The sequence below is a fragment of the Aegilops tauschii genome, chromosome 3 (assembly GCF_002575655.3).
Source record: "Aegilops tauschii subsp. strangulata cultivar AL8/78 chromosome 3, Aet v6.0, whole genome shotgun sequence".
In the NCBI taxonomy this organism is placed as follows: Eukaryota; Viridiplantae; Streptophyta; class Magnoliopsida; order Poales; family Poaceae; genus Aegilops; species Aegilops tauschii.
In genome coordinates, this window is record NC_053037.3 from 188,396,015 (window position 1) to 188,467,595 (window position 71,581).

Here is a 71,581-nt window from a genome sequence, read left to right on the forward strand (position 1 = left end):
CTCATCGTCACATCCCCAGTTTCGCATACCTACATCATAATCTAATCAGTTATGTGTTGCCCATGTAATACATAATCGGTATGTGATGAAAAAGCTCAACGTCTTATTTGCTCTCCTGTCTGGTGAACCTGATGTTATATATGTGAAATTTCAGGAAAGGATTACGCAGAGTAATAGTAAAACCTGAAAAAGGAGCGAGGCAGTTATATCTTATTTGAACTTAATTTGCTTTAGAAGTATCACAACTGGGAGTGCTGGGTGAACAGTTTACTGAATCTTGTTACCATTATGCAGGTCTGAAGAAAGTGTGTATTGTTGGACTTTTTTGCTGTACAGAAATGCAGGTACACTTGCAACACAATCATTATTGATATGAATATCAAATCTTGGTATTTTTTTGTGAGAAATCTTTACGTTTGCTTTTTCAAAAACAGATCTCTTGATTCACCCCCTATGACCATGACCAGGCCTATGTGTGACGCTTGATCTCCAAGATCCGGAATTACTGTGCCTATGTGCGGTGCCATTTGACTCCAAGGTTTCACATGTTTGACCCCTAGGCGGCCACATTGTGTAAGATAATACGAGAACCTATGAAATTAAGGTGATACCTATAAGTATAATATTTGATGTGAATGTATTTTGGATTCACAAATGTTTATTGATAAAATTACATATATATATACACACTCACCTTTTAAGGGCCCTCGAATTTAGTTTTTTCCGGGCCCCTGAAATCTCAGGACCGGCCCTGGTTTTGTCGTTCATTCGGCGTTGCTGTTGGAGTTGGCCTAACTTGCTCCGTTGAAAACAGGTTCTTGGCAAATGTAAAGAGCACCGCACACGTATGCCTTTGCCTGTTGTTCAGGTGCATGGTCTTTTTTCTTTCTTGGTGAGCTGTGAGAGTATCTTTAACTTTGGTTTCCTCGGTGAGCACCTGATAGCCACTCGTTTCTTGATCATCTCTGCCTTTTTGCCCGCCTGGTAACAGCTCACATACTACACGTTACCACTCGCCACCACAACCCATGTGTTTATTTTATGTAGTGTAGCTTTTCCGTTTCGTGGTGGTTACCATTTGCTAGGGCTAGAATGCGATGTGATTATTTACCACATGATGTAATTTTTTTGTGTGAATAACCGCACAATGTCCTTAGGTCTTTAGTTTCAGCAATTCGTCAAACTTAAAACAAGGACTCTACGTTTTCGAAGAAAAAAATGTTGCAGAACCGTGGATGCTAGTACAATTCAATTCTAAATGTTTGACTATTTTCTATAAGCTCTATGTAAAACCTGATTTGTTTCAATTCGTTCATGTTTCTGAGCCGACCAACATTTCACTCTGTGTTTTCCAGGTCGTAACTTGCATTGACGCAGTAAACAAGTTGGCAATTGTTTGCTTCCTTTTGTGGTGGTGGTGGTGAAGCAGTCCGTCCCGGCCCCCAGACCGGGCCCACGATGCCCCGCATGTGAGTCCGGCAGCCATAAAGAGGTAGACAGACAGCCGTGCTCACGTAGCGGAGGCGGAGACTGCACGGCGGACCACTCCGCTCCGGCGTGATGAGAGGAGAGGAGAGGAGAGCAAGAGCAGAGCATGTGGGCCCGGAGCGGGAAGCTGGTTGCTGCGACTTTCCCCTACGCTGCGAAAGTGTGCTGCTGCTTTTCCTGTGCCCGCATTGTTTTGTACAAGTACTAGCGATTTTTCCGTGCTTGCGGTCGCTTTTGCTTTATCTTGCCGTGTCTCGGTCTGCGGGTCCAAAAGGCCAACAGATTCAGATCAGGCCGTCTCTCACGCTGGTCATAATGGGCAAGAACTTACGAGTAACATCACACACTTCAATGCAACTTTGCTTATGTTGCACATATTTAATGAAGAAAGAGCTACTTATGGTAACTTGCTAAGTTACCGAAACATCACACATTCCAAGAAACAATGAGTCTATGACCTAATAAATACATCGTTGCATGACACTACATACATGTTCCTACCCACTATGGAGGTAGTAACATAGTCTAGGGAAGTGTGTAGGTTAGTAGCTTATGTTCCTGCCCATTGTAACCAGCCTCATCTCTACATGGGTCATGTGGCAGTGACGATGCCCATCCGCACGCTCAACACAAGCACCGCTACATAGTGCAAAACTCAAGAGCAACTCGAAAGCGCCGACCCAAACGGACGACGATAATTTTTTTATTCGTTTAAATCGGCTACCTGTTCGGCGTCCGTCCTATTAATAATTTTGATCGGTAGTGCATCGAACGCCCGCGACCCTGTCGGATCACGAGTTCCGGCAAAACCCTTAAGGTTCGAACACTGGGGAGCGCGCGAAGATTTCCCCCCTACCGATCCACGTCCTAGTTTTGCTAAGATCTCAAGAACGAACTCACAACACAAGGGACACAAGATTTATACTGGTTCGGGCCACCGTTGTGGTGTAATACCCTACTCCAGTGTGGTGGTGGTGGATTGCCTCTTGGGCTGATGATGAACAGTACAAGGGGAAGAACAGCCTCCTGAGGATGAGGTGTTCTTGTGCTTGGCGAACTTGTGTGGGTGAGGATTACTCAAGTTGAGATGCCTGAGGCTCTGTTCGAGTTAGTTGCCTTCTACTGTGGTGGCTAGTCCTATTTATAGAGGCCCTGGTCCTCTCCCCAAATATTGAGCGGGAAGGGAGCCAACAACGGCCAATTTGAAAGGGGACAGCTAGTACAGCTTATCCTGACAAAAGCGGTCTTCGCCTGCAAAAGGCTCTGGTGGTGACGCCGCCTTGGGCTCCATGGTGACCTCCGTCTTGCCGTCCTGCTGGTCTTGGTCTCGTTGCACTGATATGGAAATCTTTGCTTGATGCCTCGGTACTCCGTGCCTGCGCTTGCCTCCTTAGCACCAAAGAGGAAACAAGGACGCTGCGCACGCTGGCGCCCGCCTGGTCTCGATCGTCATGGCTCACGTCACGAGAACCTCGTGAGGTTTGCCTTGCCTTGATCTCTCCGCCCCTCGCGAGCCTGCCTGGCGAGGCAGCTCCTGAGGAGGTCTTGCGTCGTCCGCCTCGCGAGGCTTGGCCCCTCGCGAGGGTCTTGAATGCCTTGTTGATGAAGATGGGCCGTACGGGCCTGCTAGCGCAGCCACGCCGTGGGCCGCATGAAGGCAAGTCTAGGGACCCCCGTTCCCAGAACGCCGACAGTAGCTCCCGGGCCCAAGGCGCGTTCGGGCTTGGCTTCAAAGCGAAGCCAAAGGTCAAGTACGGAGCGCCGCGGGCCCCAATAGCCTGCGGCCTTGGTCGACGCCTGGCGGTTTGATTGGTCGTGGGTGTCTCCGCTTCCCCACGCTGCCTCGGCAACTGCCCGACTTGACAAGTCCCTGCGACATGCAAGGAAAATCATTATTACCTGTGATCGTGGGGGGCGCTGGTTGGCCTTCTCCTGCTATAAATGAGGAGGGGGGCAGAGCCTCCGTCGCCCATTTCTCCCCATCCTGTTTGCTTCTTCCTCCTCGATCCTCTGCTAGTAGCAATGGCGCCCATCCGAAGGTTTTCTGCTGCGGAGAAGGGAAAGACTCCCCTCGACGTGCCGGCGCCGCTCCCGCCGAAGAAGAGGTCGGTTCACCGCCGCGATGCAGCGGCGATGTAGGTGGTGACGAGGCCTTGGTGCGAGCGGCCTCCTCCCGGGTATCCATTACCCCTGTATGCCCAAGCCAGGGCTCAAGAGGAAGGAGCGACGAGCGTCGGCGCGCGCGCCGTGGCCAAGGTCGATGTGCCGCGGCGACGCGCGCCGTCGCTCCAAGAGTCCACGCCACGGAATCCTCGCGCAAGCTCGTGCTGTGGGCGGCGATGCCCCCAAGCTCTTGGATCCGCTTCCCGCGGTTCTTCTCCGACGTGATGCCACCGAGGGACCCCTCGAGCTCTGGTTGCAGCATGCTGACTGCGACGCTCCGGCGACTGGAGCAGAGGTCGAAGCGGTCTCCCCGGCAAGATCTTCATGACCCGCGGCTGCGGTGAGGTTGCGCGGGGCTGCCATGCTGAGGGCGCCCTCGCGATCCATTTTGAGTATGACGGCGTCTCCACACTGTTCTTCAAGGTCTTCGACGCGGAGGGCCGCCGCTTGGAGTGTTGCCCTGGAGGGGAGCGCCAGGATGATGCACGCTCCGCCCACGGCTCCTCCAGCAGCAGCGACTCTTGGGAGTCCAGTGGCTCTCCTGAGCTCTATGAGACTCCGGAGACGAGTGACGACAGCTACGTGCCCCCGAGTTCTCGTCGTGCCCGGAGCAAGGCTGCAGCGTCCGGCCGCCGCCGCCGCTGATCTAGATGGGGTTGGCGCCAGCCTCCCGTGGACCACTGTTGATGATGGCATCGGCCGCGGGGGCGTGTAGATAGGATCCTCCTAGGTTCTCGTCTTTTGTTCCCTGCAAGGGATCAAGAAGTACCCCGTGGGGGCGTGTAAAGGGTCTGTAATGTCTTTTGTTGATATTACCCCGATTATGGAAACTTGTGAATGCATGTCCTGTTTAGGCTCAGTCTCCCCTTTCTGACCTCGCGACGGCTTGTTGCTCTACGCTGATAGGTCCCGGTCCCCAGGCAAGCTGCAGCCGTCGCTGGTATGCCAGGTCGCGTGCCGTGGTCAAGGCCAGAAGGTGAGCAGCCCGAGGTCCAGTAAGAGCTCCTGAGGCGCGATGCTCAGGAGGTCCCCTTTAGCGCTCAAGCAGCCGTGGTAGGGTAAGAAAGGGAGGCGGCGTTGCCGCAACAGGACTGCGGCGAGCTCGACTCCTAGGCTCCAACGATTAGCTGGTCTGAGTGCGGGACTTTGTCGGCGTTCTGGGAACGGGGGTCCCCAGACTTGCCTGTCTGCGGCCCACGGCGTGGCTGTGCTAGCAGGCCTGTACGGCCCATCTTCATCATCAAAGCATTCAAGACCCTCGCGAGGGGCCAAGCCTCGCGAGGCGAGCGGCGCAAGACCTCCTCGGGAGCGGCCACACCAGGCTGCCTCGCGAGGAGCGGAGATATCAAGGCGAAGCAAACCTCACGAGGCTCTCGTGACGTGAGCCATGACGATCGAAACCAGGCGGGCGCCAGCGCGCGCAGCATCCTTGTTTCCTCTTTGGTGCTAAGGAGGCAAGCGCGGGCGAGGAGTACCGAGGCATCAGGCAAAGGTTGCCATATTGATGCAACGAGACCAAGACCAGAAGGATGGCAAGACAGAGGTCATCGTGGAGCCCAAGACGGCGTCACCGCCAGAGCCTTTTGCAGGCGAAGACCGCTTTTGTCAGGATAGCTTGTACTAGCTGTCCCCTTTCAAATTCGCCCGCCGTTGTTGGCTCCCTTCCCGCTCAATATTTGGGGAGAGGACCAGGGCCTATATAAGTAGATCTAGCCACCACAGTAGAAGGAGGAGAAGAAAGAGAAAGAACGAACCGAGTTCTCATACACAAGTCCACAGAGCACAAGAACACCTCAACCTCAGGAGGCTGTTCCCCTTGTACTGTTCTTCATCCGCCCAAGAGGCAATCCACCACCACACACTGGAGTAGGGTATTACACCACAATGGTGGCTTGAACCAGTATAAATCCCGTGTCCTTCTGTGTTGCGAATTCATCGAGTTCGTCCGCGAGATCTTAGTGAGTTAGGGCGTAGATCGGTAGGAGGGAAGGAACTTCACGCGCACCCCAGAGTTCGAACCTTAAGGGTTTTGCCGGAACCCCACATCCGACATTTGGCGCGCCAGGTAGGGGTGCGCCGTAGCTTCCCTTCCGTCGCTCCGTCGTCTCCATGGCGGACGCTCGCCGCACTCGAGCTGAGCGCCGGGCTGCCCTCACCGCCCGCGTTGCTCAAACGGCTCCCGTCGGCGGGCCACCTCGTCGTTCTCCGTCTCCTGCCGCCAACGCCGCTACCGGCCCGGCGGGGAACGAGCAGCAAGCGTCCTCGCTGCACCCATCGGTGCGGCAGGACGGCCGCACCGCCACTCCATTGCTGACCCCGGCCGGTTCCTCGTCCCACGCACGTCGCGCTCCCATGGACACGCAGGCCGCGCTCCTCATGGCGAACGAGCTCCTGCGGTGGTCGACGACCTCTACGAGGACTGGCTTGACCGTGTCGCCGAACTCGTCCGCGCCGCAGGGGGCTCCCCGGCGCCGTCCCACTCTCTGCCACGCCCTCCGTGAGCCACGGGCGACGTGGCTCATGGAGCGCCTCCACCACCTCTGCCCCAAGACGGTGCCTTGGCACCAAGGCGCGTGGCCCCACGGCATGATCCACCACGCCCAGTGCCCGCACGCGAAGAGAGAAGCTGCCAAAAAATTCCTCGGCCGCGGGAAGCTGCGCCTGCGCTCCCCGCGCCACCTCGCCAAGACTGCGCGCTACCTACGGTAGCGGCACGCGGGCCCCACCAAGACCAAGCTCCACCTCCGAGGTGGGCCCCGACAACCATGGCCAGCTGCCGCGCCTTCACCCCCGAGCTGCGTAGCGTCGCCTGGCCGGGCAAGTTCAAGCCGGATCTGCCTCCCCGCTACGACGGCACCTCCGACCCCGCGGAGTTCCTGCAGCTCTACGAGCTGAGCATCGAAGCGGCCAACAGCGACGAGAAGGTCATGGCGAACTGGTTTCCCATGGCTCTCAAGGATGGTGCCCGCTCCTGGCTCCTGAACCTTCAGCATGGCTCGATCTCCTCCTGGGATGAGATGCGCGACCGCTTCGTCGCCAACTTCCAGGGCACCCGCGACCGCCCGCCGGCCGCGGTTGACCTGTGCCGCATCAAGCAACAACCAGGGGAGACCCTCCAGAAGTACATCCAGCGCTTCAACAACACTCGCCTCAAGATCCCCAAGGTCACGGACGAGGCCATCATCTCCGCGTTCTCTGACGGTGTCCGCGACGTCAAGATGACGGAGGAGCTCGCTATCCACGAGGAACTGTGCACATCTCAGGAGCTGTTCAACCTGGCAACCAAGTGCGCAAGAGCTAAGGAGGGGCGCCTTTCCCTCCTCGAGCTGCCAGCTGCGGGTGCAGAGGAGAAGAAGGCCAAGGCCAAGGACGTGAAGCGCAAGGACGCAGCTGTGCTTGCAGCGGAGCCGGACACCAAGCGGGCCAGAGACCATCCCGAGTCGTCCAAGGGCAGCCGACCGTTCTGCCCTTCCACAATCTGAACACCCACAACACCAGTGACTGTCAAGAGCTCAGAGCCATTCGCGAAGTACGTTTCAGTCGACGCCCCGAGCGCAGCGACCGGGGCTATGGCCGTGGAGGAGGACGAGGAGGCGGACGCTAGGACGACCGTGGCCCGCGCCAGGAGTGGCGCGACAGGCCTCGTGAGGACCGCAGGCAGGACCATCCTTGCGAGGGCGCCTGGAGGGACCAGCCTCGTGAGGATCGCCCTCAGGGCAATGCCTGTAACATCCCAAATTTTCAATTTGGAATGTTTTACAATTATTAGCTAAACATCTATGCATTTTGATTGAAATTGAGTGGCATTTGAAAGTTTCAGAGGCAGTTGAGTTTCTGTTGTGAATTGAACTTGATTTGGCATTGAAATTTATTTCAAATATCCCTGATAAATACTTGATCAAAAGTATGAGAGGAGCTAACATGACACTCCAAAAATGTCAGAAGAAAAGTATTGCCAAAAAGTTTGAATTCAAATTTGAATTTTATTTGGGATTTCCAGAAATTGTTTTTTTAGTTTGAGTTTTGCCCCTGGAAAAATGTCCACGTTGTAGGATTAATTCCCCTGAGAATTTTGATATATATATGTCCTATATAAAAATATTATAGGTTTATCTATAATTAGTTTTCTCTCTCTGTGGTGATTCAAAAAAAAGGAAAAACCCCGCGCGCCAGGCGCCAGGCCAGCAGGCCCAGTCGCCGAGGCCGCCGCCCACCAGCGCCGAGGCCGCAACCCCGCGCGCCAGGCGCCAGGACAGCAGGCCCGGTCGCCGAGGCCGTAGCCCAGCGCGCCAGCCAGCCTGCTCCACCCGCGTCGCGCCCGAACCCTCTCCCCCTTGGTCGCCCGCTCGCCTCCACCCCTCTCTCTCTCGCTGACGCGCCGGCCCCACCCCTTTCTTTCCCCTCCTCCACGCCTTGCCAAGCCGGAGCACAACCGGAGCACGCCCGTCGCCGCGATCTTCCCGGGATCACGCTCCGAAGCCTTCCCCTCGCGCAAGCTTATGTCCTATAAATACCTACGCCCTTCCTCTCCCGAACCCCCTAAAACCCTAGCCCAAAACCCACCGCAGCTCGCGCCCTCTCCGTTCGCATCTCGCCGCCGCCACCTCGGTTCGCCGCCACTTACGCCGCCGGTGAGCCACCCCTCGACCTCCAAGCTCCTCCACCCGCACCGCCACTTCATCTCGCACCTCCCTGACATCCTCTCGTCGCCCAGGAACCGCCGGAGCCGTCGCCCCCAAGCTTGACCGCCGCCCGCCGGAGCTGTAGCTCACCAGGGAGCCGCCGCCGTTGCCCCGATCGCCACAGTCGCCCCCGAGCTCCACTGACTCCATCCCCGACCTCCCCTTGAGCTGCCGCACCCGCCCGACGACTTCGCCGCCGCCCCGGACCACCGGAGCACCCCCGCCACCAACGCCCGAGCCCACCTCGCCGTCGACCGCCGCTGTAAGCCACCGGACTCCCCTCCACCGTTAGATCTCCCATGTACGCCGTAGATTATATCGTAGCGAAGGGTTAGGTTTATTTTTAGTAGTTCGGTTTTTCTCCGGTTTTTTTATTAGATCGAATCGGTCGGTTTAGTTATTAGCCGCGCAGGTTTTTGTTGATTTCCGACCGGGCGCGGTTTAGTTTCAGATCACACCACCCGAGCCCAATAGCGCCCATTAGTTTTTTTCTTCTGTTATTTACGTTCTGTTTTAAAAACAGAAAAGTTCCAATCTTGTAAAATTTGTTTCTCTTAGGTTTTTTTATATTTTTAGTTGATTCTTTTTTTGGTAGTTTGCAAATTTGTTGTAGTTTCTGCAGAAAATATGTTTAGCCATGTTTAAATTATTAGAAAAAGTTTTATATTAGATTTAGACAGATTAGTTTTTTTGCCATAAATTGAGTTAGGATTATTATTTTTTAGTGATTATTTTTGCTACTGCTTAGTTTTGACCATGCCTAGCAGTAGGAACTTGTTTGGGTATTTTAGATTTAATAAACAATTAGTTTTATGTCGAAATCAAGTTTTTCTTGTTTATTTAGCTAGCTACTGTTTTCCTACTGTTCTAGTTAGTAAATAATTTTATTTTTATTATGTTATAGTTTATTTTAGATTAGTTTCTGTAGCTACAGAGGATGAACTTTTATTTACGGTAGAATAAAAAAATTATTTTATTTTCTTTGCTAGGATTGTTTTAGGCATAATAGGAGTTCTATAATAGCTTTTGATGTGATTCTTTTTGCTACTAGTTTGTATGATGTTTTCCCTTCTGTTAGTTAGAAAAACCAATGCTTAGGTTCTGTTAAGAAAAGTTTTAGTTGTGTAAAACTATTTCTTAGTTGTTGCTTGATATGATGAAAACCTTGATTTGCTTTCTCCGAGTTTTTCTTTGGTTTTGGTTTGAGTGCTTAGGTGTTTTACTTCAACTTGCTGTTTTGTTATATTGTGCTATACTTATTTGTGCTATTGTTTGACTCGGTAGAATTCCCGGAGTGCGAAGCCTGCTATTACGAGTCGCTAGCTTTCGAAGACCGTCAGCCAGGCAAGTCATTTGATCATGTTTTTACATATACCTATGATTTTATTGCATTAGAGTTATACCTCCCCACCATGCATGCAGTAGGAGAATTTTGTTAAGTTATGTTCTTGAGTAGTATCATGAGGTAGGATGAACCCTTCTCCCTTGTTACCGATGCCCGGGACGATGTAGTTGATTGCTATCCTTTAGTAGACGGGGTTGGTTGAGTGATTCATAAGGGAGATGCGAGAGTCAAGATGATGACAACCCCATGATGTCAAGCTCAAGATGGACTTCAAAATTCACTACTGGGTGGAGGACGGTTGACGGGCACCCTGGAGAAACCAGCGGATGGTCGGGATGCATGGAGAAGCGCCATGACATCTTGCGGAAAGCTTAACCGGCCACGAAGAGACGGATGGATACCCCATTGACCGGAAGCTTACCTGTGCAGCCGCAAGCCATTATGGGCTCTGGCTGGGTTGACCCTAGGCGTGACTCTGGCCGGACGGTGCTACGAGATGTAGAAGAACGGTAGTATTGGATGGGCACCGGCAGTGGCCCAGAGGAACTCTTCGGAAGACCCTGTTTCGTTCGTCCCGTCTTCAAACACCAGGCAGTGCGAAGACTTAAAGGAGGGAACGATTCTTGCGGGTAAAGTGCACAAACCTCTGCAGAGTAACAACCTAATCGATTAGCCGTGTCCCCGGTTATGGACAAATGAGCCTCTGGGATTGGAGTATTTCGGATATCTCAACACTGAACTTAATAAATTAATTGAGGGGGTTATTTAATAATTGGGAATGAGACATTGGTTGGAGGAACCATCTCAATAACTACCAACATTTTGTAGTAATTGCAAACAAGTCCTTGTTGTAGGGAAAAACCGGCTTTTTCGCAGAAACAATGAAACTTAGAGCCCCACAGCCAAATTGCATATAGTATTAGTAATTTTATTGTTGTTCTCTCTTCATGACTTGCCGGCATATTCAAAATGCTGACCTACACGGCTGCAACATCTTATGTTGCAGAGGAGTTTTCCGATCAGGAGTGAGGCTACAATCCACGCTTGGCGATTGCCCTATGGAGTCGGATGGACTCGCTATTCGTCTACGCTTCCGTAGCTTTATTTAGTTTATTTCTCATGAGTTGGCCTTCGGCCGAATTTATTATGATGTAATAAAGACTCGATATGAGAATCGTGTAATAAATTCAGGTGTGATTGAACTTTGAATCTTTGCATCAATGTACTGTGTGTGCCAGCATGATCTTGGGATGGTACAGCTACACAGAGACTTGACCGATTTCGGGTCGGGTCGCTACAGAGATGGTATTCAGAGCACACGCTGACCGTAGGACGTAACCCCTAGGATCGGAAAGCCATAGGAAGAGACTATTTTATTTTATGTCCTTATTATTCCGTAATTCTCCCCTGTTCATTTCTGACTTCTCTCCGATTTTCAACATTCTAGATGGCCGCTGAGTTCACCCCAGTTCTGCTACCGGAGTTTTGCCAGCCAGATGAGACGATGCTTCTCGGCAAGAAGCTGGTTCAGATCGTGAAGAAGCTGAAGATTGCTCTGCCCTCAATCACCGGGAAGCCTACCAATGCACTTCCGACGGATACCCGCTACAGGATTAAGGTGCACATTCCAGGGAGGACCTTCGGAGGACATTCAGAGCCCATTGACTTTGAGTTTACCGATTTCACTTGGATCCTCGGAAGAGACATGGCGATTTATCGTGCACTTGGAGCAGAGCTAGGAATGGAGATATCATCCGAACCGTAGAGGACGACTCCATTCTTTCATATGTCCAAGACTTGGAGAGTCTCATCAAGAACCGGGAAATCCAGACACGCCGAAACTCGAAGGTACACAGGAGGTTGTTGTTCCGTGAACTGGAACTGGAGGAGAAAGCACGCGCGGACTTCCTTGAACATGAAGAAGAAGTCAATGATTTTATGGATAGAATCGAGGTCCGGGATAAATATATTGCCACACTAGAGGAGAAGATAGACCTGGGAGAAGACCTTTTTCCGAGTGGAGATGATGGACCCCTCGTGAGCTATGACCAGCATTATGAAGAGAGCTCCACCGAAGGAAGCCGCAAGAGGAGACGCCGCACCAGAGGACGCCGCACCGTAGGACGCAAGAATAATTGATGAAGACATTTAGTCAACCGCCATGTTATTTTATTTTTTCGTCGATCAGTTAGGCCGTTATTTTCGATTAGTCGCGAGATTTTGTAATCCGAGATGGAACCTTGTTTGAGATGAATGAATAAATGATTGGTGTGATTATGATTGTGCATTCATATGGGTAGTGCTATTTTCTCATTAGACTCTTGTTCTATTCTAATTTCTCATCCACTCCAAAACACCAGATGCCTCCGAGACGTGACCCCGGTTTCAACTTTCCGCCGGAGCTCACCCAACTGATCCAACAGCAGAATGCCCTGATGCAGATGCTCATCCAGAACCAGAACAACAACAACAACAACAACAACAACAACAACAACAACAACAACAACAACAACAACAACAACAACAACAACAACAACAACAACAACAACAACAACAACAACAACAATCCACCGCCACCACCCCCTGTTGACAACTTGACCCGCTTCCTAAGGCTGAATCCGCCAGTGTTCTCTAGCAGCACTGAGCCGATTGTGGCCGATGATTGGCCCCGCAAGGTTGGAAGGGAGTTAGCCACTGCTGGATGCACAGATGCAGAGAAGGTGCGCTTTGCCGCACATCAGCTTGATGGACCTGCAGCCTCTTGGTGGGAGAACTACACCGCCATTTATGAGGTCGCCACCATGACATGGGAGCAGTTCCAGCAGGCTTTCCGCACCGCTCATGTCTCAGCTGGAGCCATGAGTCTGAAGAAGCGTGAGTTCCGCAACTTACGCCAGGGGAACCGTACTGTGGGGCAGTACGTGGATGAGTTCAGCAAATTATCTCGCTATGCCCCAGATGATGTGGCCATAGATGCCGCAAAGCAAGAGAAGTTTCTCGAGGGACTCAATGATGAGCTAGGAATGCAGCTAATGGTGGCTACCTTCAACAACCAGCAGGAGCTGGTAGACAAGGCCACCATACTTGAAGGCAAGCAGCAGCAGATTGATAGCCGCAAGCGGAAATATGGCCAGGGAAAGTACGACTCCGGAGCTCAGCAGAAGCCCCGCTATACCCCATACTCGGGAGGACATACCCATCACACCATGGAGGACATAATCATGGAGGACATAACCATGGAGGGAATGGGAACAATCGCAACCACGACAACAACTCCAAGTCAGGCAATGGAGGCAATGGCAACCAGCACCGTCCTGCTCCGGCTCAGAAGGATCTGAGTCATATCACCTGTTTCAAGTGTGAAAGATCGTGGATGTCGCCTAGAGGGGGGGGGGGGGTAAATAGGCGCTTTAAAATAATTACGGTTTAGGCTTGAACAAATGCGGTATAAACCTAGCGGTTAATTTTACAAGCACAAAACCTACAACAACTAGGCTCACCTATGTGCACCAACAACTTATGCTAAGCAAGATAAACAACTAAGTGATAGCAAGATATATGACAAGAAACAATATGGCTATCACAAAGTAAAGTGCATAAGTAAAGGGTTCGGGTAAGAGATAACCGAGGCATGCGGAGACGACGATGTATCCCGAAGTTCACACCCTTGCGGATGCTAATCTCAGTTTGGAGCGGTGTGGAGGCACAATGCTCCCCAAGAAGCCACTAGGGCCACCATAATCTCCTCACGCCCTCGCACAATGCAAGATGCCGTGATTCCACTAAGGGACCCTTGAGGGCGGTCACCGAACCCATACAAATGGCAACCCTTGGGGGCGGTCACCAAACCCGTACACTTTGGCAACCCTTGGGGGCGGTCACCGGTACCTGTCAAATTGCTCGGGGCGATCTCCACAACCTAATTGGAGACCCTGATGCTTGCCCGGAGCTTTACACCACAATGATTGCTCCGAACACCACCAACCGTCTAGGGCGCCCAAGCACCCAAGAGGAACAAGCTCAAGGGCACCAAGCACCCAAGAGTAATAAGCTTCTCAACTTGTAACTTCCACATATCACCGTGGAGAACTCAAACCGATGCACCAAATGCAATGGCAAGGGCACACGGAGTGCCCAAGTCCTTCTCTCTCAAATCCCACCGAAGCAACTAATGCTAGGGAGGAAAAAGAGAGGAAGAACAAGAAGGAGAACACCAAGAACTCCAAGATCTAGATCCAAGGGGTTCCCCTCACGTAGAGGAGAAAGTGATTGGTGGAAATGTGGATCTAGATCTCCTCTCTCTTTTCCCTCAAAAACTAGCAAGAATCCATGGAGAGATTGAGAGTTAGCAAGCTCAAAGAAGGTCAACAATGTGGGGAAGAACACGAGCTCAAGAGATAAGGTAGAATGGGGAAGAAGACCCCCTTATATAGTGGGGGGAACAATCCAACCGTTATCCCCAAAACAGCCCCGCAGAGGGCGGTACTACCGCAGGAGGCAGTGGTACTACCGCTGATCACAGCGGTACTACTGCTCCCCCGGGCGGTACTACCGTGGAGTCTGGAGGGCAGGAGAGTGACAGACCCGAGCGGTACTGCCGCGGTGGTTGGGCGGAACTACCGCTCGTGAGCGGTACTGCCGCCCTACTGCCGCTGCGAAGTACCGCACTATCCGACACGAAAAATGACCCCTCGAGTCGACGCGGTAGGGGCCTGGTACCGTAGCGGTACTACTGCTGAGGAACCACCAGCGGTACTACCGCTGCGGAGCGGTACTGCCGCTTGTGACCCCTAAGCGGTACTACCGCTGGGTAACGTGGTACTACCGCTGGGACCATCCTAAAGCCACTTCCACGAAAACAAGAATACTCCACGGGAAACCAAAACTGCCATAACTTCTGCATATGAGCTCCGAATTGAGCAAACTCAAGCTTGTTGGATACAAGAAGACGAGTAGCATCCAGGTTGGTTATAGTAAGAAGAGGCAAGGAAGGTATGCCAACAAAATAGAGGAGTGAAACCTCCAACCGAGAAGAACCGGCATAACCTTCCAACATCGAAAACATCATAGAAGATGCGAGTGAACTCCGTTTTCGATGAACTCGAGCTTGTCATCAAGATGACCATAGGATCCAAAACTCTCAAAGAGAAGAACCAAACAAGAACCAAGAAATATGATGCAAGGATGCAATGGTTTGAGCTCTCTACGAATGATACGATCAAGCTACTCATCGAGAGCCCCCCTTGATAGTACGGCAATCGATCCTATAACCCGGTCTCCCAACTACCATCACGAGACCGGTAAAATAGAAAACCTATCAAGGGCAAACCTTTGCCTTGCACATGGTCCACTTGAGCTAGATGATGACGATCTTGACTCCCTCAAGTTGGACCACCTTTCTTGGTTGCGTTGGCTCGATGAAGACTAGTTGATTGCTCCCCCATACTCCACTATGGGTGAGCCACTCTTCCGCACATCTTCACAAGTCCATTGTCACCACAATGGATGGAAAGCTTCGAGCATTTGATCTCTTTCATGATGCTTCACTTGAACTTGCACACCGCAACCTAACCCCAAAAAAACTCTCACGAAGATCATGGGTTAGTACACAGAGCGTAATTGACAATGCTTACCACACCATGGGATCGCTTGATCCCTCTCGGTACATCTTCTACGCTTTGTGAGTTGATCAAGTTGATTCACTCTTGACTTAGTCTTGATCAACCTTGAATCTTTTCAACTCTCTTCTTTTGGATGATGTCTTGAAGATATACATGAATGATCACACAATCTTCTTCTCCAAGACATGCTTGCAATAAGCTCAACTCTCACATGACCAATCTTTGGATAATTCCTTAATAACACCTTGGTCACCACATAAACTCCTTGAAACCAACACATGGACTTCAAGAAATGCCTATGGAGAAATCCTTCAAATATAACTCAAGGCAACCATTAGTCCATAGAGATTGTCATCAATTACCAAAACCAAACATGGGGGCACCGCATGTTCTTTCAAAGTGCCAGAAGACAGAACACTATACCACTGATTGTCCAGAGGCCAAGCAGAGGAATGGAAACGACAACGGCAATGGAAGCTCAGCAAAGAAGCCCAACCCTTTTCCTCGTGCTCAGGTGAATCACCTTGACGTGGAGGACGTCTATGATCAGCCAGACACTGTGGTTGGTAAGTTTCTATTAAATTCACATTCAGTATTGGTACTCTTTGATTCTGGTGCAACGCATTCATTCATATCAAGGGTAGTTGTGGAAAAGTACGGGTTGCCCACTAGAACCCTTAGAACCCCTCTTCAGGTCACTTCCCCAGGAGGAGATATGACGGCAGGCTTAGGCTATGTTACTAGGTGGTGTCTATTGTAGCACATAAACATTGTTCCTATATGTATTTAACGGTGTTACAATTGTATTGCTGCAACACAAGCCATATGTGTTACCGAAGGCCCTCGTAACACTGTTTTAGAACTATAGGCACACACTTTGTAACATGTTTTTCGTGGTGTAGCAACATGGTTAGTAACACGTTTTAACAAAATTGCAACACAATTATTAATGATTGTCAGTAATTACAATAGGGCATTGTAACACATTTTGATATTCGAGCAACATAATTTCTTTATTATAGCAACACGGCAGTAACATAATTTTTGTATATATTGTAACATCTCTAGTGGTGATTGGTAGCAAACATAGTAACACCTTTTCCTAACTATAGTAACACAACATAATTAGTCCAATGTGCTATTGCAAAAGAATTGTATGAAATATTGCATCAATACATTTTTTGTTTTTATACTTCCTCATAGTGAAAATCGATAAGCAATATGACACAGACACACAGTGTATACTATATAAAAGGACCCTGGACATAAAGCTAGCATATGCACAACAAAAATGATATAAAATACCAATAAGGTTCTTGCTATTCCATAGCATTTATAACAATGAACATATAGAAGATCCATATTGTAGCAAAAATAAAATACATTTCTCAACCCATTAATGTAAACTATAGTATGTGAAAGATTTCCTATAACTGAAACCATGTGACACCCCTATTGATGTTCACTAGATTGTGCCCCTCAGATCTTTCTTGAATGAATATGTCATATTTGCATCTTGATTCCTCATGAGCAAAAGCATCTGAATCAACTCAACCACTGAACCTCTCAATCTGAAAAAAAAGAGTCATAACTACAATAAGTATATTGCAAATTTAATTTAACAAAACTCAAGAAGTTAAATATTGACATACACATGCTGAAGGCCAAGCAATTGTTAATCCAGAGGTGAAAGCATCACCAATTGTCCTACAATTTTCCCTTTCCCTTACCAAGAGCTCACATTCCTCAATAGGTTGATCAACTTGCACTTCTATGAACTGCCGACCTAGCTCAACACCACCAACCATTGTTTTTGAATTGCAACCCAAAATGCTAGCATGTGCCACATGCCTTTTGTTTGGATATATTGAAGACTTCAGAATCACTTTTGTGCCAACCTAAAAAAAGGTTCAAAATATAATTTGCAGTAATAAAAATCAATTTTGTGAACACGAATCTAGTACGAACACACTATTTTTGTTACCTCCATGGAAGGACTACGTTTCTGCTTAGAGGACACATGAACTACTGGCTTGTCTTGAGGGCTTTGTTTGTGTACTCTAGTCAAATTTCCATCCATATTCTCCCTGCTCTTTCTCATCTACAGAGAAACATAAGAGGAAAAATGATTTATCCTTGTGATTTTGCAATGAAAAGTTCACAATGCATTTTATTCATCAAATATTACATGTGCCGACATCATTTTCTATCATCAGGAGAGTCCATTCCATGAAAATCAAACTTAAATCCAGCATTCATATGAAAAATGTTTCCTATCAGTGCTTAGAGCTGCAAATGAAATCTTGCATTTAGAGCGTTGTGAGTCACAACGCATACTGCAGAATATGATGTCGACTTTGGCTTAGCTCAGTATTACAAAATTATTCAGAAATCAGTATGCATGCTGCAACATTATCATTTAGATCAGGATGTATTCCTGAGAACCCCAATCCTCTGTCTGCAACCATTAGAACAGACAATTTTATTACCTCTGTCATAAAAGGCACAACCATGTATTTTGCGTTGAGGCCATTAGTGCGAAATTAATTATGTATTATAATAAATTAGTTGTTTGAAAGTACTGATGGTTCAATATAATTTCAACTTTTTAGCATTATAATAAATTCACTAATGACATTTGCTACTTTAACACAGCGAGTCGATGGATCTAACAGCCATTAAAAAGTTACTCAGTTCTCGTAGACCAAGTGCAGACTACTTGGCTGGCGTAGATGGTTTTCTTGATTTTGCATACACTGGAAAAAGTTCAGATGCCAAGATCCATTGTCCATGCGTCAGATGTGTCAATAGGAACTTGTTGAAGCGAGACACAGTATATGATCATTTGGTGTGTAATGGAATGCTACTTGGATACACAGTTTGGGGTTGTCATGGTGAAACTGCAGGATACATCTCCTCTAACAAACGAAAAAGGTCAAAACAGGAAGGCATAAACTCTAATATGCGCCAGCTAGTCCATGATGTTTTCAGGAACATAGATAATGGGTCTCAAGTGAATGACTTCGATGACCCAAACCCTCCAGAACATGGACCAGATCCTGAAACCCAAGCTTTTTATGACTTGTTGAGAGATGCAGATGTACCTTTGTGGGACGGGTGTGAACTATCAAAACTTTCTTTCCTTGTGCTTCTGTTTAACATAAAATCCACTAACAAGTGGAGTAATAAATCAATAAATGATTTGCTAGCAGTTCTGCAGCAAGCAATTCCAAATGGTAAGACTTTACCTGGAACTTTTGCCGAGGCCAAGAAGATCATTGGAAAGCTTGGGCTTAGTTATGAGAGAATCCATGTTTGTGAAAAAGATTGTCAACTTTTTTGGAAAGAGAAGGCTAATGATGACTTTTGCTCAGTATGTGGATCATCAAGGTGGAAAAACAAACCTGATAAAACCAAGCTAACTAACAAGGAAAGGAAAAAAGCAACCCCGAAGAAGGTGCTCCGGTACTTCCCTATTAAGCCAAGGCTTAAGAGGCTTTTTATGCACAAGGAAACCGCTATAGCATTAAGATGGCATGATGAGGAACGCATAAAAGATGGAGCATTGCGACATTTAGCTGATTCAGCGGCATGGAAGGAGATTGACTCTAAGTATAAGCACATTAGATCAGATCCTCGTAACATTAGATTCATAATCACAGCTGATGGATTCAATCCGTTTGGTAAGCTGAATTCTAAACATAGTTGCTGGCCTGTTGTCCTAGTACCCAATAACCTTCCACCATGGTTGTGCATGAAGGCCTCTTCTCTTCTGCTCACTCTGCTTATTCCTGGTCCAACTTACCCTGGAAAGAATTTCCATGTATTCATGCAACCAGTTTATGAAGAACTAACCGAGTTGTTTATGATAGGAACCCGTACATATGATGCATCTCGAGGTGAGATGTTTCAACTTTATGTTGTTGTGTTGTCTACCGTGAGTGACTACCCCGGGCTAGCTCTCTTTGCAGGATATAGCGTAAATGGTGAGTTTGGTTGTTTTCCATGTCGTGATGAAACATGTTCTAAGCGCTTGAAACATGGGCAGAAGAATTGTTTCATGGGGCATCGCCGATTTCTGCCCCCAGATCACAAATTTCGCTTTGATGCTAGATCATTTGATGGGTCTGAAGAACATAGAGCAGCACCTAGTGCTTATGCAGAAACTAGAGTTGTAGATCAAATAAAATCAATTTCAGATTTTCAGAATTCCAAAACATGGAAGTGTTTCAGTGGCCTATTCAATTTGCCCTATTGGGACTTCAATTTACTTCGTCATAATCTTGATATCATGCATATTGAGAAGAACGTATGTGAGAACATATATGGAACACTTCTAGGAATAGAAGGCGAGTCCAAGGATAATTTAAAGGCACGACTAGACCTACAACACATGAACATTAAACGAGAGCTGCATCCACAAAAAAACCTAATGATAAGTATTATCTGCCACCTGCTTCCTATAACCTATCTAAAGAAGGGAAGCAACAATTTTGTAAAGTCCTTCATGGTGCAAGGGGTCCGAATGGGTTTTCAGGAAACATCTCAAGATGTGCAAATGTTGTTCAAGGGAGAATCTCAGGCCTTAAAAGTCATGATTGTCATATACTGATGCAACACTTTCTGCCACTTGCTATCTGAGGTCTACTCCCAGATCATGTCACATCTGTGTTGTTTGACCTGTGTGGGTATTTTAGAGAAGTGAGTGCAAAAGTCCTATACATCAGTGATCTTGAGAAGTTGGAGGAGCGAATCATAATGACATTATGTCATATGGAGAGAATATTCGCACCAGGTTTTTTCACCGTTATGGTGCATTTGGTTATGCATCTAGCAACAGAGGCAAAAATAGGTGGTCCAGTGTGCTACCGTTCGATGTGGTTTGTGGAAAGGTATGCTGGCTTCTTATATAAATATGGGGATGCATTACATATCTTTTAGGAAAATATTCTTCAATAATTTTCTTCTTCCTTCTGTTTGTGTTTATGTAGGTATATAGGTAAGCTGAAGTCAAATGTCCGTAACAAAGCTCATCCTGAAGGATCTATCGCTGAAGCATTTTTGGCAGATGAGTGCATGACATTCTGTTCAAGATATATTGTCGGTTTTGAGATCAAACATAACTTGCCTTCGCAGAATGAAGATAACGAGGAGTGGGTTGGGCACCATGATAATGCACATGGATCAAGATTATTTCCTCATTCTGGCAATCCACTTGGAAAGCCTAGGAATTGTGTACTGAGCGGTGTGGCAAAAGTGCAGGCGCATAGATATGTCTTGTTCAATTGCTCTGATGTGAATTCATACCTTAGGTAATATCTCATGCTTATAAATTGTCTTAGTTACCCTTTTCCCCTACTTGACCTCTGTCTATGAATTACTTTGCAGAGCTCATGCTGATGAGATCACGAATGGACGCAATTTAAACCCTGATGTTGTCGAGAGGATTCAAAACGATAAGTTCCACGAATGGTTCCAAGCTCATGTAAGTGCCATATTTTGCATATACTATACACGTATCACTACATTTAGTTGTAATCGAATTCTAAATATTCAGATAAAGAAATTGGAGAAGGAAATTGGCATCCACAACATTGAAAAGGATATTAGATTGCTCGCCCGGGGCCCAGTTAATGCAGCCAAAAGATATTGTGCTTTCAACTCCCGAGGCTACCATTTTAGGCCTAAACGCTTGGATAAAGAGACACAAAATAGTGGAGTCATGGTAACTGCAAAAACATCTAGTTATGATTCAGCACGTGATGCCAATCCTGTTTTACGTGATGTGACATACTACGGGAGGGTAATTGATATTGTCGAGCTAAACTACTCTGGACAGTTTTCAGTGGTGTTGTTTAAATGTGAATGGGTTAATGTGTTCTCAGAAACAGGAATGAAAAAAGACAAGTACGGTTACACACTTGTCAACTTCTCACATCTAACACACAAAGGGGAAAAGATTGAGCATGAGCCTTTTATTTTCCCTAACCAGGCGAATCAAGTGTTCTATGTGGAAGATGAATTGAATCCAGGTTGGTCTGTGGTAATGAAGTTGCCAAAGCCTAGAGATGTATATGACTTAGGCAACATGGAATGGGAAGCACAAACAGAAAATGAGCCATTCCATGTTTCACAGCTTGGAGAGATTTTGAAGAGAAAGAACAATGAACAACATTGGGTTAGAACAGACGTTGAGGGGACAATAGTGGATGCTAATGATGCTTCGAGCAACGAAGAATAGTTGAGGTTAGTAGCAATATGTTCTTGTGTTTCCATATTCAATTTGCAAGATGTGATTTTTACCTCTAATATAATTTGTTGTTCAATCTTTCTGTTCTTCAATTATGTTTTGTGCATTCTTTCTTTTATGCTGAGTTGACACTTTCATATCAGATATGAAATTTTAGTGATAAAAGTAGCACAAAATGTCTCTTCTATTTTCTTGTTCATGTTTTGATATTTTGGCTGCATGTCACAGGTTCAGACTGCATGCTACATGGAGGCATGGGGGTGGTTGGCTGTGTGCTTTGTGTTGGTACAGAACAGCCTACTTTTTTCTGCTTGCTGGCTTTCTGCTGACTACTTGACCAACTTGCTTGGTGATATACTGCTGTGTGAGACCATGTGTTGGTCAAAATTTAGTATACTCTTATATTCATGCTTGGTAATTCGGTCAGCTGTGACACCACATGCTTGTTTGGAACATCATTTTGTAGTTTGGTCAACAACAGTTCAGAATTGAGATACACGCAGCTTGTTTGGAACTTTATTTTGTACTTTGGTTAACAGTTCAGAATTGGCATACTCTTGCAGTGTTTAAAAATCCTGTTTTCCGATCACATGTTGCCATTTTTCCTAAAGTTTGAATCTATCCTAAAGCAGTATGAATGTTTTGGTTTCTCTACATATACTTCACTTGCTGATGATTAGATTAGATGGTCAAAAGTCTAGATGAATTCAATGTTGATTGAAGTCTCATGTACCAAGTAGAAACATGTTCTGCCAACGACACTCAGCTTTCTCACGATTTTTGTTCTTTGAACCCAGCTATCAAAATGCATTCAAATTTAGGTTTTCATTATTCCAATTACACGAAATAGTATCTATTGAATATGTCTCCCTATCTAGACAATTTGAGCAAAAAAAACATATATACTATTATCTCTTTTCTAGAACTGAATTTGTCTTATTTTGCTAATTTCTAAAACTGATTGGCCCACCTCAATGATAGGTAGCACGAATTAGTACGTTTTCTTTTAGGGAAGCATGGATTAGTACTTGTTTACACTTGTTTTAGCCAGGATTCTGGATCACGGTGGTCCAACTAATAAAAAGTCATAGATATAACATGTCAACATACATTATTCCTTTTATCAAAAGCGCTTCCCAAATACAACACGTCCACATACTTTTATACTTTATAATAAAAATACGGATCAATAAATCTTCAAAGTGTATTAAATTAATTAAGTCCAAAATTACTTAAAAGTAGCTAGCACACCTTTAACAAATTTTGGGAGCAGAAAACATTTTTTTCTAATACCCAAAAGAGTTGCACATCTTTCATATTAAGATTAGAGAAAAAAAATATGATTCAAAAAAAATGATTAGAGAAAAAAGTATTTACAAGATTACGAACACACGCACAGTACAAAGCACAAAACTTTGAGTTTGCACTCTCATCCAGTCTTAGAAAATAGGGTCATACGTACCCACGTATAGGGAAATAATCTTTTTTAAAATTTTGTACAGGGAAACATCTTTTCTAGAAGAACTTACAGGAAACAGTGAGCTCCTAGTTTGAGTCCTACCTTTTGTGGGCTTTGGGGCTACGCCAATTGTTTTATCCTAATATATCCCGCCAGTAAGCAAACACGCATCCTCGAAACTTCTATACGTAGCTAACATGTGAATGGCACAAGCCCATAACTATTAGCCCAGAGGCCACGTGCAACGATGGGATTGACCTAAGAATTGATCGCATGTATCTTGCAACAAGTCTTCTCTTGACAAGAAAGAAAAAATCAATCCAATATTATTACGTGGGTAACATTTACCTACGTAGACCACCTATGTGTTACAAACTTGTAACACAACATTGCATATCATATATGCGTTACAATCTTGTAACACTCTCCCAACCGGCATAAATAATATGTTACAACACTGTAACACATTTACGCATGTGGAATATGTGTTACAACATCGTAACACTTCCCATAGAATGTGTTACAAATTACTGTGGACACAAATGTTGTGTTACCTGGATTTCAAACAGTAACACATGTTTTATTGTGTTACCGGGATGTGTTACCAAAGCTAATTCCTGTAGTAGTGTTGTTAAACTGGGGCGCCTCCGTTGGCAAGGCGAAACGCGGATGGGCGCGCTTGGTGTCCATCATGACCCATTTGGCCCGGATAATGTCGGCCCTCTTCCCGGTGCTCGAGATTGAGTTGGCCTTGCCAGATGCGATGAAATTGGCTCACCCGGAGATGTGTCCCTCGCTGATGCGAAGGAAGAAGAAGTGGCGTAGAAGCGCCACGGATGGCATAACGCCCAGGTACGCCTCACAGTAGTAGGGGAAGATGGACAGGAGGAGGATAGAGTTGGGGTGGAGGTGCAACGCCTGCAACCCATAGTGGTCAAGGACCTCAAAAAAGAAATCGGAGAAGGGGGGAACCAACCCGACGACGATGCTGCTCGAGAAGAAGGGGAAGAAGGTGCTTCCCTCAGGCTCCGGCATGTCGGAGGCAAGCCGGAGCTCCGTCTTCCCCCCTTCGTTGCTCTCCCCCGCCGTCAGCAGGCGCGCGAAGGCGAGGCTCTTTTCCGTGACGGCGGGCGCTTCAAGAGCTGGCTCATACCAAGCCGGCGCCGAGGAGGTCTTAGTCTTGCGCGGCGCCATGGATCGCAGATGCGGAGCAAGATTGGAGCAGATCTGAAGCTACCGGTGGCAGGGAGCGAGAAAGGGGATCTGGAGCAAGGCGAGGAAGAAACAATGAAGGCAAACGCTGTTGCGCCAGCCTTTTGTCAGGGCGGGCAGTTGCCGAGGCAGCGTGGGAAGTGGAGACGCCCACGTCCAATCAACCGCCATGCCTCGACCGAGGCCGCATGCTTTGGGGGCCCGCGGCGCTCCGTATTTGACCCTTGGCTTCGCCGCGAAGCCAAGCCCGAGCGCACCTTGGGCCCGGGGGCTACTGTCGGCGTTCTGGGAACGGGGGTCCCCAGACTTGCCTGCCTGCGGCCCACGGCGTGGCTGTTCTAGCAGGCCTGTACGGCCCATCTTCATCATCAAAGCATTCAAGACCCTCGCGAGGGGCCAAGCCTTGCGAGGCGGGCGGCACAAGACCTCCTCGGGAGCGGCCTCACCAGGCTGCCTCGCGAGGAGCGGAGATATCAAGGCGGAGCAAACCTCACGAGGCTCTCGTGACGTGAGCCATGACGATCGAAACCAGGCGGGCGCCAGGCGGGCGCCAGTGCGTGCAGCGTCCTTGTTTCCTCTTTGGTGCTAAGGAGGGAAGCGCAAGTGAGGAGTACCGAGGCATCAGGCAAAGGTTTCCATATCGGTGCAACGAGACCAAGACCAGAAGGATGGCAAGACGGAGGTCATCGTGGAGCCCAAGACGGCGTCATCGCCAGAGCCTTTTGCAGGCGAAGACCGCTTTTGTCAGGATAGCTTGTACTAGCTGTCCCCTTTCTAATTCGCCCGCCGTTGTTGTTGGAAATATGCCCTAGAGGCAATAATAAAATATTTATTATTATATTTCCTTGTTCATGATAATTGTCTATTGTTCATGCTATAATTGTGTTATCCGGAAATCGTAATACATGTGTGAATACATAGACCACAACATGTCCCTAGTGAGCCTCTAGTTGACTAGCTCATTGATCAACAGATAGTCATGGTTTCCTGACTATGGACATTGGATGTCATTGATAACGGGATCACATCATTAGGAGAATGATGTGATGGACAAGACCCAATCCTAAGCATAGCACAAGATCGTGTAGTTCGTTTGCTAGAGCTTTTCTAAATGTCAAGTATCATTTCCTTAGACCATGAGATTGTGCAACTCCCGAAAATGATGGGATTTCTTTCCCCCACCTTTGCCAACGCCCCAATGGACTTGGAGGGCAAGAAACCAGCCCCCTCCACCCCTATATATAGTGGGGAGGCGCATGGGAGCAGCACCCCAAGCCCTGGTGCCTCCCTCCCTCCCGTGACACCTCTTCCTCCCCGCTTGCGCTTGGCGAAGCCCTGCCGGGATCCCGCTACTTCCACCACCACGCCGTCGTGCTGCTGGATCTCCATCAACTTCTCCTCCCCCCTTGCTGGATCAAGAAGGAGGAGACGTCCCCGCTCCGTACGTGTGTTGAACGCGGAGGTGCCGTCCGTTCGGTGCTAGGATCATCGGTGATTTGGATCACGACGAGTACGACTCCATCAACCCCGTTCTCTTGAACACTTCCGCGCGCGATCTACAAGGGTATGTAGATGCACTCCCCTCTCTCTCGTTGCTAGATGACTCCATAGATTGATCTTGGTGATACGTAGAAAATTTTGAATTTCTGCTACGTTCCCCAACAGTGGTATCAGAGCCAGGTTTATGCATAGTTTCTATGCACGAGTAGAACACAAACTTGCTGTGGGCGTAGATGTTGTCAATTTTCTTGCCACTACTAGTCTTATCTTGTTTCGGCGGCATCGTGGGATGAAGCGGCCCGGACCGACCTTACACGTACGCTTACGTGAGACAGGTTCCACCGACTGACATGCACTAGTTGCATAAGGTGGCTAGCGGGTGTCTGTCTCTCCCACTTTAGTCGAATCGGATTTGATGAAAAGGGTCCTTATGAAGGGTAAATAGAAGTTGGCATATCACATTGTAGTTTTACGTAGGTAAGAAACGTTCTTGCTAGAAACCTATAGAAGCCACGTAAAAACATGCAACAACAATTAGAGGACGTCTAACTTGTTTTTGCAGCATATGCCTTGTGATGTGATATGGCCAAAAGGATGTGATGAATGAAATATATGTGATGTATGAGATTGATCATGTTCTTGTAATAGGAATCACGACTTGCATGTCGATGAGTATGACAACCGGCAGGAGCCATAGGAGTTGTCTTTATTTTTTGTATGACCTGCGTGTCATTGAATAACGCCATGTAAATTACTTTACTTTATTGCTAAACACGTTAGCCATAGAAGTAGAAGTAATCGTTGGCGTGGCAACTTCATGAAGACACGATGATGGAGATCATGGTGTCATGCCGGTGACGAAGATGATCATGGCGCCCCGAAGATGGAGATCAAAGGAGCAATATGATACTGGCCATATCATGTCACTATTTGATTGCATGTGATGTTTATCATGTTTTACATCTTATTTGCTTAGAACGACGGTAGCTTAAATAAGATGATCCCTCGCAATAATTTCAAGAAAGTGTTCCCCCTAACTGTGCACCGTTGCGAAGGTTCGTTGTTTCAAAGCACCACGTGATGATCGGGTGTGATAGATTCTAACGTTCGAATACAACAGGTGTAAGCCAGATTTACACACGCAATACACTTAGGTTGACTTGACGAGCCTAGCATGTACAGACATGGCCACGGAACACGGAAGACCGAAAGGTCGAGCATGAGTCGTATAGAAGATACGATCAACATGAAGATGTTCACCGATGTTGACTAGTCCGTCTCACGTGATGATCGGACACGGCCTAGTTGACTCGGATCATGTTTCACTTAGATGACTAGAGGGATGTCTATCTGAGTGGGAGTTCATTGAATAATTTGATTAGATGAACTTAATTATCATGAACTTAGTCTAAAATCTTTACAATATGTCTTGTAGATCAAATGGCCCACGCTAATGTTGCCCTCAACTTCAACGCGTTCCTAGAGAAAACCAAACTGAAAGATGATGGCAGCAACTATACGGACTGGGTCCGGAACCTGAGGATCATCCTCATTGCTGCCAAGAAAGATTATGTCCTAGAAGAACCGCTAGGTGACGCACCCATCCCAGAGAACCAAGACGTTATGAACGCTTGGCAGCAGCGTGCTGATGATTACTCCCTCGTTCAGTGCGGCATGCTTTACAGCTTAGAACCGGGGCTCCAGAAGCGTTTTGAGCAACACTGAGCATATGAGATGTTCGAAGAGCTGAAAATGGTTTTCCAAGCTCATGCCCGGCTCGAGAGATATGAAGTCTCCGACAAGTTCTTCAGTTGTAAGATGGAGGAAAATAGTTCTGTCAGTGAGCACATACTCAAAATGTCTGGGTTACACAACCGCTTGACTCAGCTGGGAGTTAATCTCCCGGATGACGCGGTCATTGACAGAATCCTTCAGTTGCTTCCACCAAGCTACAAGAGCTTTGTGATGAACTTCAATATGCACGGGATGGAAAAGACCATTCCTGAGGTATATTCAATGCTGAAATCAGCGGAGGTGGAGATCAAAAAGGAACATCAAGTGTTGATGGTGAATAAAACCACTAAGTTCAAGAAAGGCAAGGGTAAGAAGAACTTCAAGAAGGACGGCAAGGGAGTTGCCGTGCCCGGTAAGCCAGTTGCCGGGAAGAAGCCAAAGAATGGACCCAAGCCTGAGACTGAGTGCTTTTATTGCAAGGGAAGTGGTCACTGGAAGCGGAACTGCCCCAAGTACTTGGCGGACAAGAAGGCCGGCAACACCAAAGGTATATGTGATATACATGTTATTGATGTGTACCTTACCAGCACTCGTAGTAGCTCCTGGGTATTTGATACCGGTGCGGTTGCTCATATTTGTAACTCAAAGCAGGAGCTGCGGAATAAACGGAGACTGGCAAAGGACGAGGTGACGATGCGCGTCGGGAATGGTTCCAAGGTCGATGTGATCGCCGTCGGCACGCTACCTCTACATTTACCTACGGGATTAGTTTTAAACCTCAATAATTGTTATTTAGTGCCAGCTTTGAGCATGAACATTGTATCAGGATCTCGTTTAATTCGAGATGGCTACTCATTTAAATCCAAGAATAATGGTTGTTCTATTTATATGAGAGATATGTTTCATGGTCATGCCCCGCTGGTTAATGGTTTATTCTTAATGAATCTCGAACGTAGTGTTACACATATTCATAGTGTGAATACCAAAAGATGTAAGGTTGATAATGATAGTCCCACATACTTGTGGCACTGTCGTCTTGGTCACATTGGTGTCAAACGCATGAAGAAGCTCCATGCAGATGGACTTTTGGAGTCTCTTGATTACGAATCATTTGACGTGCGAACCATGCCTCATGGGTAAGATGACCAAGACTCCGTTCTCCGGAACAAGGGATAATTATATTTATGCCCCTAGTTGTGTCCCACTCGTCTGTTTTACCCCTAATTCCCAAAAGTCACCGGTTCTGTCCAAATCACTTTGTTCCTCTTATGATTTTGCCCTTTGACCGTTTGACCGTCAGTTTGAAAACTTCATAACTAATTCATACTAAATCAGAAAAATGCAAATAAGATACCAAAATGTTCAGAAAAACATCACCTATATGTCAGTGTCATTTGCATTCATGAAAAAAGTGTTGGAAAGTGCCCATCCGAGTTTTAGCTCTTATGCTACCACCATGAATAGTAAGATCTAAAAAAATTCAAAAAAATTCAAAAATAATTTGGTGGCAAAGAATGACACATGTTTTAAGTGCCTTCCAAGTTTCATCAGGGAATAACATTCGTGGGTGCCGCGGCAAAAAAAAACAATCAGCACTCCAAAATAGAATTTTTTTGCCACGACTTCCACGAATGTCGTTCCCTAATGAAACTTGGCAAGCACTTAGAACACTTGTCGTTCTTTGCCACCATATTTTTTTTGAATTTTTTTGAATTTTTTTAGAGTTTACTATTCATGGTGGTATCAAAAGAGCTAAAACTCGGATGTGCACTTTCCAACACTTTTTTCATGAATGCAAATGACACTGACATATAGGTGATGTTTTTCTGAACATTTTGGTATCTTATTTGCATTTTTTTGATTTTGTATGAATTAGTTATGAAGTTTTCAAACTGACGGTCAAACGGTCAAAGGGCAAAAGCATAAGAGGATCAAAGTGACTTGGACAGAACCGGTGACTTTTGGGAATTAGGGGTAAAACAGACGAGTGGGACACAACTAGGGGCATAAATCTAATTATCCCCCGGAACAATGGAGCGAGCAACCAACTTATTGGAAATCATACATACTGATGTGTGCGGTCCAATGAGTGTTGAGGCTCGCGGTGGCTATCGTTATGTTCTCACTCTCACTGATGACTTGAGTAGATATGGGTATGTCTACCTAATGAAACACAAGTCTGAGACCTTTGAAAAGTTCAAGGAATTTCAGAGTGAGGTTGAGAATCAACGTGACAGGAAAATAAAGTTCTTACGATCAGATCGTGGAGGGGAATATTTGAGTCACGAATTTGGCACACACTTAAGGAAATGTGGAATAGTTTCACAACTCACGCCGCCCGGAACACCTCAGCGAAATGGTGTGTCCGAACGTCGTAATCGCACTCTATTGGATATGGTGCGATCTATGATGTCTCTTACCGATCTACCGCTCTCATTTTGGGGCTATGCTTTAGAGACTGCCGCATTCACTTTAAATAGGGCTCCGTCGAAATCCGTTGAGACGACACCATATGAATTATGGTTTGGGAAGAAACCTAAGCTGTCGTTTCTAAAAGTTTGGGGATGCGATGCTTATGTCAAGAAACTTCAACCTGAAAAGCTCGAACCCAAGTCGGAAAAATGCGTCTTCATAGGATACCCTAAGGAAACCATTGGGTATACCTTCTACCTCAGATCCGAAGGCAAGATCTTTGTTGCCAAGAACGGGTCCTTTCTGGAGAAAGAGTTTCTCTCGAAAGAAGTAAGTGGGAGGAAAGTGGAACTTGATGAAGTACTACCTCTTGAACCGGAAAGTAGCGCAGCTCAGGAAGATGTTCCTGTGGTGCCTGCACTGACTAGAGAGGAAGCTAATGATGATGATCAAGGTACTTCGGATCAAGTTACTACTGAACTTCGTAGGTCCACGAGGACACGTTCCACACCAGAGTGGTATGGCAACCCTGTCCTGGAAATCATGTTGTTAGACAACGGTGAACCTTCGAACTATGAAGAAGCAATGGTGGGCCCAGATTCCAACAAATGGCTTGAAGCCATGCAATCCGAGATAGGATCCATGTATGAAAACAAAGTGTGGACTTTGACAGACTTGCCCGATGATCGGCGAGCGATAGAAAACAGATGGATCTTTAAGAAGAAGACGGACGCGGATGGTAATGTTACCATCTATAAAGCTCGACTTGTCGCTAAGGGTTATCGACAAGTTCAAGGGGTTGACTACGATGAGACTTTCTCACCCGTAGCGAAGTTGAAGTCCGTCCGAATCATGTTAGCAATTGCCGCATACTATGATTATGAGATATGGCAAATGGACGTCAAAACGGCATTCCTTAACGGCTTTCTTAAGGAAGAATTGTATATGATGCAGCCGGAAGGTTTTGTCGATCCTAAGAATACTAACAAGGTATGCAAGCTCCAGCGCTGCATCTATGGGTTGGTGCAAGCATCTCGGAGTTGGAACATTCGATTTGATGAGATGATCAAAGCGTTTGGGTTTACACAGACTTATGAAGAAGCCTGTGTTTACAAGAAAGTGAGTGGGAGCTCTGTAGCATTTCTCATATTATATGTGGATGACATACTGTTGATGGGAAATGATATAGAATTCTTGGGAAGCATAAAGGCCTACTTGAACAAGTGTTTTTCAATGAAGGGCCTTGGAGAAGCTGCTTATATATTAGGCATCAAGATCTATAGAGATAGATCAAGACGCCTCATTGGTCTTTCACAAAGTACGTACCTTGACAAGATATTGAAGAAGTTCAATATGGATCAGTCCAAGAAGGGGTTCTTGCCTGTATTTCAAGGTGTGCAATTGAGCACGGCTCAATGCCCGACCACGGCAGAAGATAGAGAAAAGATGAGTGTCGTCCCCTATGCCTCGGCCATAGGGTCTACTATGTATGCCATGCTGTGTACCAGACCTGATGTAAACCTTGCCGTAAGTTTGGTAGGAAGGTACCAATGTAATCCCGGCATGGAACACTGGACAGGGGTCAAGAATATCCTAAAGTACCTGAAGAGGACTAAGGATATGTTTCTCGTTTATGGAGGTGACGAAGAGCTCGTCGTAAAGGGTTACGTCGATGCTAGTTTCGACACAGATCTGGATGACTCTAAGTCACAAACCGGATACGTGTATATTTTGAATGGTGGGGCAGTAAGCTGGTGCGGTTGCAAGCAAAGCGTTGTGGCGGGATCTACATGTGAAGCGGAATACATGGCAGCCTTAGAGGCAGCACAAGAAGCAATCTGGGTGAAGGAGTTCATTACCGACCTAGGAGTTATTCCCAATGCGTCGGGCCCGATGACTCTCTTCTGTGACAACACTGGAGCTATTGCCCTTGCCAAGGAGCCCAGGTTTCACAGGAAGACCAGGCATATCAAGCGTCGCTTCAACTCCATTCGTGAAAATGTTCAAAATGGAGACATAGATATTTGTAAAGTACATACGGACCTGAATGTAGCAGATCTGTTGACTAAACCTCTCCCTAGAGCAAAACATGATCAACACCAGAACTCTATGGGTGTTCGATTCATCACAATGTAACTAGATTATTGACTCTAGTGCAAGTGGGAGACTGTTGGAAATATGCCCTAGAGGCAATAATAAAATGGTTATTATTATATTTCCTTGTTCATGATAATTGTCTATTGTTCATGCTATAATTGTGTTATCCGGAAATCGTAATACATGTGTGAATACATAGACCACAACATGTCCCTAGTGAGTCTCTAGTTGACTAGCTCGTTGATCAACAGATAGTCATGGTTTCCTGACTATGGACATTGGATGTCATTGATAACGGGATCACATCATTAGGAGAATGATGTGATGGACAAGACCCAATCCTAAGCATAGCACAAGATCGTGTAGTTCGTTTGCTAGAGCTTTTCCAAATGTCAAGTATCATTTCCTTAGACCATGAGATTGTGCAACCCCCAGATACCATAGGAGTGCTTTGGGTGTGCCAAACGTCACAACGTAACTGGGTGGCTATAAAGGTGCACTACGGGTATCTCCGAAAGTGTCTGTTGGGTTGGCACGAATCAAGACTGGGATTTGTCACTCTGTATGACGGAGAGGTATTTCTGGGCCCACTTGGTAATGCATCATCATAATGAGCTCAATGTGACCAAGCATTACGGTACGAGTAAAGTGACTTGCCGGTAACGAGATTGAACAAGGTATTGGGATACCGACGATCGAATCTCGGGCAAGTAACGTACCGATTGACAAAGGGAATTGTATACGGGATTGATTGAATCCTCGACATCGTGGTTCATCCGATGAGATCATCGTGGAACATGTGGGAGCCAACATGGGTATCCAGATCCCGCTGTTGGTTATTGACCGGAGAGTCGTCTCGGTCATGTCTGCATGTCTCCCGAACCCGTAGGGTCTACACACTTCAGGTTCGATGACGCTAGGGTTATAGGGAATAGATATACGTGGTTACCGAATGGTGTTCGGAGTCCCGGATGAGATCCCGGACGTCACGAGGAGTTCCAGAATGGTCCGGAGGTAAAGATTTATATATGGGAAGTCCTATTTTGGCCACCGGAAAATGTTCGGGATTTTTCGGTATTGTACCGGGAAGGTTCTAGAAGGTTCCGAAGTGGGGCCCACCTGCATGGGGGACCCACATGAACGTGGGTAGTGGGGGAAAGGCCCCACACCCCTGGTCAAGGTGCACCAAGATCCCACCTTAGAAGGAATAAGATCATATCCCAAAGGGATAAGATCAAGATCCCTAAAAAAGGGGGATTACAATCAGTGGGGAAGGGAAATGATGGGATTTCTTTCCCCCACCTTTGCCAACGCCCCAATGGACTTGGAGGGCAAGAAACCAGCCCCCTCCACCCCTATATATAGTGGGGAGGCGCATGGGAGCAGCACCCCAACCCCTGGCGCCTCCCTCCCTCCCGTGACACCTCTTCCTCCCCGCTTGCGCTTGGCGAAGCCCTGCCGGGATCCCGCTACTTCCACCACCACGCCGTCGTGCTGCTGGTTCTCCATCAACTTCTCCTCCCCCCATGCTGGATCAAGAAGGAGGAGACGTCCCCGCTCCGTACGTGTGTTGAACGCAGAGGTGCCGTCCGTTCGGCGCTAGGATCATCGGTGATTTAGATCACGACGAGTACGACTCTATCAACCCCGTTCTCTTGAACGCTTCCGCGCGCGATCTACAAGGGTATGTAGATGCATTCCCCTCTCTATCGTTGCTAGATGACTCCATAGATTGATCTTGGTGATACGTAGAAAATTTTGAATTTCTGCTACGTTCCCCAACAGTTGTTGGCTCCCTTCCCGGTCATTATTTGGGGAGAGGACCAGGGCCTATATAAGTAGAGCTAGCCACCGCAGTAGAAGGAGGTGAAGAAAGAGAAAGAACGAACCGAGTTCTCATACACAAGTCCACAGAGCACAAGAACACCTCAACCTCAGGAGGCTGTTCTTCCCCTTGTACTGTTCTACATCAGCCCAAGAGGCAATCCACCACCACACACTGGAGTAGAGTATTACACCACAATGGTGGCCTGAACCAGTATAACTCCCGTGTCTTTCTGTGTTGCGAGTTTGTCGAGTTCGTCCGCGAGATCTTCATGAGCTAGGGCGTAGATCGGTAGGAGGGAAAGAACTTCACGCGCACCCCAGAGTTCGAACCTTAAGGGTTTTGTCGGAACCCCACATCCGACAGACTTATCTTGTCGATGCGGGGTTGACTCTTCGTGACGCGCCAGGATCATGCGTAGGCATCCGCAGCGTAGATAGGTCTGGCCCATACGAGTATCCCCCTCTCCCATGCTCTCCTTCGTGCTCTATGTCCTCAGGTCCCGGCCCTCAAGCGAGCTCAGTCGCCGCTGGTATGCCAGGTCGCGTGTCGTGGCCAAGGCCAGCGGGTGAGGGCTGGAGAGCCAGTAAGAGCTCCTGAGTCGCGATGCTCAGGAGCCCCCCTTTTAACGCGCAAGCGGATTACATGGAAGAAGTGGGAGCTCGCGGTGCCGTTTGCTGTTATCCTCATGAGATTCCTGCAAGCCAGCACAAGGAGGAACACAGTCTGCTGTTATGGCTCCCAGCCTACCACTGGTAGCTCCGCGAGGAAATGAAGGCACTGAGGGCCTGGTGAGGTGACGTGCGCGGGGCGTGCCACGAGCCAGAGCTCGACAGCTCAGGTTTGTCGACGTGGCAGGGACGGACCCGTGCACCAGCGCCTTGCCGGCGTGAGTAGCCCCCGTGGTGGGTGACGATCGAAGAAGTAGTAGTCATAGGTAGGTTAAGCATGGAAGCAGCAGGCTTAAGTAAATGCGGGAAGGTACATACCACTGGGTCAGGCCCGAGCGGCTCGGGGATGATGCAGCCCGAGGGGAGCCCCCAGCAAGGTAAGCTAAAGACATAAAAGGGATACATGCCACAGGGACGGGCCCACGCGACCTGGGAATGATGCAGCCCTGGGGGCGCTCCCAGCTAAATAAACTTGGAAAATGTCACCTGGTTCTGTTGATGAAGGAGAGTTGGGGCAGCTGAAGGTACGCGGCGAAGGGGTTGCTCCTCACGAGCCATCGGGGCCCTGAGCCTCGGGAGGCTCTGGGGGTCCAGGTGGTTCCTTGAGGACCGTAGGCCAAAAGGCCAAAAGGCATGCGAACGTAGCTGTGAGGTGGGCCCTCGCAGCATCCCACGCGCGAAGGCCAGAAAAGCCCCTGAGAGGCAGCCCTGTTGAGCCATGGGACGTCGATGCATACGCGCAGCCAGGCATCCTCGCCTGGATGGGGAGTTGCACCTGGTGAGTGGCGGCCGCCGCGCATGGCCCTTGCATCTTGCAGTTCCTGAGTGGTCTTGGTGATGAACTCCTGAACGGTGGGCACTCCTTGCCCTGTGTCCTCCTGAGGGAAACGTGCCGTGAAGCACGCCTCCAAGTGGTGCCCAAGCGTCTCCCTCGTGATGTTGGCAAAGTTTGAGGCCCTCCAGAAGAGAGCCCCCGAGCCCTGCCCGAGAAGGGCGCTGGGCGCGCTTTCCTATGCGATGGAGGGAGGCGCCCCAGGTGAGGGCGCCGATCCTGTCGAGGCGCCGCTTGCCTGAGGCCCCGCGTGGTGCTGCTGCGTCTTCTTCTTGGGGTGGCCTCAGGAGGGCGCTCGCCCTTGCTGTCGGGGTCGTCGATTGCTGCGGCTTGGAAGGCATGCTCGAGGGAGCACACCGCATCTCTTTCTTCGCACGGGACCGTGATGATTCCGCCACTTCCCGGCATCTTGAGGACATTGTAGCCGTGATGGGTCACCGCCACTTGGCCAGGGCTGGGTACCCGAGGATCGCATTATATGGCAGGCGGATGTAGGCGACGTCGAAGTCGATGAGCTCGGTGCGCTAGTTGTTGCGTTCTCCGAAGGTGACAGGGAGGCGGACCTGCCCTATCGGTGTGGTGGAACCGTCGGCCACTCCTGAGAAAGGCTTGGTAGGCTGAAGTCGGTCATATGGCACTTGGAGGTTGTCGAACGTGTCGACGGACAGGACGTTGATCCTTGCGCCACCGTCGATGAGGGTCTTGGTAACTTGCACATTGTTGATGACTGGTGAACAAAGCATTGGGAGGGCGCCAGCGGTAGCTGCGTACTTGAGCTGAACTGCTGAACTGAACGTGACGAGGCACTTGGACCATCTGAGCGGGCACGTGGCCTCGAGCTTGGGGAGGACTGCATTTACTTCGCGAGCGAACTGTCTAAACATACGCTATGAGGCTGGGGCTTGAGCTCCGCCCAAGACGCAGGCAATAGCGCGCGGCTCCTGGAAGCCCCCAGCCCCCTCGCCTTGATGGTGGTCGTCATTCCTTCTTGGCAGTGGCGGCAGCGGAGGGAGTCCGGCGTTACCATGAGGACGATCCTCACGAGGCTAATCCCTCCAGGCGCCCTCGCGAGGCTGATCCTGCCAGCAATCCTCACGAGGCCGGTCGCGCCATTCCTGGCGCGGGCCACGGTCGTCCCAGCTTCCGCCACCACGTCCTCCTCCTCGGCCGTAGCTCTGGTCGCTGCGCTCGGGGCATCGACCGAAGCGTCCTTCTCGAATGGCTCTGAGATCTTGACAGTCGCTGGTGTTGTCGGTGATACGTCTCCGTCGTATCTACTTTTCCAAACACTTCTTTTTGACAGAAAGACTGTAAGGGAACCCCCTACAATATAATTGGTGCAACAAACCCAAATTGCAAGTACCATGCCTTGAACCTGGGTGGGTGGGAAGGCATCAACCCCTTCCCACCACTAGGCTATGCCTTAGTTGTTCTTTTCCAAACACTTTTGCCCTTGTTTTGGACTCTAACTTGCATGATTTGAATGGAACTAACCCGGACTGACGCTGCTTTCAGCAGAATTGCCATGGTGTTATCTTTGTGCAGAAACAGAAGTTCTCGGAATGACCTAAAACTTCACGGAGATTATTTTTGGAAATAATAAAAAATACGGGCAAAAGAATCAAGGCCAGGGGGCCCAAACCCTGTCCACGAGGGTGGGAGGTGCGTCTCCCCCCCCCCCCCCCGGGCGCGCCCCCTGCCTCGTGGGCCCCCTGGTGCTCCACCGACCTCAACTCCAACTCTATATATTCACGTTCGGGGAGAAAAAAAATCAGAGAGAAGGATTCATCGCGTTTTACGATACGGAGCCGCCGCCAAGCCCAGATCTCTCTCGGGAGGGCTGATCTAGAGTCCGTTCGGGGCTCCGGAGAGGGGAATCCGTCGCCATTGTCGTCATCAACCATCCTCCATCACCAATTTCATGATGCTCACCGCCGTGCGTGAGTAATTCCATCGTAGGCTTGCTGGACGGTGATGGGTTGGATGAGATTTATCATGTAATTGAGTTAGTTTTGTTAGGGTTTGATCCCTAGTATCCACTATGTTCTGAGATTGATGTTGCTATGACTTTGCTATGCTTAATGCTTGTCACTAGGGCCCGAGTGCCATGATTTCAGATCTGAACCTATTATGTTTTCATGAATATATGTGAGTTCTTGATCCTATCTTGCAAGTCTATAGTCACCTACTATGTGTTATGATCCGGCAACCCCGAAGTGACAATAATCGGGACCCCTCCTGGTGATGACCGTAGTTTGAGGAGTTCATGTATTCACTATGTGTTAATGCTTTGGTCCGGTACTCTATTAAAAGGAGGCCTTAATATCCCTTAGTTTCCAATAGGACCCCGCTGCCACGGGAGGGTAGGACAAAAGATGTCATGCAAGTTCTTTTCCATAAGCATGTATGACTATATTCGGAATACATGCCTACAATAAATTGATGAATTGGAGCTAGTTCTGTGTCACCCTATGTTATGATTGTTACATGATGAACCACATCCGGCATAATTCTCCATCACCGATCCAATGCCTACGAGCTTTTCACATATTGTTCTTCGCTTATTTACTTTTCCGTTGCTACTGCTATAATCACTACAAAACCCAAAAATATACTTTTGCTACCGTTACCGTTACTTCCATACTACCTTGCTACTAAATACTTTGCTGCAGATACTAAGTTATCCAGGTGTGGTTGAATTGACAACTCAACTGCTAATACTTGAGAATATTCTTTGGCTCCCCTTGTGTCGAATCAATAAATTTGGGTTGAATACTCTACCCTCGAAAACTGTTGCGATCCCCTATACTTGTGGGTTATCAAGACTATTTTTTGGCGCCGTTGCCGGGGAGCATAGCTCTATTCTTTGAGTCACTTGGGATTTATATCTGCTGGTCACTATGAAGATCTTGAAAGACGAGAAAACTAAAATTTATCCCTCAACCACGAGGGGAGGTAAGGAACTACCATCTAGCTCTGCACTTGATTCACCTTCTGTTTTGAGTAAGCTTGCGACACCTAAACCTGCTTCTGCTATTAATTCTGATATGTCGCATGTTATTGATGATGCCACTTCTGCTATGCATGATACTTATGATGAAACTACTTCTATGCTTGATACTACTGTGCCACTTGGTGAATTTCTTGATGAACAACTTGCTAGGGCTAGAGAGAATGAAATTATTGAAACTGGTAATATTGATGAAAGTGATGATGAAGATTCCCCCCTAGATATGAATTGCCTGTTGTGCCTGAGGGTTATGTTATGGATGAAGAAACTGCTAGAGACTTTCTTGCTTGCAATGATAGAAGTGATCTTAAGAAATTATTAGCTAAGCTTAAACAAAAAACTCTGAATGCTAGAATGAAATATGATCCTGCTTACGCTACTTCACCTATCTTTGTTACTGATAAGGATTATGAATTCTCTGTCGACCCTGATATAATTACTTTGGTTGAATCTGATCCTTTCTATGGCTATGAATCGGAAACTGTTGTGGCACATCTTACTAAATTAAATGATATAGCCACCCTGTTCACTAATGATGAGAAAATTCGCTACTATTATATCCTTAAGATATTTCCGTTCTCATTAAAGGGTGATGCTAAGATATGGTTTAACTCTCTTGATCCTGGTTGTGTGCGTAGTCCCCAGGATATGATTTATTACTTCTCTGCTAAATATTTCCCCGCTCATAAGAAACAAGCTGCTTTAAGGGAAATATATAATTTTGTGCAAATTGAAGAAGAGAGTCTCCCACAAGCTTGGGGGAGGCTTCTCCAATTACTTAATGCTTTGCCTGATCATCCTCTTAAGAAAAATGAAATACTTGATATCTTTTATAATGGACTAACTGATGCTTCCAGAGACCACCTGGATAGTTGTGTTGGTTGTGTTTTCAGGGAAAGAACTGTTGATCAAGCTGAAATTCAATTGAATAATATGTTGACTAATGAAAATAATTGGACACTTCCTGAACCAACTCCTAAGCCAACTCCGAAGAAAAGGGGTATTCTATTTCTCAGTCCTGAAGATATGCAAGAGGCAAAGAAATCTATGAAAGAAAAAGGTATTAAAGCTGAAGATGTTAAGAATTTACCTCTTGTTGAAGAAATACATGGCCTTAATTTACCACCTATTGAAGAAATACATGGTCTTGATAACCCGACACAGGTAGTAAAGGTAAATTCTCTCTATAGATATGATAAAGCTGAAATCCCGCCTACTAAGTTTGCTAGCCAATGCTTAGATGAGTTTGATAATTTTATGGTTAAGCAAGAAGATTTCAATGCTTATTTTGGTAGACAACTGAAACATAATGCTTATATGATTGAACACTTGAGTGATTATATGTCTAGAGTTAAAAGTGAACTTAAACTCATTAGTAAACATGCTTCTATGGTTACCACTCAAGTAGAACAAGTACTTAAAGCTCAGAATGATTTGCTCAATGAATTGAATAGTAAGAATAATGACTTTGCTGTTAGAGTTGCAACTAGAGGGGGTAAAGTGACTCAGGAACCTTTGTATCCGGAGGGCCACCCTAAGAGAATTGAGCAGGATTCTCAGAGAAATAATGTTGATGCACCTAGTCCTTCTAAGAGGAAGAAAAAGAAAAATGATAGGACTTTGCATGCTTCTAGTGAACCTATTGCTGACACACCTGAGAATCCAAATGATATTTCTATTTCTGATGCTGAAACACAATCTGGTAATGAACATGAACCTAGTGATAATACTAATAATGATGTTCATGTTGATGCTCAGCCTAGCAATGATAATGATGTAGAGATTGAACCCGCTGTTGATCTTGATAACCCACAATCAAAGAATCAACGTTATGATAAGAGAGACTTTGTTGCTAGGAAACACGGTAAAGAAAGAGAACCATGGGTTCAGAAACCCATGCCTTTTCCTCCCAAACCATCCAAGAAAAAGGATGATGAGGATTTTGAGCGCTTTGCTGAAATGATTAGACCTATCTTTTTGCGTATGCGTTTGACTGATATGCTCAAAATGAATCCTTATGCCAAGTATATGAAGGATATTGTTACAAATAAAAGAAAGATACCGGAAGCTGAAATTTCCACCATGCTTGCTAATTATACTTTTACGGGTGGAATACCAAAGAAGTAAGGAGATCCAGGAGTACCCACTATACCATGCTCCATTAAAAGAAACTATGTTAGAACTGCTTTATGTGATCTTGGAGCCGGTGTTAGTGTTATGCCTCTCTCATTATATCGTAGACTTGATTTGAATAAGTTGATACCTACTGAAATATCTTTGCAAATGGCCGATAAATCAACTGCTATACCTGTCGGCATTTGTGAGGACGTGCCTGTTGTGGTTGCAAATGTTACTATTTTAACGAACTTTGTTATTCTTGATATTCCTGAGGACGATAGTATGTCTATTATTCTTGGAAGACCCTTTTTAAATACTGCAGGGGCTGTTATTGATTGCAACAAAGGCAATGTCACTTTTCATGTTAATGGCAATGAGCATACGGTGCACTTTCCGAGGAAACAACCTCAAGTTCATAGTATAAACTCTATTGGAAAAATCCCATCAATTATTTTTGGAGGTTTTGAATTTCCTCTTCCTACTGTCAAGAAGAAATATGATATTCTTATTATTGGGGATGTGCATATCCCCGTTGAGGTAACATAGTGTTATTCAAAATTTCTCCGGTTCCATGATTCGAAATGAGTTCGTTAACAAGACATGATCAACCTTGTTAGTGGATCCCTTTTGATGAGCATGAGATGGATGAAGTTAGAAAGCACAACCTTCTGTACCCTCCTTTTACTTTCTGTTATTTAGATTAAATAAAGCAAAAATAGTATTTTCTGTCAGTTTTCTGAATTATCCGTGCAATAAAAAAATACCCAAAAATAAAAGTTCTCCAAATGCCCTGAAATTTAAATATGATTTTTTCTGGAATATTTGAGAATATCTGGCACTGAGAACACAGCAGGGGGAGCAAGCACCTGGCCACGAGGGTCCAGGGCACGCCCACCCCTACAGGGCGCGCCCCCCTGCCTCGTGGGCCCACGGTGGCTCCCCTCCACTTATTCCTGCACCCACACACTCCTTCTTCCTCCCAAAAAAATCACCAACCAGCTCAAGCATGAGTTCTTGCTCATTTTGCTGCCATTTTCGATCTCCTTGCTCAAAGCACCTCTCACAAAACTGCTTTGGGGGGTTGTTCCTTGGTATGTGACTCCTCCAATGGTCCAATTAGTTTTTGTTCTAGTGCTTTATTCTTTGCAAATTTGTGCTGCCTAGGTGACCATGTTCTTGAGCTTGCATGTCAAATTTATATGGTTCCAAGTAGTTCTAATGCATGATATAGTCTCTAGGCACTTGTAGGAGTAGTTGCTATCAATTTTGTTGAGTTTGGTTGACTTTTATTTGAAGTTACTATGAATTTCAGAAATTTTTCAGAGGAAGAAATATGTTTAGGAAAATGTACCAAGGTGGTCCTTCAAGGAAGCAAGGACCCAGGCTCGCAATGCGCGATGCCGACGATGAACCACCAAGGGAAACTCAAGTGCGGGCTTGTGAATGGCCTTCAGAGGACTTTATGGATCGAGCAGGAATCAAGGAAGAATTTAACGCATATGTGTGTAACGCTGATCTTGTGAGCTTCGAGGCAGATAAGTGCCGTCAGTACCACTATCTCACTGACTCCTTTGTGAGGAGGTTTGAATTTTCATCATCACGCAATTCTCAAACTGTCCTATTTGATCTTTATGAAAATTCCTACACTATGGACTTAGAGGATTTTAATACTGCTTGCAAACTTCCACAATGGGGTAGTCCTAGTGAACCTCGCAAATCTGAGTTTAGAGATTTTCTTGCTAGTATAATTGTGGGGGAGTCTAGAGATATAACACAAGCTACCATAGGGAGCATTCACTTTCCTGCTATACATTATTTTGCTCTCTTCATAGGTAGGTGCATAAATGGTAAGGATGAAGCATGTCACATGTGTATCCCTGATCTCAGTGTTCTCAGGAGCGCTGTGTTAGGAGATAAACATTATAATCTGGGAGCCATTGTTGCACGTAGGTTGCATAATAATAGAATTAATGGAGATTTCTTTGGTGGAATTTATGCAACCCGTCTAGCTAATTTTCTTGATATACCTATCCGTGATTATGATATGGAATTGCCTCCTTCTTATCTAGATTTTAATGCCATGGTTCACCATCAGTTTGTTGAGAGGAATGAACCGCCTCTCCAGTACCGACTAATCTTTGACAGGCGTAATGTCGTCAATATTGTCCTCCCTGCTCCTACTCTCTTTGACTTTCAGGCAAAGGGTAGATATTTCATAACTAGGGAGGAGGCAGATGAGTACGAGAGGAGGACGAGGGCGGCTCGCCTCCATGCTATAGCTCACGATGCAATAGCCGTTGTATCTCAGTACGACCCCAACTATAACTTTGGATATCCGCCAGGCCAGCCGCGGCAATAGACCAACTTAGGCCAAAAGCCTAAGCTTGGGGGAGTACGTATTTCCCACCGACATTACATTTATGTTCACACACTCATTTCTAGTTCTTGGTGCTCATACTTTTGCATTGTACTATCCATGCTAGTTTATCTTCCTTTTTATGCTTTCTTCTTGTGTGTTTGAAAAACCTTAAGAAAAACAAAAAAAATAGTTGTAGCTTTTAGCTAGTTTACTTTCTGTGTTGTAGTAGTAATAATTAAAAGAAAACCCAAAAATATTTCTTGTTCTTCTTTTGCTTGTTGGGAGCTTTCTCGTGTAAATAGTTTTATTTCTTTTCTTTGGGGGTCGATAGGAGAAGACCATAATGAAATTGTTAAAGTGGCTCTTATACGCATTATTGTTGATTTAACCAAGAGCCCATATTGCCTTGTCTTCTCCTGCTTATTGAATGCTCGCAGATTCCAGCTTAGTCCAATGCACGTGCACTATTATTGTTATTCACATCGTTCGGTCGTGCAAGTGAAAGGCAATTATGACGATATATGATGAAATGATTGAGATGAAAGAAGCTGGTATGAACTCGACCTCTCTTGTTTTTGTAAATATGATTAGTTCATCGTTCCTGATTCAGCCTATTATGAATAAACATGTTTGCAATGACAATTAGAGATTATAGTTGCTTATGCCATGCTTAATTAGCTAGGAGTTTATAATGGTTTACCTTGCGTGCCAACATGCTATTAAAATGGTTGTGATGTGGTATGATAGGGTGGTATCCTCCTTTGAATGATCAAGTGACTTGACTTGGCACATGTTCACACATGTAGTTGAAACAAAATCAACATAGCCTTCACAATATTTATGTTTATGGTGGATTATATCCTACTCATGCTTGCACTCAATGTTTATTAATTTTAATGCATATTCATGACCGTTGTCGCTCTCTAGTTGGTCGCTTCCCAGTCTTTTGCTAGCCTTCACTTGTACTAAGCGGGAATACTGCTTGTGCATCCAATCCCTTAAACCCCAAAGTTATTCCATATGAGTCCACTATACCTTCCTATATGCGGTATCTACCTGCCATTCCAAGTAAATTTGTATGTGCCAAACTCTAAACCTTCAAATGAAATTCTGTTTTGTATGCTCGAATAGCTCATGTATCAACTAGGGTTGTCCGTATCTTCCATGTTAGGTGGGTTATTCTCAAGAGGAGTGGACTCCGCTCCTCACTCACGAGAAAATGGCTGGCCACCGGGATGCCCAGTCCCATGCTTTATGCAAATCAAATCAAAATAATTGCAAAAAAAACTCCCCCGGGACTCTTGTTAGTTGGAGGCACTCGTTGTTTCGAGCAAGCCATGGATTGATGCTTGTTGGTGGAGGGGGAGTAAAAACTTTACCATTCTGTTTGGGAACCGCCTATAATGTGTGTAGCATGGAAGATATCACCATCTCTTGGTTGTTATGTTGACAATGAAAGTATGCCGCTCAAAATATTATTTATACTCTGCTTTAAAATAGAGCTCTGGCACCTCTACAAATCCCTGCTTCCCTCTGCGAAGGGCCTATCTATTTACTTTTATGTTGAGTCATCACCCTCTTATTAAAAAGCACCAGCTGGAGAGCACTGCTGTCATTTGCATCCATTACTATTAATTTATATTGGGTATGACTATGACTGGATCTCATTTACCTTGAATTACAATGTTTAGTCAGTCCTTGATCTTTAAAGGTGTTCTGCATTTATGTTTTGCGGTCTCGGAAAGGGCTAGCAAGATACCATCTTATTATATCATATCATGATTATTTTGAGAAAGTGTTGTCATCCGAGATTTATTATTATTGCTCGCTAGTTGATTATGCCATTGACATGAGTAAACGTGAGACCTAAGTGTTATTGTGAATATGGTTAGTTATAATCTTTGCTGAAAACTTGAATGCTGGCTTTACATATTTACAACAACAAGAGCAAACAGAGTTTGTAAAAGTTTTTCTTTATCACTTTCAGTTTATCAACTGAATTGCTTGAGGACAAGCAAAGGTTTAAGCTTGGGGGAGTTGATACATCTCCGTCGTATCTACTTTTCCAAACACTTTTGCCCTTGTTTTGGACTCTAACTTGCATCATTTGAATGGAACTAACCCGGACTGACGCTGTTTTCAACAGAATTGCCATCGTGTTAACTTTGTGCAGAAACAAAAGTTCTCGGAATGACCTGAAACTTCACGGAGATTATTTTTGGAAATAATAAAAAATACTGGCGAAAGAATCAAGGCCAGGGGGCCCACACCCTGTCCACGAGGGTGGGAGGCACGCCTGCCCCCCTGGGCGCGCCCCTGCCTCGTGGGCCCCCTGGTGCTCCACCGACCTCAACTCCAACTCTATATATTCACGTTTGGGGAGAAAAAAAACAGAGAGAAGGATTCATCGTGTTTTACGATACGGAGCCGCCGCCAAGCCCTAATCTCTCTCGGGAGGGCTGATCTGGAGTCCGTTCGGGGCTCCGGAGAGGGGAATCCGTCGCCATCGTCATCATCAACCATCCTCCATCACCAATTTCATGATGCTCACCGCCGTGCGTGAGTAATTCCATCGTAGGCTTGCTGGACGGTGATGGGTTGGATGAGATTTATCATGTAATCGAGTTAGTTTTGTTAGGGTTTGATCCCTAGTATCCACTATGTTCTGAGATTGATGTTGCTATGACTTTGCTATGCTTAATGCTTGTCACTAGGGCCCGAGTGCCATGATTTCAGATCTGAACCTATTATGTTTTCATGAATATATGTGAGTTCTTCATCAGCCCAAGAGGCAATCCACCACCACACACTGGAGTAGGGTATTACACCCCAATGGTGGCCTGAACCAGTATAAATCCCGTGTCTTTCTGTGTTGCGAGTTCGTCCGCGAGATCTTAGTGAGCTAGGGCGTAGATCGGTAGGAGGGAAAGAACTTCGCGCACACCCCAGAGTTCGAACCTTAAGGGTTTTGCCGGAATCCCACATCCGACAGACTTATCTTGTCGATTCGGGGTTGACTCTTCGTGATGTGCCTGGCTCGTGCGTAGGCATCCGCAGCGTAGCTAGGTCTGGCCCATACGAGTCTCCCCCTCTCCCACGCTCTCCTTCGTGCTCTACGTCCTCAGGTCCCGGCCCTCGAGCGAGCTCAGCCGCCGCTGGTATGCCAGGTCGCGTGCCGTGGTCAAGGCCAGGGGGTGAGCGCTGGAGAGCCAGTAAGAGTTCCTGAGTCGCGATGCTCAGGAGCCCCCCTTTTAACGCGCAAGCGGATTACATGGAAGAAGTGGGAGCTCGCGGTGCCGTTTGCTGTTATCCTCATGAGATTCCTGCAAGCCAGCACAAGGAGGAACACAGTCTGCCGTTATGGCTGCCAGCCTGCCACTGGTTGCTCCGCGAGGAAATGAAGGCACCGAGGGCCTGGTGAGGTGACGTGCGCGGGGCGTGCCGCGAGCCAGAGCTCGACCGCTCAGGTTTGTCGACGTGGCAGGGACGGACCCGTGCACCAGCGCCTTGCCGGCGTGAGTAGCCCCCGTGGTGGGTGACAATCGAAGAAGTAGTAGTAATAGGTAGGTTAAGCATGGAAGCAACAGGCTTAAGTAAATGCGGGAAAGGTACATGCCACTGGGTCAGGCCCGAGCGGCTTGGGGATGATGCAGCCCGAGGGGCGCCCCCAGCAAGGTAAGCTAAAGACATAAAAGGGATACATGCCACAGAGACGGACCCACGCGGCCTGGGAATGATGCAGCCCTGGGGGCGCTCCGAGCTAAATAAACTTGGAAAATGTCACCTGGTTCTGTTGATGAAGGAGAGTTGGGGCAGCTGAAGGTACGCGGCGAAGGGGTTGCTCCTCATGAGCCATCGGGGCCCTGAGCCTCTGGAGGCTCTAGGGGTCCAGGTGGTTCCTTGAGGACCGTCTCCATCTCTGTTAGCACAGCGTGGTGCCTGGCCTCATGAGCCGCCAGGATGCTCCGCAGGTTGCGCTGATAGGCGGTCACCACACTCGGTAGGCCAAAAGGCATGCGAACGTAGCTGTGAGGTGGGCCCTCGCAGCGTCCCACGCGCGAACGCCAGAAAAGCTCCTGAGAGGCGGCCCTGTTGAGCCATGGGACGTCGATGCAGACGCGCAGCCCGGCATCCTCGCCTGGATGGGGAGTTGCGCCTGGTGAGCAGCGGCCGCCGCGCATGGCCTTGCATCTTGCAGTTCCTGAGTGGTCTTGGTGATGAACTCCTAAACGGTGGGCACTCCTTGCCCTGTGTCCTCCTGAGGGAAACGTGCCGTGAAGCACGCCTCCAAGTGGTGCCCAAGCGTCTCCCTCGTGATGTTGGCAAAGTTTGAGGCCCTCCAGAAGAGAGCCCCCGAGCCCTGCCCGAGAAGGGCGCCGGGCGGGCTTTCCTATGTGATGGAGGGAGGCGCCCCAGGTGAGGGCGCCGATCCTGACGAGGCGCCGCTTGCCTGAGGCCCCGCACGGTGATGTTGCTTCTTCTTGGGGGTGGCCTCAGGAGGGCGCTCGCCCTTGCTGTCGGGGTCGTCGATTGCTGCGGCTTGGAAGGCATGCTCGAGGGAGCACACCGCATCTCTTTCTTCGCACGGGACCGTGATGATTCCGCCACTTCCCGGCATCTTGAGGACATTGTAGCCGTGATGGGTCACCGCCACTTGGCCAGGGCTGGGTACCCGAGGGTCGCATTATATGGCAGGCGGATGTAGGCGACGTCGAAGTCGATGAGCTCGGTGCACTAGTTGTTGCGTTCTTCGAAGGTGACAGGGAGGCAGACCTGCCCTATCGGTGTGGTGGAACCGTCGGTCACTCCTGAGAAAGGCTTGGTAGGCTGAAGCTGGTCATATGGCACTTGGAGGTTGTCGAACGTGTCGACGGACAGGACGTTGAGCCCTGCGTCGCCGTCGATGAGGGTCTTGGTAACTTGCACATTGCTGATGACTGGTGAACAAAGCATTGGGAGGGCGCAGCGGTAGCTGCGCACTTGAGCTGATCTGCCGAACTGAACGTGATGGGGCACTTGGACCATCTGAGCGGGCGCGTGGCCTCGAGCTTGGGGAGGACTGCATTTACTTCGCGAGCGAACTGTCTGAAGATACGTTGTGAGGCTGGGGCTTGAGCTCCGCCCAAGACGCTGGCGATAGCGCGCGGCTCCTGGTGAAGGAAATATGCCCTGGAGGCAATAATAAAGTTATTATTTATTTCCTTATATCATGATAAATGTTTATTATTCATGCTAGAATTGTATTAACCGGAAACATAATACTTGTGTGAATACATAAACAAACAAAGTGTCACTAGTATGCCTCTACTTGACTAGCTCGTTGATCAAAGATGCTTATGTTTCCTAACCATAGACATGAGTTGTCATTTGATTAACGAGATCACATCATTAGGAGAATGATGTGATTGACTTGACCCATTCCGTTAGCTTAGCACACGATCGTTTAGCATTCTGCTATTGCTTTCTTCATGACTTATACATGTTCCTATGACTATGAGATTATGCAACTCCCGTTTACCGGAGGAACACTTTGTGTGCTACCAAACGTCACAACGTAACTGGGTGATTATAAAGGTGCTCTACAGGTGTCTCCGAAGGTACTTGTTGGGTTGGCGTATTTCAAGATTAGGATTTGTCACTCCGATTGTCGGAGAGGTATCTCTGGGCCCACTCGGTAATGCACATCACTATAAGCCTTGCAAGCATTGCAACTAATGAGTTAGTTGCGGGATGATGTATTACGGAACGAGTAAAGAGACTTGCCGGTAACGAGATTGAACTAGGTATTGAGATACCAACGATCGAATCTCGGGCAAGTAACATACCGATGACAAAGGGAACAACGTATGTTGTTATGCGGTCTGACCGATACAGATCTTCGTAGAATATGTGGGAGCCAATATGAGCATCCAGGTTCCGCTATTGGTTATTGACCGGAGACGTGTCTCGGTCATGTCTACATAGTTCTCGAACCCGTAGGGTCCGCACGCTTAAAGTTTCGATGACGTTTATATTATGAGTTTATGAGTTTTGATGTACCGAAGGTTGTTCGGATTCCCGGATGTGATCACAGACATGACGAGGAGTCTCGAAATGGTCGAGACATGAAGATTGATATATTGGAAGCCTATATTTGGATATCGGAAGTGTTCCGGGTGAAATCGGGATTTTACCGGAGTACCGAGGGGTTACCGGAACCCCCCGGGGGCTTAATGGGCCATAGTGGGCCTTTGTGGAGAAGAGGAGAGGCGGCCAGGGCAGGGCCACGCGCCCCTCCCCCCTAGTCCGAATAGGACAAGGAGAGGGGGGCGGTGCCCCCCTTTCCTTCCTCTCTCCCTCCTCTTTCCCCCTCCACTCCTCCTGGCGCGCCCCCTCCTCGCCGGCCGCACCTCCCCCCTTGCTCCTTTATATACGGGGGCAGGAGACACCCTAGAGACACAACAATTGATCGTTTGATCTTTTAGGCGTGTGCGGTGCCCCCCTCCACCATAGTCCACCTCGATAATACTATAGCGGTGCTTAGGCGAAGCCCTGCGTCGGTAGAACATCATCGTCGTCGTCATCACGCCATCGTGCTGACGAAACTCTCCCTCAACACTCGGCTGGATCGGAGTTCGAGGGACGTCATCGGGCTGAACGTGTGCTGAACTCGGAGGTGCCGTGCGTTCGGTACTTGATCGGTCGGATCGTGAAGACGTACGACTACATCAACCGCGTTGTGCTAACGCTTCCGCTTTCGGTCTACGAGGGTACATGGACAACACTCTCCCCTCTCGTTGCTATGCATCACCATGATCTTGCGTGTCCGTAGGAATTTTTTTGAAATTACTACGTTCCCCAACAGTGGCATCCGAGCCTGGTTTTATGCGTAGATGTCATATGCACGAGTAGAACACAAGTGAGTTGTGGGTGATATAAGTCATACTGCTTACCAGCATGTCATACTTTGGTTCGGCGGTATTGTTGGATGAAGCGGCCCGGACCGACATTACGCGTATGCTTACGCGAGACTGGTTCTACCGACGTGCTTTGCACACAGGTGGCTGGCGGGTGTCAGTTTCTCCAACTTTAGTTGAACCGAGTGTGGCTACGCCCGGTCCTTGCGAAGGTTAAAACAGCACCAACTTGACAAACTATCATTGTGGTTTTGATGCGTAGGTAAGAACGGTTCTTGCTCAGCCCGTAGCAGCCACGTAAAACTTGCAACAACAAAGTAGAGGACGTCTAACTTGTTTTTGCAGGGCATGTTGTGATGTGATATGGTCAAAGCATGATGCTAAATTTTATTGTATGAGATGATCATGTTTTGTAACCGAGTTATCGGCAACTGGCAGGAGCCATATGGTTTTCGTTTTATTGTATGCAATGCAATCGCCCTGTAATGCTTTACTTTATCACTAAGCGGTAGCGATAGTCGTAGAAGCATAAGATTGGTCCGGTACTCTATTAAAAGGAGGCCTTAATATCCCTTAGTTTCCAATAGGACCCCGTTGCCACGGGAGGGTAGGACAAAAGATGTCATGCAAGTTCTTTTCCATAAGCACGTATGAGTATATTCGGAATACATGCCTACATTACATTGATGAATTGGAGCTAGTTCTGTGTCACCCTATGTTATGATTGTTACATGATGAACCACATCCGGCATAATTCTCCATCACCGATCCAATGCCTATGAGCTTTTCACATATTGTTCTTCGCTTATTTACTTTTCCGTTGCTACTGTTATAATCACTACAAAACCCAAAAATATATTTTTTGTTACCGTTACCGTTACTTCCATACTACCTTGCTACTAAATACTTTGCTGCAGATACTAAGTTATCCAGGTGTGGTTGAATTGACAACTCAACTGCTAGTACTTGAGAATATTCTTTGGCTCCCCTTTTGTCGAATCAATAAATTTGGGTTGAATACTCTACCCTCAAAAACTGTTGCGATCCCCCTATACTTGTGGGTTATCAGTGGGTATCCAGGTTATGGAAGGCGCAGAATGGTCGGCTGCTCTTGGATGACTCGGGCTGGTCCCTGCCACGCTTGGTGTCCGGCTCCGCCGCGAGCACGGCTGCTCCCTTGCGCTTCACGTCCTTGGCCTTGGCTTTCTTCTCCTCCAGGTCCGCAGCCGGGAGCTCGAGGAGGGAGAGGCGCCCCTCCTCAGCTCTGGCGCACTTGGTCGCCAGGTTGAACAACTCTAGAGACGTGCACAACTCCTCGTGGATAGCGAGCTCCTCCTTCATCTTGACATCGCGGACGGCATCAGAAAACGCGGAGATGATGGCCTCGTCCATCACCTTGGGGATCTTGAGGCGGACATTGTTGAAGCGCTGGATGTACTTCTGGAGGGTCTCTCCTGGTTGTTGCTTGACGCGGCGCAGGTCACTCGCGGCCGGCGGGCGGTCGCGAGTGCCCTGGAAGTTGGCAACGAAACGGTTACACATCTCGTCCCAGGAGGAGATCGAGCCTGGGGGCAGGTTCAGGAGCCAGGAGCGGGCGCCATCTTTGAGAGCCATGGGAAACCATTTCACCATGACTTTATCGTCGTCGTTGGCCGCCTCGATGCTCAGCTCGTAGAGCTGCAAGAACTCCGCGGGGTCGGGGGTGCCGTCGTAGCGAGGAGGCAGATCTGGCTTGAACTTGCCCGACCAGGCGACGCTACGCAGCTCGAGGGTGAAGGCGCGGCAGCCGGCTGTGGTCACCACCTCACCGGGGCCCGCCTTGGAGGTGGAGCTTGGTCTTGGTGCCCGCGCACCGCTACGGCAAGTGGCGCGGGGCCTTGCCGCAGCAAACGATCCTGGCGCGGCGGTGCGAGGAGTGGCGGAGCGTTCTCTTGCGGTTGAGGGACTTCTTGACAACTTCTTTCTTCACACGCGGGCGCCGGACACGGTGGGTCGCGCCATGGAGCCGCGCGCCTTGGCGCCAGGGCGCCGTCTTGGTGTAGAGGTGGTGGAGGTGCTCCGTGAGCTACGTCGCCCGTAGCTGGCGGAGGGCGAGGCAGAGAGAGGGACGACGCAGGGGAGCCCCCTGCGGCGCGGACAAGCTCGGCGATGCGGTCAAGCCAGTCCTCGTAGAGATCGTCGACTGGGCGGTAGCGCAGGAGCTCGTGCGCCATGAGGAGCGCGGCCCGCGCGTCCATGGGAGCGCGACGTGCATGGGACGAGGAACCGGCCGGGGTCAGCGATGGAGTGGCGGTGCGGCCGTCCCGCCGCACCGAGGGGTGCAGCGAGGACGCTTGCTGCTCGTTCCCCGCCGGGCCAGTGGCGGCAGGTGACGGGGAACGACGAGGTGGCCCGCCGACAGGAGCCATCTGAGCGGCGCGGGCGGCGAGGGCAGCCCGGCGCTCAGCACGAGCACGGTGAGCGTCCGCCATGGAGACGATGGAGCAACGGGACGTGGAGCGACGGAAAGGAAGCTTCGGCGCACCCCTACCTGGCGCGCCAAATGTCGGATCACGGGTTCCGTCAAAAACCTTAAGGTTCGAACACTGGGGTGCGCGCGAAGATTTCCCCCCTACCGATCCACGTCCTAGTTTTGCTGATCTCAAGAACGAACTCACAACACAAGGGACACAAGATTTATACTGGTTCGGGCCACCGTTGTGGTGTAATACCCTACTCCAGTGTGGTGGTGGTGGATTGCCTCTTGGGCTGATGATGAACAGTACAAGGGGAAGAACAGCCTCCTGAGGATGAGGTGTTCTTGTGCTTGGCGAACTTGTGTGGGTGAGGATTACTCAAGTTGAGATGCCTGAGGCTCTGTTCGAGTTAGTTGCCTTCTACTGTGGTGGCTAGTCCTATTTATAGAGGCCCTGGTCCTCTCCCCAAATATTGAGCGGGAAGGGAGCCAACAACGGTCAATTTGAAAGGGGACAGCTAGTACAGCTTATCCTGACAAAAGCGGTCTTCGCCTGCAAAAGGCTCTGGTGGTGACGCCGCCTTGGGCTCCATGGTGACCTACGTTTTGCCGTCCTGCTGGTCTTGGTCTCGTTGCACTGATATGGAAACCTTTGCTTGATGCCTCGGTACTCCGCGCCTGCGCTTGCCTCCTTAGCACCAAAGAGGAAACAAGGACGCTGCGCGCGCTGGCGCCCACCTGGTCTCGATCGTCATGGCTCACGTCACGAGAACCTCGCGAGGTTTGCCTTGCCTTGATCTCTCCGCCCCTCACGAGCCTGCCTGGCGAGGCCGCTCCTGAGGAGGTCTTGCGTCGTCCGCCTCGCGAGGGTCTTGAATGCCTTGTTGATAAAGATGGGCCGTACGGGCCTGCTAGAGCAGCCACGCCGTGGGCCGCAGGCACGCAAGTCTGGGGACCCCCGTTCCCAGAACGCCGACATACCCATTTCATGTCGGCCCACAAATTTGAAAAGACCCATGGCTGTAGATCATTGTCAGCGGCCCCAAAGTTCATGCCGGCACCATGCCATCGGCCGGCATGCAATGCCAACTCCAAAAAAAACACCACACAGCTCATGCTGGCACACTTGCCAGCGGCCGGCACACTTGCCAGCGGCCGGCACACGTGCCAGCACACAAAAAGGGGCGGAAGATTCAACCACGTCATCTCGGCCGTGGTCATACCGGCACACTTGTCCGGCATACAAAAAAGGGATGGCGGTCGCCACCATAGATGACTCGTTGTCGAACTTGGGCATGTCGGCCTGCATCTTCTCGAACCATGGCCTCTCCCTCGGTGACACGGTGTTGAGGTCCACCTTCAAGATCTCCACCCCTGTCATCATGCTAGCGAGAGTCATTTCTTTCGCCTTGGTCTTGGCATTGGCGACCTCGGTCTCTAGCATCTTGGCTTGCTTCTCCGCCTCCATCTCAAGCATCCTCGTTTGGATCTCCATGAAGGCATTCATTTGCTCTACCTTGTCTTGCCGGCGCTTCTCCTCCCTTGAGTCCTTCTTGGTCATCATGCCCTCCACGGTTGTGATCAAGGCGCTCGACGCCGCATCTCGCTTGGCCTCCTTCTTGGAGTTGGTCTTCCTCCGAGGCTGTGGCTTCTCGCCCTCCCCAACCTCCTCCATGGCTTTCTTCCCCTCACGCGCCATGAGGGCGGCATATTGCGCCTTGAACTTCTCCTCCCCGTTGATGACCCTCCAACAATGGGAGAGGTTGAAAGGTTTGCCAATCATGTTGGACCTTAAATGCCTCCAAAGCTTGGAATGCATACAAATGAATAGCATGTAAGCATATGGGAAAATGGATATCATAAAGAGAATGAAAAACAAAGAGGGACGCGCATGCATACCATGTCTTGCATGCATGCCGCTCACGGGGCGTGCCTTGATGCTCTCAAGAGTGGCACAAAACTTGTTGCACTCTTGTTGTATCACCCTCCATCGCTTCGAAATGGACGCCCACCTGTGCGTGCTATGCATTTGGTACGGCGCAAAATTCTTGCGATCATGAAACTCACGATGGACACGAATCCAAAGGTTTGATGCCTTTTCTTCGGCACCGACCTTGGGGCCTCGCCCAATGTCCCTCCAACACTCACAAAGGAGCTTGTCCTCGGACGCCGTGTATGCTTTCGTCCGCTTGCTCTTGCGCTCGGCTTCGCCCCGACGGCTTGGTTGGCAAGCTCGTCCTCGAACAAAGGCTCTCTGTTGATGTCCAACTGATTCTCTTCCTCGAGGCCATAGTCCTCCGGAAACTCGTGGTCGAGCGGGAAGCCGTCCAGGTCCAGGGCGACCTGATCTTGCATGAAGGCGTCGTGCATGCCAGCTTGATCATAGGTCGCCGGCGTGAACGACCCTCAACCGTCTTGGCTTTGGGTCACATCGGGATCATAGCCAGCCGGCGGCCGCCGCACCACCCTCAGAGATGATGCTCTTCATGAGACGGTTGGTCATCTCGCCGTCGCCGCCCCCCGGCATTCTGTCGAACAAATTGCAGGCGTCAGGGAGCACGTCGGCTGGCATCTCCCACGCGTGTTTCCTCGCCCCTCCGGATGACGAGGTACCGGCCACCGACATGGCGTTGAGGTCGATTGGCGCGGGGCGCGGGTGTGGAAGGCGCCACCACGCTCACCTCCCGCGAGCATTCCCCGGAGAGTTGGGAGGCTTGCGGGTAGATGTGGAAGCCAGGAATCGGGTGCGTCGCCGACGCGCGAGGCGACTCTGGCAGCACCATCCGAGGAAACACGGACGAGCTGGTGCTGGCCACGGCCACGGCGGCGTTGACGAGCCCGAGCTAGCCAGGGTTTAACCCTAGGTAGATCAGGGCCTCCCACGTTGCCGCCGCGACGCGGGCGTTGGTTTCCTCCTGCTGCGCGGCGGCGGCGACGGCTGCTTCATCCCTTGCGTCTGCCGCATGCCTTTGACCCTTCCTCTTCACCAACTCCGCAGCCCGCTCCTCGGGCGTCAGTTGCTTCTTCTTCTTGGGCGCGGCGGCGGTCTTGCGGGGGCGCGGGGCTTGCCTTTGCCCAAGGGGGCAGAAGTGATGCCGGACGACGCGAGGGAGGCGAGGCCGTCCGCGACATCGAGGGCGTCGTCCATGGCGAGTGGCTGGGAGCGGGCAGTCGGGAGGGTTTTGGGAAAATGAAGAGAAATGGTGGATGCTTTGCCACCGACTGGCGGGCGAGGGGGGAGTAGTTGGCCGCGGCGCGCGTGTTCGTCTCGTGTCCGCGCCGACGCAAATGAGGCTCAAAATTGGGCAGCAAATGGGTCGGCTGGCGGACAAATAGCGGACGCGCATCCGTTTGGGTCAGTGTGTTGGGCTGATTTTTCTGTCCGCTCCGATTCAAATGGACATGCGAGAACAAAATGGGTCGGCGCGTTGTAGTTGCTCTAAGTTATTCTTAATTAGGCGATATGCTGCAGTTCGGCTGTAATCATATTCATTCGTCCACTGCTAGGGCAATCTTGTTCCCTGAAAGAAAAAAACGTGGTCTTGTTATATACCTAGCTTGTGCTTACACCGGTATTCGTTCGATCGCGTATCCATTTTAGGCTTCGAACACGATTTATTTTTCACTAATTGCGTTGTCCCTTTCTTCGATCAAATGTCACAGTGACTATAACCCGAACCAAGAACCTTCTGGAAAGGGTAGAACAGCACCAGGAGTAAAATAGAATTGATTTTTGATAAAAAAGCGAGGAAGCGCTTTGTCCAAGTGGGGCCCACTGCATTTGTGCAAAAGCGACGCGCTGCCGTTGCGTCGGCTCGCAAAAAGCGGCGGCTGACGTGGATCTGCCACCAGGGATGGTTGGCGCGCAACCGGGTTCACCCGGTCACTGCTCCTCTGTGCTGTGCGTGTGCGCCAGAGATCACGTTCACTGTTTCAGCAACCAATATGCCCAATATCTCGGTGCTCAGCCTCAGTGGTAGGAGTAGGACTAGTTGCAAAAATTTCTTACTGCATCCACAGTAGCGGAGAATATTTTTTCTCACGCCTAGGCCTCGTACCTGACCAATAAGTCCATCCTTTACTCAGTCCCCTGTCCAAAAGCCAAAATCAGAGACTCAAAACAGGGTCAGTACTAGTAGTAACCAAATTGACTTTCCCGTCAAAAAATTGACCTGCTCGGGTTAGGATAATCGTGCGTATGATTCATTGGCAGAAAGAAAGTAGATAATCTTTTGCGTGGGTGCATTGCCTTTGTGACTTTTACCGGCTGCCCCGGTGCAAAAGCCCCAAAAGTAGGCTAGGCTAGGCTGCATTTTTGGCTCGCCCATCCACGCACAATTATTTGTGGGACTTCCATCTCCAGTTCGCTCACCGCCTACTCCAACCCGCCTGACCCAGCCCCAGGCCCAGTGACATGCCATACACCCACCACCCGAGATCGGGACGCCGCCATGGCCGCGCTTAGGGACCGGGGGGACGCCGCCATTAAGCTCTTCGGCCGCACCATCCCGCTCCTCGACGCCGCGGCCGAGGTTAGTTCCTTTTCCTTGGACACGGCGGGGGACTTCTCCGGTTCCTTTCACTTGCCGATTTGATGCGCTCTTCTTCTTTCTTGGCGGCTTTGTGCTGTCAAATGTGCGGCTGGTTTTGTTTAGGTCTTTGCGGTTACAGCTTCGTTTTTCTTTTTTTGGAAAGGTGGCATTGCAGCTCCGTCTTCCCCTCCCAAGAGGCCACCGGTTAATTGCTACTAGTGTTCTTCAGGAACCATTTCTATTGTTGTTATTTTTCAAACTGTTTTTTATCCTTTTGCTGCCATTCTGCTTGATGCGTGTTTGAACCATATAAATGAATGGACCCTTTCCCTTTGTTATCCAAACCCCACCCTTTTCGACAACAGAGGGGAGTCTGCTTACTCGCTCTTCAGAACCTCCTATAATTATGTTTGTCTCCACCATTCAATTACGTTTCTTGGTCTTCCTAAGTAGGGTTCATGCAATTAATTTCGGGCTATCTTTGTGTCCTACCCTACCGAGGGCCTTCTTGATTTGACAAGATGTAGACAGCAGTGCCTTGGATTGGTATGTGCTACCAGCCTGCTTGTCCTTGATAGTCCCCATCTTGAAAAGGTGTACTAAAAGGAAACAGTTCTCTATTGAGAAAGGAAACGGTTAAATAAATCCCTATGTCCATAAGGATTCCTTCATTTAGCCTTTCCTTGCCAAATGAAAAACGGAACTTCAGCTTCTTTGATCAAATACGTTTGCACTGAGATTGTTAAGATAAAATTCATCTTTATTAGTAAGACTAAGCCGGTGTTTTGCCCCGTGGCTACGAAAGCCCAACAGAATCTAAATGCTTAGGGCCTGTTTGGGACTGCTCCGTTCCACGAAAATCAGTTTTAGTCGACCAAATTCACTTTAGAGCAGTTTCACACAGGAGTTGCGGCTCCATCAAAAAGACCAAAGAGAATGTCTAGCTTCCAGTTAACTCTAGCTTCAAGAATGGCAATTTGGTGGAAAGGATCTATTTGGTGGCAGTGGCGGGTAATTTTTTCCCAACTCCAGCTTTTGGAGTTTTTGGAGCACCCCCTGAAGAGTTTCACAAAAAACAGGGAGTTGGACCCCATATCCTAATTTTTTTACGAAGCGGCATATTGTGAAGCTACCCCGTTTGGCTTGTGTCTTCTAAATCAAAGCTGAATTTTAGGAAACAAGCCCTTAATTGCAGTCGTAGAAAAACATTGCTTCTACTCTTAAGTTGAACTAGAGGGAAGCTTGGTTTGCAAACAGTTCTGCTATGGACCTCCAAAATCAGTTTATGTCTTGTCTTTGGAATGTCAAAACTGGTGCTCATGAAATTCATTTATGCTTCATGATAGAACCAAAGCTATGCCAACCAGTTGGAATTATTATTTAATTCAAAACATCTGTCATAGATACTGATCAACATAGCGTCAAGCAAATCAATGTAATATTATATGTGCATTTTAACCAATATCAAATACCAAACTAATTCCACCAAATGATTTTGCAACCTACGTGGAAATGCAAAGCCTACTCATGTGCATATCGTGTTATAGGTAAATACATGCACAGTAGTCAATGGTTCTGGTACTTTTGTCTTAAGTAGCTCTAGCTCTTAATCTAGTCCATGGCAGAGCCAGGATTTCAAAGATCGTTGTTTGATTTATTATTTTTTACTAGCTCTTTGAAGGTTCCTATAAGAAACTACTGCAGTTCGGATCCATAATTTTGTCTGATTGTTACAAAGGGTTATTTTAAGAAATTGCTGCATATGGAGTATACATTGACCAGCTCTATCTTGCCCCTGTACATAGAACTTTTTTTTTGTTATAACAAGTATAGTGTGTTGTTAGTATTTAGGCAGTTGTGCAAAAAGGGAAATGATATATAGCTAGGGACCGTGAGGGGGTCAAGGACTTACCGGAGGAGCTTATCGTTGGCCCATTGTGCAGTGAAGAATGATAAAATCTCCCCAAAACACTTGCCGTGCAAATTACTCTTCTTTTGCAAAAGAAGAGCTGGGTACCCTTGCACCATGGTAGTACCACCTTGGATCTAGTGCTTTATCGTGAAACAGAAGTGCCTTACTATTCCTCCAGTAACACCCCTGGTTCCTTGAAAGGTACTAGTTCTTAACCCCAAGTATGAAAGAGTTCCACGATTGCAAGTATAACAGAGAAACGGACAACTGAATATTATAAAGAAAGGGGCAGTACACAGGGGAAATTATTGGTAATATGAGTCAACGCTTAACACCTGAACATGAACAAACATAGTGAGGCATGCAATTCATGGATAAACATGAAACTAAATTGTACATGACTGAAGAATGTGTTGCTTGTTTAAATCAGCTATGATATCAAGTAGATGTTATGACATCACATAATTTTAGCAGCTACTATGATAAAATCTTCCGTAGTCTCGTACTCTCTTATGCCAGCGGTGTCTGCATTGTTTCCAGTATGCCATATTTCTGTGCCTTATAGTAATTTGAGAAAATAACAGTAACCTGATCAGCATTGATTTTTTGTAAAACTTTAACTTCTTATTGCCTATGTTTGTAGCTAACTCAACATGAACTATGCTCAATTTTGCATTCTCTCTGTCGGCACTATAAAAATTATGGTATACCAATTTGAATTATCTATTTCATGCATGTTAAATAATATTTTTCAGGTTGTCACCAAGCTTGGAAATGATGCAAACAGCAATGATGTCATGCCTTGTGTCTCAAACAAGCTTTTGAATGTCGAAGCAACTCCTTTCTGTTCCAAGAATAGAGAGCAGAATGATCAAGCTATCAGCAAACATGGGGTGGAAGTGAGAACTGGTTTCAAATCTGAGGAGATTAAAACTGGGTCTGATGGATCTGGCCAAGACAAGGTACTCAAGAAGCCTGATATAATCGTGCCATGCCCTCGCTGCAATAGCATGGAAACAAAGTTCTGCTACTTCAACAATTACAATGTTAGCCAGCCCAGGCACTTCTGCAGGAATTGCCAGAGGTATTGGACTGCTGGTGGAAATATTAGGAATGTCCCTGTAGGTTCTGGAAGACGCAGAAATAAGCATGCCTCTCACTTCCGCCATGCTATGATGTCATGTGATGCTAACATAGCTGCTCCCGGAGATGTTTCCAATGAGATCCACCATCTAGCTCTTCCACTTTTACCGCAGGTTCTTCCAGGGCCAATTAAAGAAAATGAAACAGTAAAGGAGTTCGGATCTCAAGTGCCAGTTTGTAAGCCTATGTCTTCAATCCATAATATTGAAGAACAGAAGGATACTCACCTTGTTTCCTTGGCCTCTGGTGATAATAGCGAAGAACAATCATGTCCATCTCCAGCGACAGTGTCGGGTTGCTCAGAAAATCATACGCCGGATAGCGCGGTTAAAAAAGAGCCAAGCAATGTGTTAGGATACTATAATGGCATCACATTGCCTCACCCTCACGGACCTGCTTTGGTGTTTCCCTGGAGTCCTGGATGGAACAGTATTGCTGTCATGGCAGCTGCTCAGTGCTCAACAGAGCCCATTCAAGGGTTGGAAAATGTGAAGCACGGTCTGCCGCCGTGGGCGCCTCCATTGATGATGGCAGCTCCAGGAATTTGCACGCCTGTTGTTTCCTTTCCTATGATGCCACCACCACTTTGGAGCTGCATTCCTGGTTGGCCTAATGGAATGTGGAGTTCACCATGTCCTGGAAGTAATGGCCCTCCAAACAAAATCACATGCTCAGAGGACAATTCTCCTACACTTGGAAAGCATTCAAGAGAAGCAGACCTGCAAGAAGAGGATAGGGAAAACAACGTACAGGTCCCTAAAACTCTAAGAATTGATGACCCAGCTGAGACCACAAAGACTTCGGTCCGGGATACTCTAGGCATCAAACCTGATGAGAAAGGCATGTTTGAGCCTTTCCAGATGAAGGTTCTAAAAAATGACAAGACACCAGAATCTCCACAGGCTCTGCAGGCCAATCCAGCGGCCTTTTCGCGCTCTCAGTCATTTCAGGAGAGGACTTGAGAAGCTTGATCTCAGTCATTTCAGGAGAGGACTTGAGAAGCTTGGTCTTTTGTTTCTAACCAATGCCATCAGCCATGAGTGTTGTCCAAAAGAAGGGGGATATGCCCAGTATGGTCAGTGTTTTTTGCAGGGCATCGTCTTGAGTTTATATGTTCCTAGACTGCAGGCACTCCTACAGCCAACTCAAATCAATTAAAGATCTACCAGTGCTCAACTTTTTGTTCAGCCATCGTGTAGGTTCGTCAGATGTTTCTGCTTCTTCAGGGAGTATATTTATGTAAAACATGCAGCGAGTTTTCTAAGCACTGGTCAAGTTTGGAAAGTGGCATGGTGCATCGAAATGGTCAGCGAAACATAGAGAACTATGGTCTGCTGGAATTCAGAGCGTGCTCCATCTGCAAGCATGAGACCTATAGCGCTTACATTGATGGGGCCAAAATGTTAATTATGATGTTCTCTTCCGTTTTAGGAGGATTGATGCTCTGATGTTTGTATGTAGCTAACATGTTCTCAAGTTTATGAAATGATTGTTATGCTAACCTTCTCCAAATGCTTAATTCAGGAACCGAAATGGAACCAACTCTGTTTGATGTAGACAAATCTGAATATAGTATGTCATGTGAACCATGGATGTTCATGTGCCCATTGTATGCTCAAACATATCTAAGTGCGTTTATAAAAAAAAAAAAAAAGGGTTAGACCAGCACGAGCAACAATGGCACAAAACATATGGGCAACAATACATATTTCAGATAGAAGAATAAGTGATAATATACATCGCAGTATTCACCCATTCACCTTATGACTGATGGTGGACACCACACACCAGGGCACAAATTCTTGGATGTCAACAATTTCTATTTCCTTTTCAGTAAATGTTAGATAGAATACATACATACACACACCCTGGAGGCTAAATCTATTGCCGTTAACAAATGAATGGCCCGTATACACACTGAAAGGGCGGAAACGAACAAAAGAAACAGAATATAAGAAAGAATAGTAACACTATATGCAATTCCCCTGCAAGGGTCATGAAAACGTTCGCATTGGAATTTCCGAATGGTTCACCTGATTTAAAGCCTCAAACTTCTCTATTTCTCGGCCGATTTGAATATCACTGGGAACAAAATGCTCTGAGAAAGCCTTGATTGCAAAATGTGGGACCATTGCTGTGACAACAATGATAAGCAGCAGTAACCAAAACAAGCCTTGCCCCATTATGTGATAGATGGCCCTGAAATTAGTGTTTGGTGTCAGTTGGTTGCATCTATTATAGATAATCATAAACAAGAGCAACAGGTGTTGCACTTATCAGAAATCCCACTCAAGAAAACATGGGCAAATAGCTCATTTTACTTGTAAGAAGCCCACAGATGCTTGCAAAGAAAAAGATAGCATTTAATCTATGTATTCTAAAAGAATTATAGTGCAAAGGAAATAAATAAAATGTTATGCTGGAATGAAACAAAAGAGCAAGGGCCATGCGCACGGGTGAGATGCTGCCTGTTGATTTATTATCACAAGGGGCACGTCGAATCAGAATCTACATATCACAAGCTCGGGCTCCCAATTGCAGTTATAACAGCTCAGAGTTTATTTCGTTTCTTCGGAGAACTCATCCCTTATAATACAAACACATGTTGCAGGAAACTTGCAATTGTATATGTCCGATGGAGAAAACAGTCAGAATACCTTTAAAGGTTTTAAAGACTACTGCATCTTTTTGTCAACTTCACAGCTATTGCATGGAATACAAAAATAATGGCATCAGCAATAAGATGTGGGAGGTGAAGCACTTACCCATAACCAGGAAGAACCCATATCGAATCTATCACAAAGAGACAAATCACTGTTGCTGCTATCGTCCCCCATACGAACACATGTATAATCCAATTCCACCGAATGATGTCCATGGCCAATTGCATATTTACAACAATGACTGATGCAAGTGCCCACAAATCTCCAAGACTAGACATGCCTATAGTACTTTGTCGATATGCAAAATACGGTATGTAGAACACAACCAAACTCTGCCAAAGTGCTTCAAGCATATTGAGGACAAACAAATTCAAATTATACTTCTCATTCCGTTGGCCAGATCCATAAAGCTTTGGGTAAGCTAGCAGTGTTGACTTGCTAAGATCCTTGTCAAGAATACCAACAACAATTGTTGGAAGGGATGTATAAAGCACAGTATACAGGAGACTACTCCATTCGGTGATAGCAGTCGTCAAAGTGAATGATGTATAAAGCACATACCTGAGATCACATCATAAGCATTATTTTGGGGGGCTATATTTTTTTACTATCCATGCAAAAAATAGGAAAAATAAAGAGGTGATCCATACAATATTTTTTGAATAATTCAACCAACTAAACAAAAAATTATGGTAATAATTTCTGACCATAAAATTATTATCATATCACCGCAAAAAAAAATGGTCATAAATTTATAATGCCAAGGTACACATCTTATATGTAACACTAGAAAATTATAGGCCTCCACATTTTCCAGAAAATATATGGATGATTTCAATAGCCGCCAAGTTGTTTTCTGACCAAAACTAGTAGTAACATTTTCCCAGTAATGAAGTATTTGTCCCCTCTAAAAAAACCTTACCAGAAAAGAACCAAGACAAATGTGGCATTCTTGTAGAAGTTGTAAAGGATCATGTAACCCATCCTTTGATAATTCCAGTGACCATGAACTAATAGAAGAGGAACCAAGAATCTGAATTGTCCCATAGAAAAATCTGATGCCATAACAGCTTGTCCTCCTTCTTGGCCATTGATACCAACCCCAACATCAGCCATTTGAATCATTGAAACATCATTTGCTCCTGAATGTCACAGGTTAAGTAAACAGTATTAATAATGCACACGTTGTCTCCTAAATAAAAATGTAACATAATAGAGGAAGCAGGAGGGTATACCATCACCAATTGCTAAGGTCATATCATCTGTCCTGTTTTTGATAAGCGCAACTATGCCTGCCTTTTGTAGAGGAGCCACTCGACAACATAAGACAACACTACATTCTGTTGCTACTTTGAAAAGCTATCACAACAAAATAAGACAGACCATGTGTCAGTTATGGCATCTTTATAAGATGATCTTATCACTGAGAAGGACAAAAGAAAATTAGTACAGCATTGATAGAACTACATATGGACGAGTAGTACCTCTTCTTGCAACTCTGTCTCAAGTATGTAAACAAGGCTGTTACCGTCCACAATCAAAGCAAGAACTGTACCAGAAGATTCTGATGCTAACACTGGATACGGTGAGCCAATTGACGAAGCAACTCTGTGCTCCTTAGTTCTTGCAAGTGCTTCCTCGAGACTTCTCTTGCAAGACTCCTTAGAATTGTTATTTATCACAATTTGTGTCATGTCATTTGTCAGCAGCTTACAAGAGTAGCCAATAGAAATTGCTGTCTCCTGCTTATCCCCTGTTAAAATCCAAACTTTCATGCCTGCTTGCCGAAGAGATTCTATTGCTTCTGGTACCCCATCTTGAAGCTTATCTTCAATCCCAGAGGCCCCCAATATGTGGATATTGCACTCTACATTGGCTGCAATTGATCGGAGTAAATTTCCCCTGCCAAGTACTGCTGTGCTAGCCTTCTCATATGCCAACTGCCACTCCTCAAATTCAGGTTGACTCAATTCACGCATACCAACAACAAGAGTTCTTAGGCCAAGTGATGAATATTTGTGGAGATGTGCCTCTGTAGCACGAACATTGTCCAGCTCTAATGATTTGTTGATAATTCCAAACATTGAACTGTCTGCGCCTTTGACATATAACTTAACAGTCTTATCAGGGCAGCCGACAATGACAGACATCCTCTTACGATCACTATCAAACTCATGAAGTCCTAATATATCAAATCTGCACATTACATACCGGCAGGATACATCAGAACTGTAAGCCAAGCGTGCTAATGATCTATTGAATCAAAACTGGCACGTAAAGGATATGAGATAGTAGATTAGTACTGGCACGTAAGCCAAGTAACAATTAATAAACCAGCAACAATTAATATGGATCAGAGGGAGTATTAAATTTGGGTCAAGTGTGAAATGAATCGCACCGCATGTTGCAAAATATATTACTCCCTCCATATCACAAATACATTTCATTTTGAATACTGAACTGGTCTTCGAGATTTACCTTTGACCGCTAATTATGGAAAATCATTACATTATATGAATATACTTTCGAGACAAATCCGAACATATGATTTACAAGTTCTCAATCTAAATATTTGGAACAATATCTGTAGTCCATGTTTTAAAGTTTGACTTAAGACATGTCCAAAATGACATTTTTTTTGAACCGGGCATAACCCCTTTCCGTTAAGCAAATAAGGGAAATACAGCAGTTCCAAGTCCAGAAGCAGAGGGAAAGGGGAGAGTGAGTTCAGCATCGCCGGGGAACCCACTGCAGAATGCTTGACATCGAAACACCTACTATGGGACAAAGCCCCAACGAATACAATTTGACACACTGAATTGGTAATGGAGATAACTCCTAAAATAGATGTCAACTTGACGTGTACAGTTCCACTTGACAACTGACTCACACAGAAGAATGAAAAACAGCAAAATTGTATGGACTGATAACTCACATATTTGCCTATTGGCCCTGTATAATTAAAATAATTTTCTAAATTGACAAACGAATTTCCTACCACTGTTCAAATTTGGAAGTTCCTCCCAGCCAAACAGTTGAAGGGCAGGCCAGGCACAGTAGTAGAGTCCTGGGTTCAAATCAGCCTCCTTGCAGAATTATTATGCACGGGTAAGGCTGTCTAGAAATTCCCTTCCCCAGACCCCACCTTGTGTGGGAGCTTTCAGCACTGGGTGTGGCACAAGCCCTAATGTCACGTTAATAACCTTAGGATCTACTCGTTAGTTCTTTTCGGGTCGGAAATGACATCAGTAACATTACAAAGCAAAAGGCATAAAAACATTTGTGCTAGCCGTAATCATATGCTTGATGCTACCAACTACCAGCTGCCCTAGACTGTAGGAGACTACACAGGCAGTATGTCTGCTTATAGTTTTCTAGAGATGAAGAGATCAAGGATCATAGTGTCCCTCCACTCCTAGTCACATAATAACTTTTGATATCACAAAATTTTGCATTTCAGTTAGATAGCCGGTACTAAATTCTAACGAAAACACACTCATGAAGTATTGCCAAATACAATGGTCACAAAGCGAAAGTTGAGAGCTATCTTACCTCTGTCTGTCACCAAGGACATCGATCACTACGTAACCAGATGTTCGCTCAACAAGCACAATGCCATAAGATGCTGCAGCATAAGCTAGTGCCTGCTCATCAGGGGACTCACCCTGATAGTCAATCAACTTTTGTTTAGGATCTCTAGTGTCCAGGACAAGTGGCACAATTGTATTGCAGGCAGCAAGAGCAAGGAAGAATTCAAGGACAAGCTTTGCTTCCTCATTTGAGCTGTCATTGTTCAATAACTTCAAAAGCTGAGGGTCAGTCCTAACTGCCATTTTTGGTGTCCACAGAAGATCATCAACTGACCAAAACCAGCAAATAAGAGGTCTTATTAGGAAACAGCAACATCAAACAAGTAATATAAATTGAAGTCATCGTACCTACAACTGAGGACCCGCATGCAGGTTTGCCAGAACTGTAATCAACTCCGTGAATGGATGCACACATGAACTCCATCTTGTTCTCTGTCAGCGTCCCTGTCTTATCAGAGAAAACATACTTAATCTGCCCCAAATCCTCATTTATATTCAGAGCCCTGCACTGGAACCTGGACCTTGACGATTCGTCATACAAGTCATTGTCGGCGCCCATGAAATATGCTTGCCCAAGTCGTACCAACTCCATTGATATATACAATGAGATAGGAATGATGACCTGATACACTATGACGGCCATGAGGAATGTAACGAATATCTGCATTCCGATTCCATAGTAATTGTAGTTCTTCCCGGTTGTGTAATCCTTTTCTCTAAAGAATTGGGTGAACTCAAGCTCCCGCTGGTGATTCAGCAGCCAAATCCCTGCGAGCACTGATGCAGTTATGCACATCCCAATGAGCATAATGGACAATATGACTGTCTCCCGATTCAACTGAGTCTCCAAGCGGCTACGCTTGGATGGCGGCCCAGAGTTATTGAGCATGACCTTAGTCTCCTTTCCAGCATAAACCACAACCCCTATTGCCCAGGTGGTATTCTTGAGCTCACAACCACGGAGCACAATGTTGGACGGTCCGAGTGAGACACGCTTGCCGTCGATCTCCAAATTCGCCTGGAACCCATAAATGTTCCTGTTGGGCCGCTCGCAGTGCAGCATACCAGCTACGTGGCCGTCGTGAGAGAAACTCAACTGCGTCTCCTGCTTGGCATACCTCGTCTTGAGGTTGGTCTCCCCGTCAAGATTGACGGTCTGGACGTGCGCGAGGCCAGTGGGGTCACTAGTGGCGAGCAGTACCATGTCGGCGGGGAGCGTCTCGTTGGACGCGACGCGTACGACGTCCCCGACGCGTATGTGCTTCCATTTCTTGGGGAGGTACTCGCCGGCGGTTTGAGGCGCGAGGACGGCGGCGAGGCGGTTGTTCTCCCTGCGGTCGGAGCGGTGGCGGCGGATGTCCTCGTAGGCGTCCTTGACAGCGGTGACGAAGAGCACGAAGGCCAGCGGGAGAACAGACGCGCCACGACCAAAGACGGCGACCTGGGGGAGCTGGTTGAGCACGGTGATGGCGAGGAAGTAGACGTACGACAGCCGTCGGAACTGCTCGAACAGGTTGCGCGGCAGGAAGGTGAGCGCGGAGTACTTGGCCGTCCGGACAGCGTTGCCGGCAAACTCCGGCGAGGGCTCCCCCACAGCGACGGCGCGGTACTCACCCCCCTCGTGGAGCTCCCGCTCCGACGCGGACGGGTCGGGCTGGTCGCGGCGGGAGGGGCGGAAGGGGCCCGGGACCTCAACGGAGAAGCCCAGGTGGTCAGCGCGAACGGGAGGCTCCGGCTGCGACGGCGGGAGTTGCGACGCCGCCGCCGGCGGGTGCGGGGAGGCGACGTCGATGAGCGGGCGCTCGGACGTCATGGGGGAGGTGGCGAGAACTATTGGGTGGTCTGAGCCATGGGCGGGGCGGATTTGGGTGGACGCCGGCGAGGTCAAAGCTGGCGGTGAGGTGAGGAGCTTGGAGAAGAAGCGGAGCCTTTACGGGTTCGAGAGTTTTCCGTTTGGGGGCTGGGGCGCGATTTGGGGAGACACGAGCAGGTTGGTGGCAAATTTGGAGGAGCCTCTCCCCTAATTGCCCGATTTCAAGAGGGATTCCAATCTCTCAAATTTCCGATTGATTTGTCACAAAATTAAGCCGCCTAGCCAGCCGTCGGATCCGATGGATGGTGGCCGTGCGATCTCAACAAACAGAGTCACTGTCTTCTTCCTCAACAAACAAAGTCGTTGTCTTCTTTCTCTGTTCTTCCATTCACCACGCCCATGATCCAGCGTCTTTACCTGTCGGCAATCTCGCAGCACCGGAGCCGCCGTCGACTGGTGCATCGCAGCACCGGAGCCGCCGGCAACTGCTGCATCGCAACACTGGGTGCTGCTCAAAATGCCAACACCCAGCGCAGCAGCATCCATGGCAACACCGGCGACGCTCCATTGCAATCCGTGGCGAGCTTCAACGGCCCCACGACGCTTCATTGCAGCCCCGATGGAACTTCAACGACTCACACGACGCTCCATTGCACCCTTCGGTAGCGCTCCGTTGCAACCCAGGGCGCACTTTCCTGCAGCACCGCGAGCGAAGCACGTTGCATCGGGCGCCGGCAGCACCACGAGCGCGTCGCGCTGGACATTGCTTTGCACCACCACGAGGGATGCCGCTCCGGCGAGAGATCCACAGCCAGCCGATAATGGAAGGCCAGCCGCAACCTGCCTACTGCAAGGGTCCATCCCACCATTCCAGCGCAGCGGCGGCCACTCGTGGTAGCAACAGCTCTGCCGACCGGAGAGGAAGAAGGCGTGGGGAGGTCGCCGTCCGCTGGCAGCAATCGGGGGACTCGCATCGCCGGCAATTGCTGCAAGTTGTGGCTCTGTGCTGAATTTGGGGAAAGAAAGAATGAGTGGTGGGGAAAGGAAAGCGCTAGAGGATAAGGATGGGCTGGGCTATCGATGTGTGTGGGAGTAAGACCAGGACGCGTGGCTCGCTAGAGACGCGGCTGATCTTTCCAGAAAATCATCCGGTTGAATTTAAGTGATTTCCATATTCTTTTCAATCTATTCGTCACATTAATTGTCATGGCAGTAAAAAAACACCTGAAGTAACAGAAATTGCATCCAAAATTGTATACACCTAGCAACGACTACAATCAGGGCATGTTCTAATGTCCTACAGCTTCTCAAAAACTTTTCAAATTCAGCTTCTTGCTTGGCTTCTCACTTCACGTGGTGCCGGGAAACCGTTCGGAAGCACTATAGCTTCGCCGGCAGCCCAGCTGGTGAGACTGCAAGCCTGTTTGGAAGAAGCCCATTGCGGGAGAGGAGGCTCGTTCATCAAGTTCTGCTGCTGGCTCAGAAGGGGTTCGAGAGGCATCAATGGTGTTCGGGCAAGCTCCTCCTTCCCATGGTGTTGCTGCTCCTCGCTGACGACGAGACTAGCGGCCCTGAGGATGGGATCCAGCAGGAAATGGGTTGGGATGGCTGAATCTGTAGGCGGAGGAGAGGATCCAGCCGGCGATGGGGGAGCAACCCTGGCGGCGCGACGGTGGGAGGGTTTGAGAGAGAGGACGAGGACGATGCGCGAACGTGGGACAAAGGAAAGGAAAATGTTTAGGTGAGGCCTCAAGGGGTTCGTGCGTCTCGAGGTGGTGGCATATTGATCGTTAATAGGTGGAATTTCATATTCTTCTAAACACAAAGCTTGGGTTTTCTTGCTTCACAAAATTGCACTATGGCCCAGGAGAGCTTCGAGAATTTTTGCTTCTTGAAGCTAATGCGTTCGGCATGATTTCCTCGGAGTCTCTGAAGCTGAGAGTTGGAGAGATTCAGAACATGCCCTAAATGAAGCAAGTTGAAAGCGCACAGCTTCGGAATCGGACAAACTTTGTTGTAGCGGACAGTCGAAAAGTCATCGTGCTAAGTGCATCTCGAACAGTTCCCTGTCTCGAAAGTAACCAATATTTATGGGAGTTGGGCCAAAAACCTCTCAAACAGTTTTCGTAAACGCGCATTATTTTTACACGATCCTGTAAATCCTGACCAACTTCCCATTTTATCTAGAGGAAGATGAGCCTTCGCGTAAACTTTGGCGGGAGGCAACCATCGAAGTTATAGGACCCCGACGAGTCCCTTGTTGACCGGCCGCCATGCATGTGCCATTTGTATGCTTTGTTTAATGGGAAATAGAAAAAAATGGATTTTAGGTGAAGATGTTTATAGGGACCAAGAAAAGACCTCACAAGACAACTTACCCTCAATTATATGGACACCCCATAAAATCATTTTTATCGGGAGTTTTTCATGGGAATTGTTGGAGATGCTCTAAGGCCCCACAAGACTGGCTCACCATAATAGCAATTGTCGTCAATGAGGAAAAGCATAGATCGAAAGGATCCAACATGTAAACACACAAACACAGACGAATGAAGACCCGATCCAAGCAATTCCATCATAGACAAACACCGATAGAATCCCGCGAGATCCGCCGTAGACGCAGTACCCTGGATGTCGCCGCCCCGCCTTTCTAAGAAGGGAAAAATCCTAACCAAGCTAAAAAAAACACCTAAAACGGATTAGGAGCCCTTCGCCGATAGGGGTCGGGATCCACCTCGCCTTCATGGCCTTGGGACCAAGAAGACGAAGCAGACCAGCGGTGGTGTTGACAGGAGGCAGGGGGAACCCTAGTCGCCTATGTGCCTGGGAGCCACGAGACGAAGGATACATCCTTGGTTCGGGTGGGTTTGTCGTGTAAATCATGTATGTGCCTTTTCCCTAGTCATAGGCCATGAGGTTCATGGTCACAATATTTTGTTTTAGATTTTATAAAAACCCAATCCGAAGCACAAAATTCTTCTCCAGTGAGTCATCCTTGAGTACATTCATCATCGATCCGTACTTCCATCGACCTCCATCGCTCAAACTTCTGAGCTACCTTCTGGTTAATGTTAGGTTTTCCAAACGCTACTTATTACTTTGATCATGCAACACGTTAGTATCATGAAGGCGGTACTAATTTGAAGAACCATCTGAAAGTTTCTCTACTATCCAAAACCTAGAAGAGATATTCTTACGTGGCGGCAGTGCCGTCACGACTTGGTGAATAAAATTCCGTCAAAACTCTCCATCACGAAGATTTTTTGTTGCGGTGCGTCGATGTTGCGTTGGCCTAGATTTCCGACGGCCTCTATGGCCACCGATGTTAAAATTTGTAGGAATTTGTCGACGTGGTTAACACGGCTTCCCTCTACAGCTTGGTACACTAGCCTCCTCTTTGTCATATTAGTGCGGCTTCCAGTGCCAACGTGATGCTTGTGAGCTTTTTTGTACATTGAAGTCTTTTATTTGAGAATCTTCTAGTGGCGACGACTTTGACAGGTTCTTCTCCATGGAGCTAGTCTGGCACGACTGTGGCCTCGATTACTTCTTCTTAATCAACAACGATTGGGTGATTCTGACGACGGAGAGAGAGAGCCGCGGCAGCATGCCATTGGCCATTCTGGAGAAAGAAATTGATTAGTCCCCTGGGACCTCGATGCATTTTTCTTTTACTTTTAGGAGTTTCTTGTACTACTGATGTGATGAATAGATTTGAGTCCTTCAAGAAATAAACAAGGTAGCATCTCCTCCCCCTCCCCTTCTTTTTTTCGCAACAATCAAGGTACCATCATGTTGC

The 71,581-nt window shown here is 47.7% G+C and overlaps 3 protein-coding genes across 3 annotated transcripts; 2 read left to right on the plus strand and 1 right to left on the minus strand.

Moving 5' to 3' along the window:
- Nucleotides 1–15,672: 15,672 nt before the first annotated feature.
- Nucleotides 15,673–21,542, plus strand: LOC141042834 (uncharacterized). The gene is made up of 5 exons (XM_073511729.1): nt 15,673–15,865; nt 20,134–20,191; nt 20,291–20,611; nt 20,688–20,784; nt 20,857–21,542. The coding sequence occupies exons 1-5, from the start codon at nt 15,673–15,675 to the stop codon at nt 21,538–21,540; spliced, it is 1,353 nt and encodes a 450-aa protein (XP_073367830.1). The 3' UTR covers nt 21,541–21,542.
- A 34,914-nt stretch (nt 21,543–56,456) lies between these two features.
- On the plus strand, nt 56,457–61,278 carry LOC109777148 (cyclic dof factor 1). Its single transcript, XM_020335799.4, has 2 exons — nt 56,457–56,661; nt 59,329–61,278. The coding sequence occupies exons 1-2, from the start codon at nt 56,581–56,583 to the stop codon at nt 60,676–60,678; spliced, it is 1,431 nt and encodes a 476-aa protein (XP_020191388.1). The 5' UTR covers nt 56,457–56,580; the 3' UTR covers nt 60,679–61,278.
- Nucleotides 61,279–61,477: 199 nt separating this feature from the next.
- On the minus strand, nt 61,478–67,965 carry LOC109777147 (phospholipid-transporting ATPase 1). The gene is made up of 7 exons (XM_020335797.4): nt 66,318–67,965; nt 65,932–66,238; nt 63,864–64,575; nt 63,615–63,738; nt 63,302–63,521; nt 62,482–62,940; nt 61,478–61,915 (listed from the first exon to the last, which is right to left on the minus strand). Exons 1-7 carry the CDS (start codon nt 67,780–67,782, stop codon nt 61,711–61,713), a joined length of 3,492 nt encoding a protein of 1,163 aa, XP_020191386.1. The 5' UTR covers nt 67,783–67,965; the 3' UTR covers nt 61,478–61,710.
- Nucleotides 67,966–71,581: the final 3,616 nt, after the last annotated feature.

Bases quoted from the DNA above. Each gene is read 5' to 3' on its own strand.
- LOC109777147 (XM_020335797.4), bottom strand. From the start codon at position 67,782: ATGACGTCCGAGCGCCCGCTCATCGACGTCGCCTCCCCGCACCCGCCG. The intron at 66,239-66,317 runs GTACGATGACTT...GGTTTTGGTCAG, and splicing joins ATGCGGGTCCTCAGTTGTAG to TTGATGATCTTCTGTGGACA. The intron at 63,739-63,863 runs GTACTACTCGTC...TTGTTGTGATAG, and splicing joins AGACAGAGTTGCAAGAAGAG to CTTTTCAAAGTAGCAACAGA.
- LOC109777148 (XM_020335799.4), top strand. From the start codon at position 56,581: ATGGCCGCGCTTAGGGACCGGGGGGACGCCGCCATTAAGCTCTTCGGC. The intron at 56,662-59,328 runs GTTAGTTCCTTT...AATATTTTTCAG, and splicing joins TCCTCGACGCCGCGGCCGAG to GTTGTCACCAAGCTTGGAAA.
- LOC141042834 (XM_073511729.1), top strand. From the start codon at position 15,673: ATGGGGGCACCGCATGTTCTTTCAAAGTGCCAGAAGACAGAACACTAT. The intron at 20,192-20,290 runs GTATGCTGGCTT...GTGTTTATGTAG, and splicing joins TCGATGTGGTTTGTGGAAAG to GTATATAGGTAAGCTGAAGT. The intron at 20,785-20,856 runs GTAAGTGCCATA...CTAAATATTCAG, and splicing joins ACGAATGGTTCCAAGCTCAT to ATAAAGAAATTGGAGAAGGA.